Below are 72,089 nucleotides of genomic sequence, written 5' to 3'. Positions count from 1 at the left end.
CTTATCTGTTGCCTCACATGCCTTGAGGAGCAATCAGTAAAGCACGATTTCCATCACACAGGCTGAAAATACCTGAAACCTGGGCTTGCAATGCAAACCACACTTAACGCTGGGGTTTGTATGGGAGGGCTTTCCTATTGGAAAGGAGCAAGGGGAATTCCCTGCTTGCTAACATATAATCCCATGAGACACCTAAAATGCCCAAATTGTCAAAGAGGAGATTTAGGTTTGGGCGAGCAGTATGGTCACAGAATAATTTCATAATTAATGGAGAGGTTCCTTCATTTGACTCCAGCTGTGATGAGTTTTTGGTTCTCCTCAGTGTCAGGAGCAGCCAGCGCTTTCCAAGGGCAGGCAGCAGGAGGCAGCAAGCAGCAGGTCATATCTGTCAAAAAACTGCTGCTATGAGCAGACAGCGTGGGCAAGCTTAAGGACCTCTCTTCCTGCCATTGTTATCCCTGCAGCCTTGGAATTTCATCCAAGTGGATATGACCGCTTGCTAAACAGCCCATGCATAGTTCTCTGATTAGAGTATTCCTGTTTGAGGAAAGAAGGGAGTGGTGTGATGAAGGTAGAAGGAGACCTGCTTTCTCCAATCCTGCCCAAGCAACAGGAGCATCCTGCTATGTGCTGGGCTCCTGGATGGGCACGTGGCTCTACGGAAAAACGACTTGCCCATTGTCCAATGGGGAGCAGGTCTGTGCACACCTTGGGTGTGCCCCATAAGCAGTGAATGCTAAAGGGGAGAGAAAACAACACAAAGGATGCAGTTCTTCACCCACCTTGCATTTACTTGTGAAAGAAATTTGTTGGCCATTTGGGACCCAAGCTTTAGGAAAAGTGTGTAACTATTGTAAATTTTCGAGTCCGAAATGCATTGTACTTTCCTACAGTGCAGCCATCAGTCTGCCCTAATGCCTCGCCGTCCTTGCGAATAGCTTTTATTTCTGTACATATTGTATACTGATTCTGCACAGCATTCCCCTGTGCAAGCACTGGCCTTAGTTTCTCCCTTTACAGGAGAGTGGATTATATTTTTTCAATATTTTCTATCAATAGGATTATTTTTGTAACAGTTCACTGCCACTAAACCTTTGAGATCTCAGATGATGCTCCAGTTCTGTGCCTCAATAATACATCTGAGTGGTCTTTGCTTTGCAATTTGATGTGTAGAGGCACCCTAAGGATGACTACTGTTTTTATCTTTTTCTGAGCATCATACTCTTAAAAACTTTGTCTTGTTCTCAAACCTCTCCATCTGTTTTTCCCCTCGTTTTTGTACCAGCCTATACACTGCTAAATTCCCTTTCCCTTACTAGACCTCAAAATTTCATATAACACGGAGTAATCACCAATTAAGTGTTACAATCTGCTTTCAGCTGTCCCACTTAGTTGTTCTACATTCTATTTCCCCAACCTTCCTACAAATGAAATTTCACAATTTCTTCCATGGCAAGGTTGCTGATGTCCAAGGCCAGGCCACTCACTGTTCCTACTTCAATTCTTATCACTCAACCTATGCCTCTGCCCATAAATGAAAGCATTTGTATTTCCCTTGAACAGAAGAGCACATAAACCAAAAACTACTTTTAAAACACCTGAAACTAAAAGGTCTGGACAGAACACTCCAGACTTATCAGAAGAGGATCTGGGTCTTCTGGCTCCTGGCACAAGAGCTTCATTTCATTCCCTTTGTTTTTACTGGGCTTTGGATGAATGCATGCAAAAAATGTTTCCACTGGGCTTTAACTCTGGCCATCCACTCAGCTATGCATTCCCGTACAGTCATGTGCTCTTATTACGGTTCTAATTATAAAGGTCACACAGCTCTATCTATTGTTTCAGTAAAGCTTTTGGCCACAAAGCTCACATGATCACGCTGAGCCGAAAACTGAGGTAATCAAGTAATCAAGCTAAGCACATTTGTTGCAATTACAGCCCCTTATTCGTTTTATTCGCGCACACTGACCTTCTTCTCCTGCCTTCCCTTCTCCCAAGCCCTATTGCCAGCATGCTGGCTTGGAGCAGCGGTGCTGCTTTGCTGTAAGCAGTGACCCTGCATCATGTAGAGAGCTGAATTAAGTCCTATCGCTGCACCGATCTAAACTGACATTTCAACAGGAGTGACATGGGTGCGCCTTGGCAACGCCATGGCAGTAAATGATTTTGTAGCAAAGATAACACCATTTGAACGGACAAAGCACATTGAGTTAAACCTCAAGCCAGGCTGCTCGCAGCCAGTGGATCCAAATGCTGTAACTGACTGAGAGTTCTTCCTGTGCCAAAACAATAATGAGAGATAAAAAGGGATTTGGACATTGTTCCCCTTTCACTCTCATCCAGAATCTGAAGAAACAAACATCACACATGCACGCAATCAGGTATTTTGAAACAAAAGTGCACACAAAAGATTGAAATTGCGGAACAAATTCTGTTCTTAGTATCACTGGCAGTAGTCGTGTAAACTACATCAAAATTTTGGCCCCTGCAATTTAATCTTCTACTGATCAAAAAGTTTATGTCTGATAATTTACAAGAAGTAATTATTATCTGATACATTTCTCTATATGGCTGTTTTCTTATTTACATTTCACTCATCTTGGACTGTGTGATTGAGACCGTTTTACATTCAGCCTGTCATTTTTTTTTTCATTTTAGGAGTTAGCATGAAGTAGTTATGCTTGGATCACACTGATGAATGCTGATATTCAAAATTTGCAATTCATTAGCTTAAAATGGCTTATTAATCAAATTAATTCAATACCTGGGAACTATTATATGGATAGTATTTCCTGTTTAAGCCTTGCTTGGTTTATGACTCGTAGAGATTCAGGTTACTGATAAGACTGCTTTGCCACTGCACTCTGCTTTTCACTATCTTTAAATGCCATGTTGAAAAACTGTGACACTACTTCAACTGGGGTTGTTTCTGTTTGTATTCTGCCCAGCGACCCATTAAGTCCTAAGCTTTGTTCAGAAGCAAAACAAAGTCCAGAACCTCTTTTTCTGCCTTTTGTGCTCTATTTATGAAAAAACAGATTTTGTGTCAATGAAGTGACACAAGAACAGTAGAATCTAAACAAAGATGCCACCCCAATTCACAGACAGAAAACTAGTTTGGTACACAGCCTGCTGTCAGCTCTTATGCTTGCATTGTCAAGGATGAGTAAGCCCACATTTGACCTCAGTTTAGTGGCAGCCTAAGACTGCACACATGATGAGGAACTCAGGTGACACAGGCCAGTTTTAAAGTCCTCGAGCATCTCTGAAAGGGAATCAAACCAGGTGACCCAAAGGTGCTACGCAGAGAGACCTGGTGTCTTCCTAGAACAACAGCCTCTCTAGAGATACCAGCCTTTGTTCTTGAACTTCCCCCCCACCTTGTTAATTCCTCAACAGCTTCGCCAAATAGAGGAGCCTTAACTCTCCTTGAGCTCTCTTTAGCTTGAGCTAAAAGGTTGCCAGCTATCTTCAAATCTAGCTCTGATGCCTCCATCAAAACCCATTTAAAACACAGTTTATTTGTGGGCCCCACAGGTCTATTGTTAGTCAAATGCTCTGTGCCTGTAGTGGAGTGGTTACCTTCTTTTTCACAAATGCAACCACAGAAAAATCACATTCAGTGTAATTAAATGGCAAGATTTATCCTTTTCTCAAGAATTAAAGGTGTTTCAAATATTGTGGCAAAAACAGACCTTTCTAGATCTCAGAATAAATGAGGCCAAGTTCTTGGAGACAACTACTCTTGCAATCCCCAAAAAAAGAAAATTAAGGAAAAAGATGCAGACAATTTTTTGATTAGAGGTCAGATCTGATAGAGCAAAGGAACAATTTTGTACTTTCTCCAAAAAATAAGGGCGACAATCTGGTCAGGATTCCTCAAAAAATTCGTGCAAGAACTAACTCACTTTGGAAAAAGAATGGTAATTAGTACCCCTCTTCTCAAGCATCTGTTTTGCTTTCCCATTTTTAAGCACAGTATTGATTAGCTTTGATTTAATGCAAGTTCTCTTGTGACTACCCATAACGATGAAAATATTTCCTCCCTAAATGCAAATAAGAAGCAGTAACATTTTAGAGCAGTAGGTATCAAACCATATGGTGACTTGTACCTGGAATTTAACAGTTTTGAAATTAAAAGAAAAAAATATTGTTCATTCTTAATAAAACCAAGTCTAAATACTTCCTTTATTATTTATTTAGTTATTTATTACTTTTCTAATTCTCTCCCTGACTTTCACACAATAAAGGTGGTAGTTATAATAAAGTCTGGGAAACTAATGGAGACAACAATTACCTTCAGAAGCAAGTTACAGTAGTAAATATCAATGATATTTCATTTGACTCTGAGTAAGAGAAACACCTAGTTCGCCTTTCCCAAGCAACTTTTTGTGGGTCTTCAGGAATACAGAACAGTTTGCACTGTATTAAAACTAGTGCCACTAATGGAAAGAAACAAGAGCTACTCACCAGGCATGATTTCAAATACAATTAATCTGTCCCTGCATCAAATTCATATCACAATGAAAACTGAGTGGCGTAGAACAGGTTTGCACTGGAAGCCTTTTTGCTAGCTATTTCATTCATCTCTGAATATGCTTGCAATTAAATCTGGGAGGCGCAAAAAATTACTTAACATTAGACTCGCACAACATAGAGCTCCTGAGAAAGGCCAGAACAACAGATGCTCCCATTTCAGGCTTCTTTTCTTCCTCAAGGAACAGTGTCAAGAACACGTCATTGCACAACAACAACTTGTTTAATGAATCCATACTCTGGGTATATATTTTAAGTTGATGGATCATGAAGCTTTTCCATCATGCAGACAACAAGGCAGGGAAAGAAAAACCTGTCTTGGTAAATAAATACATCAGCACATACAAGCAAGGATATGTAGGAACAATGGTAATGTGGACGTCTGACTTGTACCAGTTAATTCTGGGGGAAACAGGTTAAAACCACTATTGCCTTCGACATAGCTATGGCTTTGCCATATGGAATTACAGTGGTGTAAGCCCAGACAAAGTTAGCTCATAAGCAAGCTTTTTGATTGAGTCAAAAGAGGTGTTGGGGAGAGGCAGCGTTAACAAGTAATTATAGATAGTATAACTGAGACGGTATTGTGAACAAGAAGTAGCAGAAGAACTCAGAGAAAAACACTGTTTCCCTTCCACAAAGCTCCCTCAAACCAAAATTTTTACTTTCAGGTCTGACTTCATTTGATGTTGTTGTTCATGTAGCAAACTTGACTCTAAGCCCAGGACAGCCTAAGAGGTCTCAGGAAACAAAGTGGCCCAACAACAGAGTAATAAAAAGCTAAGGAAGTCTGCATCATGTGCTGAGCTCTGAACCAAATGTCTACTCAAGGAGTGAGCTAATGCACAATGTGATGACCTAGGAAGCTGCTAATGACAGACAAGCTCCAAACTGGATTGTTTCTGGGGATTCCCAGGTGCCTATCAGATGAAAAAATAATTGCAGCAAGGAAACACAAGAAAACAAAACAAAAACAAAACACAAACCCAAAAACTATGCTTCTGGTCTAGTGGATGTGTAACAGTCTCCACAGAGTAGAACATTTGCCTCATCTTGAGTCACTTTTCCAAAGCTTTGTCAAATCAATTGTAAATACACCTCCTTAAGAAACAAAATTGCACTGCAGGGAGAAAGATGTGGTGATCCAAAGGGTCTTTTCTATCTCTAATTACCATGACCTCAGCTGGACATGCCCAAGAACTTCTAGAGAGGAATGTGAGTTAACACTCCATGAGGACATGGGCCCCTGGGGAGACAGAATGCATAATTGCTCCAGCACAGAAACATAATCTAACTAGTCAGGAATGAAAAGTTATTGTACACTGAGCCAGTAGTAGCCCAGTTGGGCAATTTCTTGCTTATCTTTTTTTCTTTATTGTCATCATCAGTCTCCCAATATAATCTATTTCAACTAGGTTATCTATCCCAGTTAGCAGTGAATCTCCCAGATTTCAAATATTTTTAAAATCCAGATGAACAGTTAAATTCATCAGCATTTTATAGTAAATTAAAAAAAATCATATCAGATAAGTAAACTTTTGTTTTGGGAAGAAATTGCAGCATGTTTCAGGTATTCTCGTCACTGAGTATGCCTGCACTCCAAAAACCAATGACTGTAGAAATAATTAGGGATGATTGAACTCCTATTGTTAACACTTCTTAAATCAAAAAGAAAATTTTAAGAAGTTTTATAGATATTTCTATGGTGTCTGCTGGAAAGTTTTTAGCTGAACCCCCCACCCCCCCAGCTTTTGGAAACAGTATTTCTGGTAGTTTTTCTTGTGTAGTTTTCAAATAACAAAGACTTTCTTATAAATATAAAATTGTTCCAACATTTTTCAGCAACATCACATGCAAGTTTTTAATGTACCTATTCAACATGTATAATAAAATGTCATAAGAGATTTTTAAAAAACCCAACAAACTTCAGTCACATCCATCTATTTCCTGACAGGGAAAAGGAGTTTCTGACTTTTTTTTTTTTTTTTTTTTTAATAAGAATGAAGCACAACTGGTTTGTTTCTATAGCAAGTTCTGAGAACTTGTTAGGACAAATATTTCTAAGCACTGAAGTGGTGATAGTTGACTGCAATTAGATTCAGCATTGCCAGAAGAAGAGCTTAGAGCTTATTGCATAAACAATGTAAACCTACATGGTTAAATCAAATCAAAGGATTAACATAACAATCAGCACAGCAGCATTTAACCATATCAGACCTAGGCATGCTTCATCATTGGCTTTTAGTGTCTGAGGCAAAGACCTGGGAATAATATTGAAAGTGGAGCTATTGAGACAAGTTGAGGAGGCCTCCCAGGCCTCAGCTTGACATGGTGTCCTCTAAGTCTGAAATCAGGGAAAGATGTTGTAGTTTTAAGGTCTTTCCAACCCCAAACCCCTGCCCACCACAATCAAGGTAGCATTAGCACTAAAATTTGGTTAGACTGAGAGGACTGGAAGAGCATGTACATGGGAACATAAGTCTCTGGTTCTTGGTATCAGCTTTGTCAGTGCTGAAGACAAATATTTGAAGAGAAAAATTTACATTTTTTGGATTTTTTTTTTTCTGGTGTTAAAACAGTAAGGGAAAAAGATCCTTCTTGGTGCTCCAGTGGCATGACCTTTGTTTGGTCACTAACAGCATTCAAGTTGCCTTAAAGGCTATGATGGGGAAAGGTTACATTTAAAAGAAATCAGGGTATGAACTTCTACCTAATCTCTGAGGGAGGTGGTGTTTTTTTTTATTATCATCATCATCACTTTGTTATTGTCTTGAGATTAGCCTAAACAACAAGAGCTATTTTTGAAACCAAAACATTGGTGAAAAACGCTTGGGTAGTGAGCCAAGGCTTTTCAGGGCACTGTTCCTTAGCTATGTTTTTAAACATTGTAGAAAACACTTCAAAAATTAATTGGTTATTTGTTTGGTTTTTTTGTTTGTTTGGTTTTTTTTAAAGTAACACACACTGTTAGTTCCAGTACAACACCCCTTGATAAGGCTGAACCACATGTGGAAGGAGAGGCACATTTGCAGCTGAAGGCAGGCAGGGCATCCCCAGCTGCAGCACTGGGGCCGCACACCTTTGGCACCCTCAGAGGAGACACAGCCATGCCAGAGGCACCAAGTCTCTCTGCCTCAGGACACCCTTTGTCCTCCACGTGGGCTAAAGGGCTGTGGTCAGAGACCTAGCCAACCATGCTCTTTCTGGAGTCACTTACTACCTAGTAGGGCCTCTAACTCCATATATAGAGCCAAACTAGGACTGCAACTGATGGAATAAATTGCTCCTTTCCTCCCTACAGACTGGCTTAGCTCTTCTAAACTGCAGCTAGGCTCTTTTTCTCAAAAATTTCAAACTGGGTGGACCGCACAAGATAAATGAGTATCAGCAAGGAACTTAAGTGTGTACCCCACCTTTAACTCATTGAAAACAGCATGCCTGCAGCTGAATATGCGTTTACCCTATCTTGCTAAAGTGGAGACGTTTACAAGGAACTGCTACAAAATAAATCAAGAACTTATCACTGCATTACAAACGCATTGTTAAAGTTTGGAGTGACAGTTTAATGAATGTTATGAAAATTCTCATTGACTAAAAAAAAAATTACAATTGGCATTTTTTCTGAGGTTATTAAGGAAAGTAGAGTTTTTCCTATCAGCAAAATGAGTGTAATTCCTTAGTGTAGAGGAGATAGTGGGTACCTGTTTCCAAAAATGTAACAGTTTTACTTGAGTCCTCAACTAAGATAATTGATTAAGTGCATATTAGATTAAAAATGTTGTTCTGGGGGATACTGCCAAGCCTACAAATGTTTTAATGTCTAAAGTACAACAATTTGAGAGCTGCAAGATCGATTAGCAATGAATTCTTAAAAAGGGATTATTTATTTTTTATCTCTCAAAACTGAATTCCTTAAAAAATACAATAAAAAGGCAGAAAAAAAGAGAACCTGGCATCTGCCCAACTGTATGTTGGAAATAAATTATGAATTTGCACTTTGCAAAGTGCAAGGTGTTTTGGAAGTTGGGGTTTTCTGTGTTGCCCTTGTTTGTCGCTGGGTTCCTCTGCACCTGTTTCATACTGTACATATTTGGAATTTTTCTGTATTCTTTATCATTTCAAAGACAGGAACATAAACAGCTCAGCTTTTCCTGAAATGACTGTCTCTGTGTGTGTATGCATCACTGAAACTTCCTAGACAAAAATTCTGTTTTCTCTTGCCAGACACCCCTGTGTGTCTTCCTGAACAGCAGGCACTTTTTCAATAGCAACTTGGAGATACTGAGGGAGAATAGAAGGTCATTTTCTAAGACAGGATGCCAAGAGGACAGGAATTGAATGGTGCTGGCTGGCCACTAGACGCCAAGCAAATCAAGAATGCAGTGTGGTCCCCAGGGAAATAATTCATGAGCCTGGAGTATATGATAAACCTGCAACCAAAGCCTTCTTAGGCAAGTGCGATAACAATGTGTCACATTCCAGAGGAGTTAAAAACAAAGGTTGCAAAAGCCCTTGCAAAGCAGCACTCCCTCAGACAACTGTGCTTTCAAGGAAAAGGAAAGAATTGGCAAGTGTTGTCACTTCTGGGTATTTTTTGAAGACGACACTGAGCAGTTTAGTGTTAGTCCATCTTGAAATCTCCATGTAAGTGACAGTGGAAAATAGTTGTAAGAATCTTTAACCTTTAAGAGGTTAAAAAATTAAGTATGTGTGTGCACCTACAATGCACTGAAAATAAAGCAAATGCCACAATAAGGAGGTGGTAAACAGATATATACACAGCACATTACAAATATCTACCTGTTTGTATGTAGTGTTAGCCACCAGCTAGATTAAACCTATCCTTTCAATTGCTTTCTTAAGTTTTTCACTTGTGCCTTGTACTACTTTCATAAATAAGAGTCACTTCATTGATGCTCATAAACCGAACATAAACAGTTCAAGATAGGTACTCCTTCTACTTGCTGTTGTTCAGTGACTAGTCTGTGCAAACAGATCATGAAATAACTGCAGTCACTATATATTATTCACAGTTAATTACTGATGTTGGCTGACTGGCCAAGTCTCTTAGTCCACAAGAAAGGGGTACAAGCAATGGGAGGCCAAACAAAGCACCCTTGCTAACATAGCAGAAAAAATTCTGCATGTGCGTATGAAGCATGTGATGCAGCACAAGATTCCACATGTGAAGCTTAACTCATGACATCCTGAGAATCAAGGAAGGTAAGATCAAGCATGCTTCAGAATTCAAAAGGTAAGTAAACTGTACTTTTGTGAATCAGATCAAGCTTACTACCTCACTCTGCTTTCAACTTTGAGGTTTGCTGCTCCTGTTTCAGATCTGAAGCACCCAAGAGCTCATCTGCTTCTTTGTTCCAGATATTCCTGCCAACAGCAGTACAAACAACACAGATCTTTGTGGTGTTGCTTTGTAAAAATTCTTTGATATCATCAAAGATCCCTTCTCCCTATCAGAGTATCACAGGGCACCTCACAACACACCACTTCAACAGCAGGATAAAGGCCTTTGTGCCAAGATCTAGAGCAAGTGATGATTAGCTGAATTGCAACAAACAACTAAGGAGAAAAAAAAAAAAGAAGGAGGAAATCTGGAAAAAAACCCACAAAAAAATCAAAATTGAAGAGCCGGAAAGACTGCCAAGACTACAGCTGAGCTGTATCAAGTCTGTATCGAGGCCATGTCTTTCATAGGGCCCCCTGAGAGCTGCTGAGTCAGGCTAAGGTAGGCACTGACCCCTTATTTCTCAGAGGCAACCAGAATTTATGCATAGGTTAGTACAAAACACATAACCATATCAGAAAACAGCTATAAAGAGAGCCTCTAGAATAGGATCTGCTGTGCAAGGGTGTAACACCATACAACCATATTAGGGCATATTTTTACCTGTATTACTGTTTACATAGTGCTCTGTTTCAAACTACAATTACATGACAACTTCTCACAGCCCTCAGAAGGCCACCTGTTTGGACCACCATATTTAAAAATATTAATTAAAGGTTAACAAGTTGCTAGTCATTCTCATCTTGCAAGTACCAATAATCACAGGCACTCCAATATTCCCAACAGGGAAACCTAGAGCCATTGAAATAAAGAAAAGTTGTAATGTCACTCATTCACTTCCATAGACCTTCCCTTCCTCCCAAATAATGTCTGTTGGCAGCAGTGTGCCCACTCTGGATAGATAGAGAAAGCTGTCCATTAGCTGGGCAGTTAAGAGCATTTCATGGTTTGTGAAGTCAGGACATTTTGTTGTTTCCATAACTAGAGAAAATTCAGCCCTTGTGAGTACTTGAGCTGTGTAAGAATCACAGGTCTCCTTTCCTCCATCCTGTGCCTACTTCACAACTCCTGAACAGTCATCTGGTTTTCTAGCAAAGCTCAAATCTCCAGAGGACTGTATCTCCCAGAGTCTCACATGAATACTGGCTTAAATATGCAGCCTGAATTTTCCCCATCCTTCTGAATTGCTCACATTTAATCTTTCAGTTTAGACTCACCTGCAGGGATTAATACATTTGGGGAAAAAGAAGAACAGCAAATTAGAACAGTGATACAAAGTCTGCAAACAAAAAATAGATCAATTTTCTATGCAAATATCACTTATAGCCTAACGTATATACTCATCACAAATTTATGTAGTCCTGGCTCTTATTTTTCACTTCCCCATACTTAAAAACCTTGTACACAATTATTTCCTATATAATTCTTTCCTTCCTACCCACCCCAGCCACTGCCCTTCCTGGTAGTGTGCCAGTTTTGTTATTGTTCAAAGGTGAAAAACAAGATCTATCCCAGGAACTCACTCTGGCAAAGCTTAACCTAAAATGATTAATTTAGGAAGAGTGAAATGGCCCAGTACAGGGACTCCAAGCAGGGCTGGTAGCTCTGATACAGCACAGAAAGCCACGTGCATTGCTCCTCTTTCCACTTGATTCACAGTGACAGAGCTGACAGTCCTGCAAGGACAGAAAGCCGATCACAGTCAAGGAGGTTAAAAGTTACACTTCAGATTAACTTCCAGGCAAGTAATAATGAGGCTGCCATGAGGATGCTTCAGGGTTGGAGAACAAAATGGGGGGAGAGACGTTCAATCCCGAACAGAAGAAATGCTTCCCTCTCACATAGCGTCAACACACAGCTAACAATTTTATCCATTTTTATAATTTGTGAAACAATTTGACTCGGCATCTGGGCTACCCAAGGGTAGGCTTTACAGGTTCTGTAAAGCCACCTACAAAATGAAGCTGAATAATTAAGTTCTGATTATTTGTACCAACTGGAGGCTGCTCCCCCAAGCATTATTGTCACTCTGTAAAAGTTTCACTGTTGAAATTGCCCCTTCCAGTTTACAATATCAATGCCCCAGTGCTTTGTTTTATTTCTAAGAAAGTAAGTGGATACTATATGAAAGTGAATTAGCCTTCACTCAAAACATGTTTTGCACTTGATTTTGTTCAGTGCCAACCAGAAAACAGTGATCTTATTTATGAGGGCTGGATCTATTGTTCAGGTTTAATTAGCTGATTATTACATTTCCCATTTCTGTTATTGCAGCTCCTTAATTCTTTTTGTAACATGATGTTCTTTAAAAGTGTTTTCCAGAGAAAGCAGAAGACATTTCTATTTGCTCTAATTGTTCAGGAAATTAAAACATGCCGATATTTTTTCAGCTAATTAACTTGAAATACCTTGTTTATTACTCCCAGAACTGACCTGTAACATCTTTCTTGCGCTCCCTCTAAATCAGTAACTGCTCATTTGCTCCATTTCACTGTCCTACATCACTCAGCAACTTTTTCCACAGGACATTTCCACTCACCAGTTGTTCGCTTGCCCATAAGAAAACATATCCTAATGGACACATTGAGGTTTTTTCCATCCAGTTATCGACATAGCATACTGCTGTTGACAGCAGAAGTCACGTCTGCAGGAATCAGAAGATGCTGCTTCATGTAGGAGAAGGTGAGTAGGGGTGCGGAACATGCCACCACTCCGCAAGCAAAGGTAGGTAGGATGCTGAACAAACTACTGCTTCATTTTCACTGTATTCTTTAAATATTGTGATTGTGGGGGAAAAAGAAAAAAAAGTGAAAATTTTAGGACTTAGTCATTGCTGCATAAAACAGCAATTAATGTAATCTCTTTTTGTAAGTCATATGGGTCTTAAGATACCTCTGTCAGCACCCAACTAGTTAAACCTTTCACATTCAGACCTTTGACACATCAATTTTAGAGGTCCATTTTAACACTTGTTTATACTTAATCTAGTTTAACCATTCCCATCTAACTGTGTATGTGGACCCTCTTTACTTCAGAATTAATTACTTTTTCATCTTAACTTGATATTATGGAAACCACCCACTGCAAGTCAGGCCCTATACATCTTACCTTGCAAGCCTCTATGATTTTTGAAGTGTTTGAGATTGTGCCTGTCCCCATGCATGTTTCTGTAGCACCTGGCATGTCCTATCCTTCTTCAGATCCTGAACTGTTATCACAAGCATTTAAAACTAAATTGACCCCTTCTTTTGACATTGGATCAATGCCCCCATGAAATGTGCAGCAACAAAAATTATGAGTGAAATGCATTTACTAATGTATGGTTTGCTTTTACTGCTGCTTCAGCGAAACATAGAGTGCTTACTTACAAAGCTCAGCAGCATGAAACACCTATCCAAAGTTTTTCTACGAAAATAAAACAGAGCGTGCTTAAAATAGCAGTAGTTCTCCCAGAGGGCTTACAAATGCTATTTAGTACTGACAGGGAACACTCTTATACATGTAGACCAAGATGCCACAGTAAATAGCAATAGGCCTTCTTTATATTCTCCTTACCTACCCCTTCAGCCCTTTTCTCATGACACCACTGCCACAGGAAAATGATGAACACTTACAGGAAGAAGACTGTTCTGCTGCCAAGCCTGTTCGATACACATCATCTTTCATACCATACTAACAGCTTGTTCTGGTGGTATTTGCAATATGATCAGTCAAAGGATGAAATCATCAAGATACTTCAAGATATATCCTGGATCACTGAAAAGATTTCAAATGGCTTGAAAAGTTTTGAAATGGCATGAGTGTTCAGGCTTTGGGGTTTGTTTGTTTTTGTTTGCTTTGGTTTATCTTTCTTCTTTTTAAGTGTCTTTAGGCTTAGGAAAAGCGTACCAGAGATTTTAGGATATGCAACTTATCAAAAGTAAATTTTAAACCCTGTATATTTGATAACTAAATTTGTGGTAGTGCTCATCTAGCTAAGGAATGTCGTTAATTTAAGCTATTATCCTAGAACTGCTGTTTTCTAAAATAACCCCAGGTCTCAGAATAAAAGATGAGACTACACCAATACACCTTTCCCCCTTTCTCCACTCTAGTTGCAACACAAAGTCCGCATGGCAGAAAAGCAAATTAATTAACAATATCATGTCGACTCCTTTGCAAAAACCTCGCACATCTTCCGCTTGAATTTCCCTACTGTTCCCTAACAGATTGCCTTTGTTAGAGTAACAAGGAACGAGAAGATTTTAGTACCCATATTCACTCCTTCACTCCTAAAATCCAAGAATCACATTTTTCTGCCCTGGTGTCCTTTTGTCTAGCATAAGTCAGTTATTGCTTTTCTCTTAGATAGCTAAAAGGAGTCATAAATACATAGAGTCAAACAGGTACTGCATGTCCTCAAAGCACCTGGAAAGGAATTCCCATGGATAGGGAGCAAACACTAATTTTGTTTGCTCCTGGTACAATAGAGTTTTTTTCTTTTAATTCATAATTTTCACAGATTTTAAAAAGTTATTTATAGGTTGCATAATTTCTGTCTCTAGCTACATGAAGGAAAAATTCTCTTTTCCATGGTCCATTTAAGGAATCCAGCCAAAAGCAAATCTTGTATAAGAGGAATATTTGACAGTACTTATGCATAACATCGTATTTGTAATATCAACTGTCCCAGGCAGTTCAAGACAAATAATTTTGCATGTCTTGAGGCAACCTCTATTGGAACTGGGGAAGAAGGAAAGAATTATGCAAAAGAGGCTGTAATTTCATATCAGAACATAAATTAAAACACTAAATAGAATCATCTTAAATAACAAATGTTAAGTCAGAAAGAAATCTCCAGAAGGAATTAAAAGCTATTTGAAAGAAAATTCTACTCACTGAAAAAGAGGCATATAGTCAGCATAGGTGCCAGCAAACATACAGCAGGAATTTGACCTGGCAGACTACTGAAACATAGAAACCCTTAAGTGCTTTGTGAAGAGCAAATGAATAGCACTGTGTGTGTTGCAGGATGAATCAACACTGGGAATTACTCCTTCATTCCAGCTTGTGTTATTCTAAGAAATATATGTATGTATAAGACAGGGCACACCTAGAGGATTTTTGCTCTGTATCAAAATATTTCAGCTGACTATGACAATGAAAAGAATACATCTCATGTTTTTATTTAATCTCACACTCATTGGAAGGAGTGAGTTACAGGAGGCCAAGGGAAAAGAAGGCAGAGGGAACCAGTGCAGATAAGTGACACCTTTTAGAAGAGTCCTGCTTCAAAAACTGTGTCAAGAACCTGTGAATGAGAAGGCAATAGAGTAGCACCTATTAGTGAATTTGAAGTATTGAGAAGGAATCTGGCCTTAAAGATATTCACACCTGAAGCTTAGGTCAGTCTTTTAGGACACACTTATCACTATCTGTGCTGTTTATACAAGAGTGGAGACTGTGCAGGCGCTGGGAAGATTTCACAGAATAGTCACTGCCACAGAAAGGAGCAGCCAAAGTTAACACCATGTTCAGTTTCTGTAGGGCTCTTTTCCACTGCTGACAAGCAATAAATGTTATGACCCTCCACCTCACTCCCCCAAACTGTCCATGCTCTTGTATTCTTGAGCTCTCAGCCTTTATTTTCATATAACCATATGAGCCAAGCAATTCAACCATGCCCCTATTAAATTACATGTTTGTGAAAATGAACCTGGGAAGGGAAATTTCCTGGCAATTATAGTAGAGAAGCTGGAGAGATCAACTGATATAACCTGGTCATGACCCATTCAGAGGAAGTAATTGGGCAGATAGTGTTACGATCACTAATACTTTCACACAGGTGCAGCACCATCTGCTTCTGCTCTTTTTGGCATGAGGCTATTAGATGTTCAATTCTAAGTCCATGATTTAGGTATAAGGTGAAATTAGTAGGTTGAACCTTCATGAACCAAGGGAGACCAGTGTCAAACACTTGGAGGAAGATAGCAGGAGAGGAGACTGAAGAAGCCCAAGACTAGGCTGTACCTTGTAGAACTTTGGTTTAAGGTCTGTAATAGCCATTTTATCAAACAGCAAACCGAGTTTTTAAAGCCTCAAACACACGTTTTCAGAATTGTATAGGGTTCATTATTTAGTCAACATTAACTGCTCTCATGTGGACAGCCAAAGTCAGGGGCAACAAGCTCTTAATCAGCCATATCTGCATCTGTTCATCCTGACTGCAGTGCTGGTGGGTACTGGGTGTTCAGGGGGTTATGCTGGACTGCTTGGTCTCAGAAGATGGCTGTCAGTTATCATTCCTCCTGGGCATCCAGATCTCAGTCTGACCTTTAGGTATGGGCTTGTTTTGCAATAGGTCAGACTATTTAGGCTTTTGTTGTTTTTTTTTTTGTTTTTAAATGAAGACATTATGTCTTCAAAACTCGCAGCTTTGCAAGTTTCAAGTACAAAACTGGAACTCTTTGAACTTATTCCATGAATGTTGTACCACTTCTAAGTCAGTGTTTTGACATGGAACAATGGTCCATCATGCAATCTATGGCATTTAATACTTGCTTTACTCTTTCTGTTTAATTACTGGAGCAATAAATCTCTCCCTCACAGTTTATTTAAAGTACCTTTCAAGCACATGATCCACACACTGCATTGTTTGTGCTTAGAGGCCCCTCAGCAAAAGCAAGAACTCTCAACTATTACATTGAAAACTTACTAGAAAACTCACCCTTCAGACCTATGGGAAAAGGCAGAATATTGCTGTAATTGGCATTGTTGAAAGTTTACAACAGGGACTCACCATTTATTTTTTCAACTGGAAGTTTCCACAGGATATCTAAAAGATGTTTATAGCATAAATTTAACAGATTTCACCCTGTTGAAAGATTAGTTGGATGACTTCAGTTAGCAGAAGCACTCCAAAGACTGTTTAACCTAGTTCAAAAAAAAAAAAAAAAGGAAAAAAACCCCAAACTCAAACCCCCATAACTTTTAAATTCAGAAATTTAAAGTCTTATTTAAGTTATTAACCTACTTGAAATTTGTACTCAGAAGCTGACAAAGCTAAACATAAAGTGATGAGTATCTTACTAATCCAAAAAGGGGTTAATTTTAAATCAAAAGGATCACCAAGGGATGAAGTCCTTCCTTTCCCCTGATTGATTCCAGGATAATACACTATTCTAAACTTTAAAAAAATTAGCATGAACAAACTTGTCTGCTGTGTTTGTTAATTCTATATCATAGCATACTTCTCAATTAACTATCAGATACAGAAGGCAATGTAAGTGCTGTTATATCTATTGTGATAACAACAAAAAGTTTCAATAAATTTTGGGATTCCACATTAAAATTGTTTGAAGAAAAGCCCCTTCTGCATTCAGTCATCTAGCATTCATCTTTCTGCTCCAAAATAGGTTTGAGATCTGGTTTTGGTTTTGTTTGTTTGGGTTTCCTATGTATTATATACAAAGAAAATATATTCTGCAATCTACAAAAGAAAGTGCATCCTCAAATCACTATGTTTGTCTGAAAGCAATTGGCCAAATGGATCACTCAGTCTGGAAAATACTGATCCAAATACTTGGATCATGAATTCCCAGTCACACTAACTGAATGATTCCAGTATCTATTTTTAAGAAGTCTTCTGGGAGGTGGGGTCAGGCTTGAAGTCATAAATCTTCAGTATGAAAATGAGTGGCTCAGCTCTGGGCATATGGAATCACTGTGATTATGTGACTGTTTAGGCAGATAAGTGAAAGTATGTGGGTTTTAATGTTTATATGAGGAATTTCAGGCACTTTCCCTCTCCACTGTAACAGCTAGTGGAGTTGAAGCTCACTACAGAACTGTTTGGAATCTTTCCCATGGGACACGAAGTCCTTCAAAATAGCTTTACTTCCAGTGGGAACTGGTAAGTTTCTCTTGCAGTTGACTGAGATTTTAATGTAACTTTGACTGATATGGCTGCTTTCAGGCTGATCTTCCTCAGACATGCCAGTCAAGGCATTAGTTGACCAAATCCTTCCTGTCTGCAAAGAAATTAGTCTGACTGCCAAACACATGGGCAGTGCTTTGAACAGATCTACGTGTAAGACCCTGTCTTGGCACTGAAGTACTTCTTCCTCAAGTATCTCATATTTGAAACAAGAATCTCAACATTCTGGAGGTGGTAGGATATACAAGTGTATAACTCACATCCTTTCCCCATCCCTTCTGCCTACCCCTCCTCCCCCCAACTACACAACACCATCCCCACATCCCCACACTGTGCTTTTTAGCTTTTTGGGGGTTTTTTTGGGGTGTGGTAGTGGTGGGGTTTTTTCCCCTCAACCAAATGGGTAACCTGTTGAACACAACACAAACTAGTCACTTTTGCTACCCACAGAATGGCAGAAAAGTAGGGTAACGTAAAAAAGTCTTTTCTTTACTATGACAGGATGCAATAACAATATGAAGGGTGATTAGGTCTATTACTTTTCCCCATCCTAGAGTCACAGAGAAGAAAACTGCAAGAAAACCTTTGTACATCAATTATTCTGGTAGAAACGTCTAGCCAAAGATGCCAACACTGTAAAGTCAGGTACCTAAGACTCTAGAAGGGAACCAATTAAAACAAAAAAAGTTCAAAGAACAGTTGGAGAAAAAGGTCAACAGAGCTTGAAAATGTCCTTTTAGTTTCTAGAGGTTTTTTTTCTTTGTTTTTTTTCCCACGTTTTCTTGTGCAGCAAAATGGTCAACGGTATCCACAGAAAACCGAAGAACAAGAATCTGGGTTTTGTTCACATTTTAATACCTCTGAGATCTTGGCTTTGAAGACATGTTTTATATATAAAAGTGGAGGAGTCTGAGCAATTAGAAAGCCAAAGGGGACTTCACTTTCCAAAATACACAATGGAATGAGAGCATTTAATGCAGTGGCTGTGCACTGACAGAGGTGAGCCAATGGGAGTCTGAGTCCTCACTTGCACTAACAAACACAGATGACAAAACCATCCCATTCAATTCCTTAAAAACTCCCAGTTTTACAGGCCCACTTTGTTGGACTGTAAAAGGTGTGGAGTTAGAGCTGCATTGCGTGGAAAGAAAGGAGGTGCACCAAAGAAAGCACCTGCTGTAACAAGTCAAGTAGAAGTACAGACTCAAGGAGAGATTCCCCTCTGTCCCAGTTTGTTTCCCAATCCCACTTTTACTGTTTCCTTACTACCTGTCACCAGGCAAAAGCTTGTGCCCCGAGTTCCCAAACTAACACAATACTGCTCTGTTCCTTTATTTGGGGAAAAAAAAAAAAATAACCATTTGTTTTTCTAGTCAGGTAAAGACTAATTTAACATTTAAGTGTTCCAGCTCTGGATTTTCTCATCCTCTCCTCTAGTTTTTAGTTTGAATTTTTTCATGTTATATAGCACAATGTTAAGCATGCTACCAGACATAAATAATAAATAATGCCTTGAGTACAGGACATTGTAAGAGAAAAATAAAGAGGAGAGGGAGAAGATGAGAACGAATAGTTTCAGTCTGTTCTAAGCCTTTGAATGCTGAGATTGTTTACCTTTGTAGACATAATATTCTGAAGCAGCATGAAAACAGGCTTGTAGCTTTGATCATTATCTGGAATTGGAGAGTGAGAGGAAAGGAGAGAGGATGAAGGAAGATGAGAAAGAAAGCTTGGACAGGCCAAGATCACCACCTAGTGACAGAACTTTTGTGTTGCAGATGATTTACTTAAAAATTAGACAAACAACTGTGCCAGAGAAACAAACTATCGAATACTTTTACAATAACAATCCTCTAAAGTAAGAATTCTATATTGCTTCACGATTATGAAAAAATTCAGAGCATGCAATCTGGTGCAGTGAAGCACTTAGTACTTGGTTGGTTCTTTTGTTTGCTTGTTTTAAAAACAATAAAGAAAATTTTTTTCTTGTATTTGTGGAAGGTTAATTTGGCAAAGCATCTGTTCTAATAATCCCCAAACTAACAATTCAGATAACAATAAGTTAAATAATATTTGAACCTGAACAGTTTTAAAATTAATTATTTTGCATTAGTCAATAGAGGCAGTTTTCCAAACTGGTGGGACTCCAAGAAACACAGAATAAGAAGTACATGAAAGACGAAGTATTCCTTCTATATGAAGGCAACAGCCCTGAATGAGTGCTTTTGTGCAGCACCTGACTCTGAGGTAGCACTGGGTGAAGTAGGAAGCTTGTCTAGAATCTGTCTTTAATTCTTACCCAGCAGAATACATTATTTTTTTTCTTTCATATCTCACTGTTTTATTTCCCTCCCTGTACGGCACTGCCATAATTAAAAATGGTAAACTTGAGGCATGATCTCTCATGTGGATATCTACATTTTTATATTCAGAATAATAAATCTCTCCCAGCCCTCTAGATGAAGCTCATGCTGTTTACCTTCTTGTTATTGCAGCATCTTTTCCCCCAGTTTTGAGAAATACACATTTCCTTGCTCTCTTTCACACACACAAAATCCTACCATAACCCACTGCATCTTAGCCTCGGTTACTCCATCTCTTGCTCTGCTTCTCCATCCTATCTATGTTCTATGCTTTTGTTTCAAGGTATTCTGTAGTTTGTGCCAGTCAAGCCACATCTTACCCACTATCAGAGCATTTTCATCCACATTCAAGGGGTTTGTCATGTCCCTATCCAGCAGTGATTGACTTCTCAACCACTGTTACGCTTTATCCCAAATCACTTGAGTTATTTAGCTTTATGATAACAGGCTTAATTATGACTTTTAAAAAAATAATTACCTAAACACTATCATTTTAGCACGTTGAACAATGCTATTGCCTCATACTTCCCATCCTGTCTTTAGATGACTCTTTTCTACGGTCTTACACTCAGCCATAGCCTATTTAGGGTAGGTCCTGTGCATGCATGCTAGCACAAGAGGGGAACAGTTAGGGACTAAGGCTCTAGGCTATCCACTCCTAGAAGCAGGGCTGCACACCTCTCCCAGGACAGTCAGCTGAACAACAGATAACATCTAAATAAATCCTGCACTGAGGGAGGGTACTTGCACATCCAGCAAGCTTTTGAAATAGAAAGGCATGCATTAGCTGTAACTGCTACAACACTAAACAAGGAACAAATGGTGCAGGCATTAGAAACATTCCTTTTAAGGTACCCTCATTTAATTATTTTATTATGTTAAATAGGAAGCTATATGCTCAGACAACTGATTACTCTGGCTCCTCTTCTACTGATAAAATTTCAAGTGGCTACTCTACAATAATATTTTCAGTCAGCTTTTAACAATTTTAAAAACCCCTGATAGTGCCAGTATCTATCATTCCTGGAATGCCAGTAATCAGTGTTGTTCTATTATCCATCAACACAGTTGAGCTGACACATGCCATAATTTATTTGGACAAAAGGAACATACTTGAAAGAAAAATTGGGTCTCCATGCTCTCTGAATAATTAAAACATATATCCTATTATACAGTCGAATAAGCTCCACCTACACTAGTATTCTGTGCCGAAGCTTACTAGGAATACTTAAAAAATAACATATATTACTTCTAAAAGAAAGGGTAGACCCCACAACAAGTGTAACCAGTATGAGAATCTCAAGTAAATATGGATGTACATAAAAATTCTGTGTTATACATCTCTATATTTACATATATGTTTGTAGATATGTTATATATTTTATAATATGTAGAACTAATAATGTAGAGTTTTATTCTGGTAGCATCCACCTCACCAGGCTAATTACTTTTGGTATTTTAAAGATGACACTATTTCTCTTGTGCTTCAGGAAGAGTGAAACTGATTTAAAAGCCTTTCTGTGAAGCAACACAAGATGAAATGGCTTAAAACCATTCCATGAAACTAAGCTTTTCAGAAAGCAAGAAAGTCTGTTCTTCAGGACAAAATATGTACTAAAAATAAGCACATCTTATTTTTCAAGAAGGAAAACAAAATTACTAAATCAGTTCTGGAAATGGCGTTTGGACATCGTTCTTACCAGAGAGAGGGCTCCAGTTTGGTTACACAGATAACTTACCTTGGAGCAGCTCCAGAGCCTTCAGGTGCTGCTGTCCCACCTGGTTCCTGCTGCAGACATAGCTCCGTTTTCACAGTTGTTCCTGCAGCGGTTCAGGGCAGGCAGCCAGGGAGCTGGTGAGGCATCCCTGCTGTGGTCAGAGCCAGATCCCAAAGGTATTCAGCTGTTCTGCGGAGGCAGGTACCCCACACAGGGTACAAAATTAAAATAGCTGCTTGCTTCTGGCAGTTACTCTGAAAGCTTATGCTTTTGCACAGTATTGCATTGTTCCTTACACAAGTTCCTCCACAGTTTATAACAGGAAGATTCAGGTATTATATATCATGTATACTCAGGTATATACATATTCAGGTATGTGCCTCACACTAAAAGCTCATTGTGAAAGCAATTTTAATTTACAAATTAACAAACAAACAAACAAAATCCCGAAACCCCCAAATGCACTCAACAAAACACAAAACAAAACAAAAAACAACCAACCAAATGAAAAACTAACCCACCACTACTTTGAGATGTGGCAACCTGGTTTTATACTCTCTAAAGTGCCTTAAGCTCTTTGTAAGTCTGCTCCTGTGATGCCATCTCTAAAAGCAGTCTGCCTGGAAGAGACACAGATTTACTAGTGAATGCTCTCACAGACTGCTTTAAGAAAATATAAGGCAAATAAAACTTCAGCTTTTATTTAAAATAAGCAATAAAAAGCTTACATCATAGACTGTCAAAATGGCATCTCCAAGAGGGAATGACTAATACACTTATGGTGAATTAGACTTGCTTAAAAATTAAGTACATGTGACAAAAGCAGGAGTAAATGGCATCTACATATCTCAGCAGGTCAGCAACCACAAAAAACCTAAGAACACTTACATTATGGTGACTAAGCATATTTTTCCCCAAACAGCATTCCCCTGTGAGCTGGCTTAACCTCATGAACTATATCAATCTGGTTTTCATTTCTGCAACTAATTTGTTTTCTAAACTACACATACCAGTTGCATAAACAAATCCTTAATATAACCTCAAAAAAACAGCTGCTTCAGTTTCTGTTGTAACTAGCCATTTATAGATTTTTCATTTGCTCAGACATTTTTTTTCCCACATGCTAAAGTTTAACAATCAAAAACAGAGGCCATAGGTTATAAAACAATATATATATATATATATATAAATAAAACAATATCTGAAAAATAATGGAGAAATCAAAGTCTGGCCCATAACACACTTCGGTCTGGTGCTAACACAGGTCCCACTGATGGTTTTTTTCTGTCTATAAATCAGAATTAGGATGATTGCAGGAGCACACCGCTATAGTCTAGAAGAAAGTACATCACTTAATTACCAATTTTAGCTTTATTTTATGTGCACATTTGTACATTTTAATCAGGTTCACAAAATGTAAAACTTGTGTTATCAGAGTATTTCATACAGAGGCTGACACATAGCTTCATGATTACTTGAAGAACATGCAATAAACTATGGAAAATTGATGAAAATATTTTAATAGAAATTTTTAATTTAAATAAATTAGCATGAGAAATTGTGTTTGACTTCTAAATTCTGTCCATAAGCTACTACAAAACATTTCCTACCATGAAAAAGAAGGAAAAAAAAAAGATAAAAGAGGTGTTTTAAATCCTAAAATTGGACAAGTATTCCACTGTAACTCCATTCTAAACCAGGAAGAGGAAATTGTGCAGGAAAATGTTTTACTTTAAGTAATTGCCCAACTGTTATTGCTGTTTTTCAAGGAACCTGAAAGCATACAATGAAAACTTCAAACTAAATAGACAGCCAAATGGTCATATTTAGATCATTAACGGAATAAAAATGCAAAAGTTAACTACAAAAGTTTCTCAAAATGTTGTGTTTTCTTATATGTACATAGAGAACTGTACACACAGGGAAATAAAAAAGTTGCTTAAAAAAAGAAAGATAATAGTATACAGTATTTACAGCTTAAATGTCACACTTCTTTTAATTGGAGCTTAACTATTACATGAGCATGCAGTACATCCACAACTCAAAACGAATATCTTTTGTACAGTGTAATATAATCCTGTACAAAACACAGATCAACTACATGTTAAATCACTCTTCTTCATCACTGTTCTTGCTATCTTTGAACTCCATAACAACGCATAGGTCACAACCCTTTAGCTTAGGTAACTTCATAAAATGAAGACACGAACACTCACTTCCAGCACAAATATGAAGAATGCATTCTATCCACAAGACAGTTTATGGGGAGATACCATGCTGCATTGTGTATGATCTATTGTTTAAGTCACGCTTGATGAAAAACCCTACTGCAGGAGCACAATTTTGTCAGTGGACTAATGGATATTTTTACTTTTTTCATGTTTAGAGATCTTCAAATTCCTGTTTTCCTCTCCTCCTTATTTGCTCAGCCAAATGCAAAAGGTTAGAATGCTGATTGGATTTGCAAAGCTTATAGTACAACTGTTAAAATTATCAATACAGATGTTAAATACTGTAGTCTTTTTCTAACTGTAAAATAGGTACCTATTCTTAGTGGTTTCTGTAAGCATTTTTGAAGAATTATGTGCTATTCTATATATTGTCACAGTCAAAAGTTTAGTTACACAGATACCTGATTATCCTTTAAAACCCCAAAAATATTAAGGACCTTCAGAACTTTATTATCTGTATAAAAATTAGGCACATTTCAAACAAATAAAACCTCCAGCCAAGTAATTTTAAAAGCTTGTAGATTTTTAGCTCCCATGGCTTCACCAATATACCTTATATTGATGGATAATCCAGAAACAGATTTTGCAATGGTGATAATAAATACTAAATATCTCAAGTAAACTTAGAAAATTAGACCTCAAATCAAAATCAATGCCATTTGTATCAACCAAATATTGTTTATTTTATTGAAAATATCTCTTCAGTATTTAATTTGCCTTATATTTGTTTTTTTTCAGTTCACAGAAGAAGCACAAAAGGACATGCTATCCTTTCCTTTTAACAACTGACAAATCCTGTCAAATTCAGGTAGTAACTTCCTACAGACTTCAGCAACTACAAGATGAACAACAAGCAGTGCAAAAATTGTGTGTTCCTGACAGAAAATACTTATTTAAACCATTGCTTTACAGTATAATTGTTTTTACACCTGCTACAATGGGAGAATACTCTAAGCAGTAATACATCTTTAGGGGTTTTGAGATATCTTTGTGATTACATTTTAAATTAATGCACAAACTGATTTTGAATGTAACTTCAGGGACAACTGTGGCAAGCATTGTGCTGTCAGGACATAAGCTTTCACACTCACAAGATATCAAACATATGTACTCAAGTTGAATTCTGCCTTCCATGATAACTTCATTTTCCCCAAAGGATGTGCAGTTAAATACACAAACTAAGGCAGCCCAGCTAAAGACTTCACTGCTGGAACAGAGTACAGAATGCTTTTCCCACTGACCTTTTCCAGCTCTGTTAAATTCACCTGTACACAAAGAACACATATTCTTTCTGAAAAATAGCTGAGGATTTAAACAGTCTTTTTACCTTACCCTGCTCTCAATCTAGAGGCTAAAAAAACCCAAAAACCAATGTAATAATTGAAAAGGTATCCCATCAATATACTGATGCAGCTTTATGTTAAATTCTGGTAACTCTGAAATAAAGGTATGCTCTAACATTTATATGTATGTAGTAATCCACCATAATTTATGAACAAAATTCAGAATTTCATTTTAACTAAAATTGCTTGGAATTAGATTAGGTTGCAGTTGCCATCTAACAACCAATCTCCACATTCTTCCCCTTAACAGAAATACACATATGGTGAAAAAGCCTCCTTCTAGAAACAATAAAGCAACTGAAAAAAACTGTCACGTTTACAATTGCATTTCTAAGCCTTATGAGCGTCACATAATTTTTGGGAAGGGGGCCCTAACTAATTCATCCACACTTTGTTACACCTAGGAGTACTATTGTGTCTGCTTGTCTGGAATTACACAGGTATGATGTTGAATGGCTGTGTACAAAACCATGCAGTTTAATGTGCTCATGATAAAATATTTAGATTTAATGCAGGAAAGGCATTATTAGAAAATGCCTAGTGCATGAAATACATAAATTAAAACAGAAAAAAAAATTACACCAATTCTTATAGCCCCCCACAACAGCATTCAAATACAAACTGTAAGCAAAATAAATATCAATATGCACTATGTTGAGAGGGGAATACTATTTCCCTTAGCATCATAAAAACAGTGTACTTCAAAAATAGCTATGTTAGACAAAATCAGGACTACTCTCTTTGGTCCATCTCGAATGCCCAAAACTAGTTAAATTACTGGGTTTTTTTTCAAAAAAAGGTCAATAGCAAACATCAAATCATCACTAGTCAAGTACAGAGATCAGTTTCATAACATCAAAATGACCACAAGATGAACGACAGTAATTATATTACTCAGAAGATTTTTTCCTATAATAAAGCTGCAGTTTTTGAGTAAAAACAAAACTTTTTGATCTGGGCAATAATTCAGGACAACCAGAGCAGTGACAAATATTCCTTAGCTGATTCCCAAGATGAGAATCAGAAGATCAGCCACCTCAAGTGTATGTATACCAATATGCATGGCAATTGTGGAAGCTTTATGGAATGCCTCTGAGTCAAGATCAGAGAGGGGATTCTTACAGAAGGCATCTGCTACTGACCTCGAAACCAAGACAATAAGGCCAACGAAGCAATATTTGGGTCACTTAGGCAAGCTTTGGGTCACCAGAATCTGGTTCTTATGTTTGATACCCAGAGACTTGTTGGAAGAACAATACAACAGATCACATGTTACCCATCAAGTGCCTGGAATACACAGAGGACATATTTGGAATACAAATGTTATATGTGCCAACCAAGAATGAGGCACTGCTGGACTTCCTACTTACAAGACAAGAAAACCTGCTTTGTAGTATTCCAATTAGTAATAGCCTTGGCTGCCACAATCAAACTATTGTGGGGTTCGGGATCCTGCTGAGCACAATGAAGACCCACATTTTAGATTCTGAAGACCAAACTTCAGCATCCTCAGAGCTCAGTTGGGAGGGATGCTAGAGGCAGCACGGAGGATAAAGTGGCTAGTGACTGCTGGGAGCTTTTCAACAACAGTCTCTAGGAAACACAAAACTAGCTTATCCACTTTAAGGTCAGGAAAGCAGGCAGAGCAAGAGACCACCTTGGGTTAACTGTGAACCTGTGAATCTGCTCACAGCCAGAAGAGAAGCGTACCAGAGATGGAAAAGCAGACCAATACTCACTGTGAGCTATGAGGACATTGACATGTCCTCATAGGTGTGAAGAGACACAGTTAGAAAAGCAAAAGTTCATCTTGAATTGAAATTGGCCAGAGATGTCAAAAACTCCAAGAAAGTGTTCTTCAGGAGTGTAAATAAAAGCAGAAAGAAAATATCGGCACCCTGTTAAAACAGGAGAGGTGAACAATAACCAACAACACTGAAAAGACAGAGATCTTCTCAACATTTCCTTCACCTCAGTCTTTATCAGCACTGCCAGGCCCCCAGCCCTGGGACACAGAAATCCAGGCTGATGCAAACACAGACCACACTGCCAGTCAGTGAAGGAAGAGCTGGCATGTGACCTGTCACAGGAGCTTGAGCCCCATCTACAAGAAGGGCTTAAAGGAGGATCCAGGAAATTATAGGTCCATCAGTCTTACTAGAGTCCCTAAGAAAGTTATGGAATGAATCCTCTGAAGGACTACAGCAGTTCAGATGAATCACGATTGGGAAGAGCCAGCAGGGATTCACCAGGGGCAAATCGTACTCTGACTGCCTTCTACGACAAAGTAACCTGCTCGGTGGACGTAGTGCCAGCAATGGATATTGTCCACCTGGATTTCTCCAAGGCTTTTGATGTGGTTTCCTACAGCCCCCTCCTAGAGAAACTGATGCATGATGGTCCAGATGAAAGGCCAGTGCAGTGGATGAGGAACTGTCCAACAGGCTGCACCCAGAGGTTGGTGACAAATAGCTCCTTTTCAAACTGGCAACCTGCCACAGGTGGGCCCCTCCAGGGACCAATACTGGGCCCAAGGCTTCAACACCTTCATAAGTGATCTGGACCATGGGATCAAGTGTATCCTGACGAAGTTTGCTGGTGATACCAAACTAAGTGGGGAAGTGGACATTTTAAAAGCAAGAGCCACCCTGCAGAAAGACATAGGTAAGCTGTAAGAGTGCACAAACAAGAACCTTATGAAGTTCAACAAGGACAAGTGTAAGGTCTTACACCTGGGAAAACATAATCCAGGAGTGCAGCACAGGCTGGAATCAATCTGGCTGAGTAGCAGCTCTATAGAAAGGCACCTGGGCATCCTGGTGGACAAGCAGCTCAATATGAGTGAGCAGTGTGCTGTTGAGCAAAGAAAGCCAGTGGGATGATGGACTGTATCAACAAGGGCATCACCTAGAGAGACAAAAATCATCATTATCCCACTCTATTCAGGCCGCTTGTCAGGCCACACCTGGAATATTGTGTTAAGTTTTGGTCTCCACTATGCAAAAAACCCTACATGGACAGCCTGGAGAAGGTCCAGAGAAGGGCCACAGGGATAATCAAAGGCCTGGAAAGCCTGAGATATGAGAAAAGACAGAGAACTGGGTTGGTTCAGTCTTGAGAAAAGAAGGCTTAGGGAGAACCTTACCACCATATTCCAATTTTTAAAGGATGGTTACATTTTTACAAGGAGTCACACGGAAAAGATGAGGATTCACAGGTACAAGTTACTCTGTGAGATTCCAGTTGGACACTGGAATAATTATATTGGAATAATCTCCCCAGGGAAGTGTTGGATTCCCCAACATTGACTGCCCATTTCTAAGATTTGGCTGGACTATCTTGTCTAGACCATGCTCTTGACAAGAAAGGTTGGACCAGATCATCTTTGAGTGCCCTTTCAACCTGATATTCTATGATTCTATGACCATCCTGATAAATTGGAAGTGTGTGGAATGTTTTAATCTTTAACAGTAGCCTCTAACAAAGCAGTAGAAGCTTTCTCACATTAAATATTATACTCAGTACTCCTGCCTCTTCCAAAAACTAAATTGTGTTGATGCACTATTTGTTCTACACAATGCAGAATGTGCCTAGTGATACAAGGCAGAGACAGGCAGGGCTATTTCAAGATAGTGCTAAAACATCCCATATGGACATCTGCACAACACTGTATTGTCCAAAGGGAACAAGAGTACCATCAGTGCCATTCACACACAAGATATCTTTGTAGAATAATGAAGAGGGGCAGGGTGTGGGGGAAGGTTAGCTAAGGTAATTTTATGTTTCTTGGAAAAGTTATTTCAGTTGTTACTATGTGTCAGGTATAAAACACAATGCAAAGCCACCATTCATATATATATATACACACATTCACACATATATGCATAAACTGCACTGACTAAAGCACCTTAGGTTTAACAATGCTCTTTCTAGGGATGTGGAATGAAACTTAGAAGTTTTGCAGACATAAGGCCACTTACACTTCCTTTCACTGTTGGAGTTACTATGCAGTACGTTTATGCTATGATCAAAGAATACTTCAATAGACAAACTATTTGTCCTCATAAATTCCTCACAAGAAACAGCTGAAAACAAACTTCTGTTAAATAAAGCTTTGTCTCTGTTAAGCCACTTAAGCATTATATTATCTGCCTGTCTCTTGTTGCCAGGCAATAATGCCATATAACGCAGAGACAACTAAGCAAACAATGTTTTAAAAGTGATTACAACAATCTATGAAATAAAAATTACTTGGAGAAAGGTAACTTAAAACCTGCAAAGATACCTCCTGCAAAAAAAAAAGGAAAATTGCAATGGCAACAATTTCACTGGCACCGTAATTAAAAGGAAGAATGAAAATCATCAATAGAAGTATTGGTATCTCATCAGTTAGTAGTAGCCTGCTGCAGTTTAACTTAGTGAAAGACAGCAAGCCATTGATCACTGGCAGCATAGCAGCCTCTAGAAAAAGAAGAGTTGAGATGTTCCAGGAAATTTGGAACCTGGGAAGAATTTTCAGTGTGACTTAAAGTCGAGACAATTTATACTACAGAACACAGTGCTTCATTATATGATTGGTTTGGATTAAGACAAGCATTTCCAGGTTGTCAAACAAAATGTGTGATGTCTGTTGGATAAGACATTGTATCAAGTAACCAAATGAAATCGAAATAACCAAAATAGAACAAGAATAAAGATGTAACAGGTTTCTTTTTAATCCTCTCCCCTAAATATGTATGTAACAAGGCACATTAGGAGAAATATCTTCAATTACTTTATTATTCAATTTGACTTAAATACCTGAAACCAGTTTTCTCACAATTTAAGACAATGGGGAGAAGTTTCAATTGCTTTTTACAGTTGTGATAATTTCATTGTCTATTAAAGTGCAATGATTGTGTGCCAAAAAGTACAAGCAGAATGTAAAAGCCACAAGACAAAAAAAGAAAACACAAAAGTAAGTTTTTGAAGACATTCAAAACATGAGAGTATATGTATTCAGCCACATTTTTAGAGCAATTCAAAGTCAAAAATATAACACTGAAAATGTTTATAAACCTATATTTTAACTTGTCCCCTGCAAAGCCCATGACTGTACATTTTCCAAACAAGACTTAAATACTTTTAAAGAAAACAAATAATATTAGCTTTCTTAGTACTTTAAAAAAAAAAAAACAAACAAAAAACCACGTACATGGAGTAAGATAAAGGCAGACAGGTTAATTCATTATTTTTGAAGCACTAAGCAATGACTGGACTGTAAGCTATATTTTAACCATATTGTTTTAGCTGTGCAGTAGGTGCCCACTGTTTCCAACAGTGCTGAAAGTCTTTTTGACATCATAACAGCAAAACCTTTGAGCAACTTACTCTTCCTTTCAGTATTCAGAGCCAACTGCTGAAAAGCATTCAGATGAGGAAAGATGTAAAAGATTCCTTATTCCTCACAGAACTTTATGCCTTTTAAATGTTGTATTTCATAAATAGTCATTAGACCTAAAGTTTCTATTTAATCCAAAAACACTCACAAGTAAGACATTCCACATGCACAACACTACTGTCCCTTTTAAACTAGAACAGCACAAACTACTGGAAGCTAAGTCTTTGAAATTTCCAGGTATCTTAATCTTTCCGAAGTTATAAGTGTTCAGAAACAAGGTAGTAAATGACATTAGTGCTGCCCCACTTCCAAATTTTTGGAGTATAGCAACTATTTTATTAAACTTAATATTTTTGTTCAGCAGAAAAACAGTATATCATGTTTGTACCCTCTCCATTTTCCTCATAGGTGTATAGTCTGAGAGTCTGTTATATTTGTGTGTTCTTTACAGAATATATGCAGGGTTAAGGGTCCCATCAGTGCTTAAATAAATACAGGGAGCTTATTTGCAACACATATCCTTTTTGAGGTTTGCAGAATGCCTGATAACCATCTGTATGTTTAAGACAAAATAATTTCAAGGAAAACTTCAATTTAAGATTTGCTTGTGCATACACAACAGATTGTACTTAGTAATCTTCATACAGTCTCCTTAAACTCCTGATTTCTGACAGGCTAAAATCACGAAGAAATGTGCTAAGCTTCAGAAAACTGCCATGAGCCATTCTTCACATAGTGCTAATTATATCAGGGTTGTTAAAGCTGTGGTTCTTAAACTCCATCAAAATTCATCTACATTTTGAAGCAGATCTAACAGTTGTTTTGGATGCCAAACAATAACATTCAGCATTGAAAGAGATTCTGCTAATACAAAAGTCAGTTATCTTGCTATTTCCCTAGAGCTCAAGGAGAATCATGTATGTTCACAGCACTCTGCCGTATTTCAAAACTTACCCAGCCACCTGCTCAGAATTAAACTCCAAGTTTGGCACACACAGCAATTTTCAGGACCGCCCCTTAATACTTTATTACACGTTAAGAACAATGATCCCATCATCAAGCATTAACCTGACTGGCAGCCGTTCAAGGTGCTTCATCTCCACTCCGCACACCAGGATTGCACCTTGCCTGTGACCGAGGCACGTGAGGTGCAGTGCAGAAGTACAACAGTTCCAACGCTAGAGGACAGTCTGTTCATTTGACTGAGCCTCTAGATCTGTAGTGCACTTTCCACATAGCTTCCTTTCTCTTACACGAGAATTCAAGTCCATACGCTGATGAATCCACTTCAGGGAAGCTTCTCCTCATATTAAAGATTTCCTTAGGACTAGTTGATTTTTTTCCCCTTCTACATAAGTCTCAAAGCGTTGCAAGAATTCTTGAAAATGATATAATTAATGTCAGTACTGTCTGTCCAACACCAAAGACAAGAGCTTCTAGGGGAGCCATATTCTTCCCTGCTACTCTGTAAATTCCAGCTACTGCAGCACCTAAGAATCACAAGAAAAACAATTATCAAATCACAAAAAAAAGCCAAAGTTGAAATACGACAAATTATTTACTGTCTCTATGCATCAGCTATTTTTAAAACATTACCAAATACTTTACTACTTCATGGTATTACACAACTATTAGCCTTGCTTGTATTTTTTTAGCTATGTATGTCTTTCAGGAATGATTCTTCCAACTGAACCAGAATAACTTTTGTTCATCAGTCTGATTTAAGAAAATAGAGTTAGTTGTTTCCCTGTAAACATCTTCAAATATTTCTTTTTACATTTTTGCCTTGTGCTAGTTTGAAAAGTAGCAAAAGAATCCTCTAAAAATTGATCAAGTCCAAAAGTGTGGTTTAATACTGCTTGTATAGGCAGGGAGAAGACAACAACAGTAAAGTTGTTAGCATTTACAAAATCATTGTATACACAGCTTCATTTAATATTTCAGTTGAATAACCTGGTCATATTATGTCAGTTTAGTTTTGACTTAAAAGACTCAATTGTTAACAATTGTTTAGTAAATCAAGCAAAACATGAAAAAGATCAAAGTACTGCAGTGTTATCCATGAAGTGTATGAGAGGAAATTTCTAACCAATACAATCAGAGTCTGAGCTATAACACACTAAAAATCAAAAGACCATTTTTCTTGTACAGTTGTGTGCAAATTCACATTTAAAGTACACTACCAAATGGCCAGGATCAATCAAAAACAAGGTCAGATGCTATTAACACTGTAAACAAAGACAGATGTTATTAACTTCCCTCTACTGTCTTTTATATACTGAAATTATCGTGTGCGTTTGAAGAACAAGTCACAGAGCAAACGGATGTCATGGAGCCTGAGGAAGATGAGTCCTTATAACGATCAATAAAACCAACAAAAAATGCTAATGATGAGTGATAATTTATGCTCAAATTTCTGAGTCTTTTAAGGATGGTAAAATGTTAACACAAAAAAAGAAATACTCGCTTGTATACAGCTGTGTCCACAGGTAAAATAATGCACTCAATTTGAACCTCAGAAGTTCACCTAGAATTAAGCTTTTATTTAATACTTTCTGAACTAATATTGTCTATACAGTGCTTGATTTCCTTCCCTGAAGGTCAAACATCTTACTATCTTTTATTTCAGAATTAATAACTTTTTTCTGAAATGAAACACAAAACTTAGTTGTAGGCCTTCAGTATGCATGGTCTCAGGTGCTATCTAGTCATAACTACATGCTTTCAGAGATCACAGAGGCTTTTTAAGGCTCAAAGAAAACTGAAAAGCCAACACAATTTTTTAACATAATAGACAAGAGTTAAAAAACATTGGTGTTGGGTTTTTTTGTTTTGCTTTGCACAATCACTAACAGGAATAGTCTGCTTAAGTGATCAAAAACCCAGTAGTAACACAGAAATACATTGAGTTCCAACAGATTTTCTGAAAGTACAGTCTGTATCTGCATCATCTGACATCTTCGAAAAGTAACACCTCATTTTTTATCACAAAATTTTCAGGAAGAGTAGAATTCACTAAAAATTTTGGCCATAACACCACTTACAAACACTATTAATGAGACTGCTAGGTAAGTTTGGGGTTCATATATTTTTTATTGTTGTTTTTAAAAAACCCCAAACATATTCTGTAAAGTATATTTTGTCAGAAACATCTCACCAGAAGGCCTGCCTTATGGTAATTCACTCAGCTACCTTGCATAAGCTTTTCCATTTGTTCCTTGCCTAGCTGCTGTCAAAAACCGAAACAGATCCTTTAGACTGAGCCCACTACTGACATGAAAATTATTTTTGTGGTTGAACTCTCAAAGTGAATTCAAATTGGCCAAATGTGCACACTAGAATTTGGCGCTATTAGTTAATCAATAACAGAAACGTTGGGCTTCTTGAGAAAACACTGAGATATTCTGGAAAATATCCATAATAAAACAATAAAAAATTGCTAGTTTGCTAATTACATATTATTACTCAAATAACAGCGTGTAATACAACCTGTAATGCATAACCCAGCACAGTTGGTATAGTGCCAAAGTACATTACAATAGGCTGCCAACAAGGGAAATGAGAATATGTCACCAAAAAGGACTGTGCTGGGGGAAAGGAAGAACAAACACTTCTGGATGGCATACAGCTAAAATCCTTGCCTTAAGCTGCTTCATATTTTTCTGTTCTTGTTTGGTTTGGGTGGGGTTTTTGGTTGTTGTGGTTTTGTTTGTTGGTTTTGGTTGAGTTTTATGGGGGTTTTCCTTGTTTGGAGGTTATTCCTGCTATTTAGTAAATTTTTAATACCTTTTTTATAACCATCAAATTTTGTGATTTTTTAATGCTTTTCTGTATGCTGGTAAAGAGACCCCCAAAACACCCCAGAAAGTTGGAAAAATCTACCTGAGCAAAATTAAACTTATATTATTTAATAATCTATATTGCCTTCACTGACCTATACAAACAACACAGAAGACTGGAAATACAAAGTAGAAGTTGATGTCAGTTTGCTATTTCAATTTCTTAAGCACTAGACCAGGTATATCCAAACAACAAATACTTCCAACTTGAATTTCCGAGTTTGCAACACAATAGCTATGAAAAATCCTCTTTAGTATTTGATCATCATAATTTGTCTCCACAGAATTTCTTGCAGAATGAAACAACCCTGTTTTGGCCAGAAACAAGAAATACCTGAAAATAAAGGTATTTGACTAATAATAATAATAATGGCCAGTCTTCGCAAGCGAAGATCCGGGGAAGGTCTTTCCACCTTCCAGCCTGCGCATTGGATTTTTTAGGTGAGACACAGTGTGCGCGGAACTGAGCCCACCCTTAATCCTAAGGTTCATCTGCCGGGGCCAAGCGAGCTTGGACGGTGGCAGCGAGGTCCTTAGGACGTAGATGGGTTGCCTTTAAGGGCTAACGAGCCCCACCTGCCCGGGAGTGGCCCTGACCGGGAATCGAACCCGGGTCTCCGCGGTGATAGCGCGGCGCCTTTACCACTAGACCACCAGGGGCTCCACAGGTATTTGACTAATCAAGTTGCAATGCTCCATGCGAAACCTTTGGGAACAGTACAACAAGTCTATAGTCTAAGCTTAGAGAAATGATTTTGCATGTAAACAGGACTGCTTACTTGCTAAATGTTTTGACCTGAAAAACTGGATGCCAAAAATACAACTGTGTTGCTCCTCTTTCTATGCATAGATAAAGACACAAAGTGCTTCCATTTGAGAAACACTGATCCTGAACCTTACCCACCACAGAAAGCTGTGAAAGTCTCTGCTTGGATATTCCAACATCACATTTCCTAATTTCAGTACTTCAGAAATGCCCATGCATGGTTGACCTTGTAACAGGCCACTGTAACAGGCCATTTTAATCATAAGACAAAAATCAGGATATTGTATAATGCAAGGCACTCAACTAGTTCCACCTCACCTTAGCAAAAAAAAAAAAAAATTAAAAAATGTAGAGTTATGCTGAACTATACTATGTTGAAGGGTAGAAATGTTAGGCTGAGAAAGATATAGTAAATAAAACAACCTTTTGAGGAATGTCTTAATGAAGCTTCTCATGAAATTTGCATTTTTACTTAACCTTGAAAACCAACAGGCAAGTAGGACTTTCAGTAGCAGTAAGAAATAATCTGTCACAAATCATCCATGGATCTGTCCAAAGCTGAAGTCATAGCACTATTCAGATGATCTGGACAATACACAGGAAAATGGGAATGAAAGGCAGGAAGGCTTGCCTACAGACTAAATGATGTTTGCTAGGTTTACAGTTCCTTACCCCTGAAGGCCTTTCAAGTTAGGCTATCTTGTCAACAACACTGAAGACCTTTGGGCAGAAACTACTGCTCAGTAAACATAGGCACCATTCAATACATTGAATTGAATGTTGAAACCTTACCAGCATTGTTTCAGACAATGAAGCACATGCTTCTTTCCTGCAAATAATAATATTCACTATTTCCCCTGCAACAGAAAACTCACCAAGCTCCTAGTTGCTTGGAAAAGCTACTGTAGTCTATTTATAAGTTAGATAAACATAGCTGGATATGATAAAGCCGAAGACTGAATAAAGTGCCCTAAGGGTTTCATGGCATATATTTCAGAACTGACGCAGATAACATAATTTCTTAGGAAATATGGAAAAGCAGTATCAGATACCAGTAGCTCTAGATTAAAACAGCTAAACAGCATTTCCTCAAAACATTCTTGGCAACATCAGTCTCGTGTCACATTTGGTCAGGTGAAACGCTTTTGCGCTTTACTACATAATATATTCCCACTGTCTGAAGTATTCTAATCATGAATATAGATTTTAACAGCTTTAACAGAAAAAGGGTTGCATCTTATCTGTGGATACAATACCAAGAAAGAAAAAAAATGTATCTTGAGTAGCAGGCATTAGGCTAGCATCATAAGAAACTCTGTAACAGATGCTCTGCTGAACACTTTACCTAGAACATCGGCACAGACTAATTTTTTTTTTTTTTTTGAGGGGTGATGGTGGGGAAGAAATCCTTAATAAACAATCAACAATTCACTTAAAAAATATTTTTATCTTTATAGAAGTTATATGTAAAATAAGAAACAAAAAGAACCCAACAAAAAAGCCCAAACAAAGCAAAAGGCAAACTTACTGGTTATCATTGCTCCAGTTACAGAACCCAGAAATCCAATGCTGACCACAATGACAGAGATCAGCCTCCCCTGCCTATGCCTCTGCAGCATCACAAACATTAATACTCCCACAGCACCATGGACAAAGAGAGAGGAGAAGAGAGCCCAGAGGAAAACCCAGTACCACATCTCTGAAAGAAAGCAGTCAATAAAGGGTTAATATTTTTTAAACAAGAACTTTATAAGCAAGAAACTTTAAAACATCACATATAATCAACAGTAAGAAAAAAGCAATACTGGTTTGTGTAGCATTTCCATCTTAAAAGTAATATATGTGACACCATCAGCGTATGCTCAAGACACTTGCCTACTTTTAGCAGTCATACCATAAAGGAATAACTACTGTGATAAAAATTATAAAAAGTATTCTGGCAAAAATCTTAATTCAGGTGTATTTTTACAAGAAGTTTCTTTAAACAGTGTTAATTGCAATTTCTTAACAGATATTGTAACTACTGCTGCAGAATGAAATATTCTCTGACACAAAGACCAAATGAGGAAAAAGCCAAGAATTGTTTGGGGGGGGGGTTCGTTTTGATGGTGAGTTTTTATTTTGGGGCAGGCGTGGGTTTTTTTGTTGTTGTCCCCTCTCCCCCCACCTCCACCAAGAAGAGACAGCATCAGGTAACATCAAATGGGAAAACTGAGATTAAATACTTCAGTTTATCTACCCAGAAGCTGTTCCATCAAATTACCTTCAAAGGCGCAAATAAAAACACTACAGTTTTAACAGGAAATTCTAACATATCTAACTCCTTGTTTTCAATTGCTTAGCAGAGGACTTCAGAGAGAGGTAGGCACTATTATTTAAATTACTAAACAAGGACAAGAGATCCTGAGAATGTGTGGAGTACAAACATTTCTTTGAAGAATGGTAGACATGATGATTACCTTCAAAGAAAAGAGCTGGAACCATCAGTGAAGCTACATAAGAATTAAAGAACCTTTCTCACTTAGTGGCAATTTTCTAAAAACTTTCACTATAAATCAAAAGGGTGGGTAAATAAAAGAAAAAAATCCCTTTTAAGTCAACTACAGTAGGCATAGATCATCACAGAATTCAGCAAACTGGGGTACATATTCCTGATGGACATACTACCATGCCACTGTCATTAGATCAGTTTTTGCTGCAGTTCTCCCTCAAAAAAAGAACAAAGACCAGCTTCCTTACAACAGCAGAATACTTACTGTTCATGAGATGAGCCTGTATTAAAGCAGCTTGATGCACTTCAGCTATTCAAGTAAAAATACAAACCAACTAGCTAACTTAAAATCCTAAGCACCAGAAAACATACCATGAAAAGATGCTGAGAAAGAATGGTTGCTACACAACAACTACAGTCCTATGAGTCCAATGTCAGTACTATATGTATATCCATAGCACAGAGTTTAAGCTTTTTCATTCAGCATTTCTTTGAGAGTAGACTCAACCCTTCTCCTTTCACACGTGCACAAAAGGCAAAGCTATGCCAAAAGATATACAACTCCTCTAAACCATGGTAACCAAAAGGCTCTTAGAGCAGCAAGGAAAGTGGGTGGTAAATCTACATTCAATTAGTACTTCAGCTGTAGTTCCAGGTGTAACTTCTCTTTCTGAGTGCCTGGATACATGCACATATACATGATCTCAAAGCAGCTCTCCTCAGATCCTCCATCCCTTCACCCCTGGCCCCAAGTTGGGTCTCAAAAATCTTTGCAAAAGGGTAAAGACCATGGCACTGTTCTACAAAATGTCCCATTACTCTCAGAAGCTACTGTGACAAGTGGCAAGAATGTCAAGTAGTCATTCCACAGATGACAAACCCCCTCACTAACATTAAGAAAGATCGACTGCTGATCTAATCTGCTTTGGTCATGGATAGTTTGGGAAGCAAATTTCCCCTGCAGTCTTAACAGGCCTTGTCCATTACTACCACAGCTTGGGTGTTCCCACTATTTTATTCCAGTTGAAGCACCTAAGCAAGAAGCTTAGCCAAAGAATCTACCAATACAGAACTCAGCAGCCCTGCTAGGGGGGAAATAAACCTTGGAAATTGGGGGCGGGGGGGGGCCGGGGGAGAAATAAACCTTAGAAAGGGGGAAATAAACCTTAGAGCCAAACTAAACCAGACCAAAGAAGTCTGTTTGAATCTGACTCTACTACAAACACTGTAATTTCCACAGGGTTTGCTAGGCACTTGCATCACCTTTTAGGAAATCAGTGTTTGTGGTCATTGTCAAGCCTCACCAGGTGGAAAAAACAAATGATTTCCAGTCTTAGGAAGACTTACTGGGATGATGGTATTTTTAGAAGAAAATGAAAGCTTATGGGAAGGCTAACTACTCTCCTGTAGCTAAGAAACCAAAAATATTTACAAACCCTTACACAACAAAATAGCTCCATAATGAGCAACTATCTTTGGTCTTATTTACATTCCAAATAAGGCTCTAGGAAAATTAGCATCAGCCCTCATTTTATATTTAGGGCAGGAGGCATGAGAATAGAACCAGCACCAAATGTCCTGTTGGCTAAAGGAATATAAAATTGAGTTCTTTGGTACACACTTTCTTCTCCTACTACTTAAAAGCAACACACGTATTGAATGCATTGAAAAGGAAATTAGAGAACATCCAGAAATATTCCCTGTTTGACAAAAAAATGCAGCTGCAGCTTTGTTAAATATGACCTCCCTTCATTAAAACATCACCTATGTCTTAGGAGCTGAAACAGGACAAATAGCTTTTGAGTACCTTTCCTAGGAAAGGGAGGAAGAGTTATCCTTTCTTATTCTCTTTTATTTACTCCTTTTATGCCTTCTACTTCCACACACTCACTTATTTACTTCAGCTCATTAACTGGGCAAGTGGTGAAGCCAACAGAGTAAGCTGTTTAACATGGATGAACAAGTTAAGGGGGAGAGCCCATTTTTTAAGCAAACTAGAGGAGACTTCAAGATCTATAAATCTAGAGGACAATGTAGACATTCTTATCCCGACATGCTGAGGGCAGAGAATTATATATTTCATGTTCTATAATCATGTAACCCCTGAATCAGGATGAGAGATAACTCTCAAAAGAAGTGTGTTAGAGTAACGCTGAAAGACACAAAGAATGGGTTGGGATAAGAGATGCCATTGTAAGACAGAGAAAGAGAATGTGGACCTCTGAACACAAATGCTCAAGACTTCACTTGTTCAAAAATAACTGAGTAGTTTAACTGTTGATTTGACTTGCAATACCTACAAGTGAGAGCAAATGAGACTGAAGTGTCTTAAGAACATGCTGGTACAACTATTTATGTCCTATATATAGTGACTGATACTTTAAGCAGCATAAACTTACGTAGATAATCATCTTTGTATTGGTAAAAAGAAAACACAGTCGAATTTCAGTCCTTGTGCAGCTATACTAATTAGCTTGCTCTTTTGACAACATGAGCTGCACATACAGAGTACTTTGCTGTTGTGGTGGTAATGATTTAGCTGTATCTGGTAGAGAGCTTCAAATACTAACCTACCCTCAGTTTATACAGTTGTCCCCTCACAGATCTTCCCTAAAGAGACATGAAAAGTATAAAATTTAAAAAAAAACTTCAAAACTTCCTTTGCTTAAACCTAAAAAAGTTTCAGAGCTTACTTTCAGTGTATCCAAATTACTTTAAGTCACCAAAACTTGTCATATGTGCATCAAAACTCCACAGTTCCTAAAGAAATACAGGAAAGTAGGGAGGGCCCAGTATTTACAAGCTCACAGGCACAGTGATGTTCAATCTACTGCACAGTTGTCACGGTTTTTCTAATAGGCCAACTGAGATCCATTTTTCAGGTTTACTTAAAATTCTTAGCACTTAAACACTACCTTAAATCTTGTTTTCAGTTTATATTCCTTTCTGCTGGTTTGCCTTTGGTAGGGATTTTTTTTCTACCAGGAAAGCTTCAAGGTTCAAATAACTTGCAATTGATGTCCAATCCCAGCAGTTTTAGAGTACTTCTTTGTTAATTTTGACATTTATACATATCAGATGCCTATCATACATACATTATGCTTACGCTCTATAGACATCCATTATATATATATATTAGTGTAGGCATACACAACCTTAAACTTTAGAAAAAGAGTTTTTAAAGTATGTTACTGTTTATATAACATTCATATCACTCTCAATTTATCAACACTTGAAGTTACATTCTATCAACAGCTTCAGTTTACACAAATAAAAATGTAGAGTCAACTCAAAATAGATAAATGCTAGCATTTTCAAATATTATCTATATGAACATGCTGTCCTACTGCCACTCAGCTTCAGTAAACACAGAGTACCTCCTCAGTCCTTCATCTTCAGCACTTTTCCTCTAGTCCTTAGCTTGTTTTGCCAGATGAATAATGATTACATATAACATTTCATAAATCAAAAGTGATTACTCCAAAACAAAGTATCTCTCAGTTCTAAGCCACGTACCCAGCCTATTACTATTAGCTACAGAGTTAAGTCAAGCAGTAAGTATCTGTGCTATGAAGAAAAAAATACAAATTTAAGTCAACAAGGTAGTGTGCGTTAAATTTTGAATTAAAAAAAACAATAATGTTATATTCCTGTAGACTTATTAATTCACAGGACTCAGGTGAAGTGGTAGTACATTATGCCTGCAACAGTTACTCAGCTCTTTCTGTGCTACATTTTTTTCTTCAGCACCAGGTTCTTTACTTAATTAGTGCATTAACTGGTAATTTTTCAAAGTTAACAGAACTATACAGTCAATTGTTGTTTGGAGATGCTAATGCTTTTACTGCTTTAAGTGGAAGAGAAGTACTTTGCTGAAGAGCATTTAAATCTTAAATTACAGACTAGTTCTCTCAAGTAACAGGATATGGGACAAAGACAATCCAGAGAATCAGGGACAAATGAGTACAGGATGGAGCTTAGCAGCTTCTATTAGAAATAGTGCCAAGTTCTTGGTTATGGAAGTAGCAGTTAAAAATTTATTTTACTGGATACTCAAAGGAGGTTTTTTTTTTTTTTTTTTTTTCCCAGTTCAAATTCAGCTACTATCTGACTTGATCTAGTAAATCCTGATCTACCCCTAACTCCAGAACACAACCAGTTCATATAAAGGAGGTTTTCTTGAGATTTACTGGAGGAGGTAACACAGAACGAGGTAAAAGCCACCTCTCCCATGGTTACTCCTCCCAAGAGAGGGAAGAAAGACAGGAAGCAAGTCCATCATGGTGGTGGGCCCAGGCTCGCAGCCTTAGTTGTCACAGGGTGTGATGTGTAACGTGCATGTGGCAGGAATGAAATTGCCTGTGGTCTCCTGGGTATCTGAGGCCTTATATGAAAGATAGGATTTCTTTTTTTCTATGTTGAACCTAAATTAGACATATGGTATAAAAATAACCCTTCAGCTTCTAACTAAGGGGAAAAAGAACCTACCAAAATTAAACTGCTAGGGTTTGAAGCATTCCTGGTTTAGGCTGGACTTCATATCAGGTCCCTGTTGAAATTTTCAGAAAATATTTTTAAGAAGGATGCTGATAAAATCTTGCAACTTGTTTGCGCAAACACAATCAACGTGTTTTATCTACAGAAGATAAGTTTTTACTTGTGCAACTTAAAAGCCCAGTCCAGACCACAACTTTAAGACCAAAAGTAAACACAAGGCAGTCTTGAATATTCATGAAACACTGTATATTAATTAATTTCTTTTCCCAGTACTCTGGAGAAGTTTCTTCTCATACTTTACAGAGGTGCAAAAGGGAATCAATTAAGTAGTCAAATAAGACAAACTCATTCATACATCTATTTTCTTAGCAGGGAAAACAACAGAATTTCTGATTTTAAAGAAAGTTTACTTGGATAAGTAGTTAGGAAGGGTTTATGTAAGTTATTTAGTTTTTGATACTATAAATTATTAAATCAATATATATTCTAGGTTATATAGAAGATTTTAAGTCTAGTGAAATTCATGGACTGTTGACAGTGCATAAGAACATTCAGGCCAACAGGTTATGGCTAGAAGAAGAACCTGCATTTAAGCACCAATTCTGAACCTGTAGTGCAATTTCAGCTGGCAGTGACATATTCTCCAACAACATTATGATGGATAAAAAATTATTTTTCATATTCTTTAAATTAAACAGAAAAACCATCCCACATTAAAAATATCTTATGCAACCCCTCATTATATTGCAAAAGCATTGAGAAACAAGCCGTCTTGTTTTTTTTAACTCTCAGCACTGAATTTTGTAGAAACGCCCATGTTGCATAATGGTCTAATAGGAAAAACTTTATCAAGGATGTCTGGCACATTGTGAAATTTTTCCTTTAAGAGTACAATATATATTTTTAGAGCAGGTATGCAAAAATAACTACTCATAAAGTGAGTTGTATTAGTGTTTGCCACACTAATCCCTGGACACTTTAATCATCAGACACACATTAAAAAGTTGACAGATCAAATAAATAAAAACAGCATCCTGAAAGTTAAAAGAACAAGAAAGATAATAAAGCCTAAAATGCTAATTTTCTGTTTGCTACAGCTTCAACTTCAGCTTCACCTCTATTTTCATCATAGTTCTTCCACCTTTAATAGATAAAGAAAAAAGAATAGATCTATCCATCATTACTACAGAGTGCAAAAAAGATAACAACATTCTTTCATAAATATGAGAACATTTTCATAAATACTTAAAACACAGACTCTTTACTCAAAATTTTCCACTAATCTGTGGAATCTCCACTTCATATACTCCTATACCAAGGAGAAAGAATTTACTCAGTTACATCTCTGCTATTGATACCAAATCCCTGCTTATTCAGAGCTGGAAGCTTCTGCTTTTCTTTACACCTAGACAGAATAAAAAATCAGAAGATACTACTCTCCACTGTATGTCTTGGCTCCCACAGTAGTGCACACACATTCTGCAGCATGAGATTGAGCAGAAAAAAAGCCAGTTCTTGCCAAAGCCAGCTAAATCTCCCCTCTCCTAACAGAGGATGAGGGCCTGACTCTATTTTGGTTCACAGATTTTTTTTTGAAACAGGTAAGTCTTTAAGAACCCTTGATGTTTAAGATTATGTTTATTTGTCAGAAAATATCTGCCACCTCATTCACTCCCACAGCTCTCATTGTCCACAGGTATATTCAGGGGGTGTGTGTGGGGGAAGTCTGATTTCTTCACATTCATTCTTATGAGTTTTTTTGTTGCTTTTTATAGCTTTCTGTCAAATGCCAATGAGCATACATCCACAAGAAAAAAAAAAAAAAACACAAACCAATCACCCCCACAAACATACTCTAGACTTCCATACATATTTATAGACCCACACGCTTTCTACAAGCCTTCACTCACGCACAGGTACCCATCAATTCACTCGCATACACACACCCTACACCATTAGCCCTCTTTTATTACATACACGCTCAGCTCCTTTACACATGCAGGCATGCCAGACACCGGGCACACTCACCGCTCTCCCCGACACCTGACACACGCAGGTCCCTCCCGCTTCCCTGGACGCACACCGACCCCTCGCCCCAGCAGACACGCACACAACACGCCGTATACCTGCTCACAGAACACGCACGAAGGCACACACGCAGGGACTCGGGAGCACAAACACCAGCCCTCCCCTCTCGCAGCACACAGGGAGACCACCGCCACCGCCACCCCCACGCCCTCCATTGTGCACCAGCCCCGGAGCGGCCACCACGCCGGCGGCGCCGCTCGCCCACCCACCCGCCCGCCCAGCGCACCCCTGCACCCGCACTGCCCCGGTACCCGTGAGGTTGCGGAGGACGGTGCCGTGAGCCCACAGGCTCAGCACTTGCTGCACCGACAGGTTGATCATGGAGTTGTCCCCCGCTTCCACCTTCATGGTGCTGCCGCCGGGCGGGGTCCGGCGGCCGCCGGACCGCGGGGCGGGAGGGATGCGGCGGCGAGGAGCGAGAGGGCGGGGAGGCGGCGAAGGGGTCTCCGCGCCGCGGAGGAGACATCGAGAACGGAGAGGGGGAGACGGCGGCCGGGGGGGAGCCGAGCGATCCTGGGGATGGGGGTAGCCGGCCGCTGGCGCTTCCCCGCCGCTCAGGGGCAGGGCCGGGCGGCTGAGCCCATCGCCCCCTCCTCCATCAGCAGCGGCCGCCGTCGCTTCGCCGGCGGCATCGTCACCCCGGTCCCCGGCATCACCTGGAGAGAGGGCGGGGCGGGGCGGGGCAGCCCGGGCCGGCCCTCAGGCGGGCGGCTCCATGCAGCAGCAGCAGCGAGCGGAGCAGGAGCGAGGAGGATGCCAGCGCCAGACGCTAGCGGCGGCCGGAGGGAATGGGGAAGGAGCGGAGGGAGTGGGAGCGGGAGTTGAGGATCGGGCGCGGAGGCAGCGGGAGGGCAGCCCCGCGCAGGCGCGGCGGGAGGGGCCGAGGGGGCGCGCGCTCCTCCCACCAAACGGAGACCCGGGATTCGGAGCCGTAATTTGACTCAAGGAGAGCGGGAAAGTCTGGGGATGTTGTCGACGCTCAGTTGAAACTTGCTTTGGCAAGAAGTGTGTTAAATAAAATCTAGATGCATACAAATACATATACATAAATATATATATAGAGAGAGAGAGATTGAAAGGGAAAAATAAAGTAAGAACACTACACGGTATTAAAGTTGGTATTAAAGTTTATGCCGTTGCATGTGTTTAAGCATCTGAGAAGAGTACAACGAAGAACATGAATTCTGAAAACAGAAGTGTTCTCACAGTGCAGCACACAGCATTAGCACACGGAGCTCCAGATAGCGCGGACGAGCGTACCCCGCGGCTGGCTCTGCGGGATCTGAGGATACAGCCCCCCTGGGACAAAACGGGACAGGACGAAGAAAGCGGTGCACACAGGGTGAATGTTGCCCGGGAAGGCCGGAGCTGCCGGAGCTTAGGCAACAGCACGGGTTGCAGCGGAAAAGCTGTCATCCCGATGCAACAGCCAGGCAACGCTGCGTAACCTTCCTGCCTGTCCCTTAGAACCTCGGAGCTCCACAGTCAGCATCGTTGCAGATTAAAGCCACCAAAAGTTAGAAAACGTCAGAAATCATGAGGGAATCTTGATTCTGTAACCATGCTTTACCCCGTTCCTTTGCTTTATATAATATGAGAACACATTCTTTCAGCTGGACGCGGCTTCTCTCGAAGCACGGGATGCACGGTGCTTACAAATGCAAAAGCCAGCAACCTTCCCTCCCATCCCTTCCTAAATATGCCTCCCTAGGCCGTATTTAGAGTGCATACTTCTTCACTGGCCTTTCTTCAACAGTGCTTGCTATAGTACTTCATAAACATCATTTTATGTCAGCATCCTTGATGGAAGGGGTTGGAGAGGTAAAGTAACTCATAATTATAGGTGCAATTTATACCTACATAAAAAGATATTTTATATAGTTTATATTTAAAATACAATATAATATGTATCTATTTTATATATTTTTATATATAAATATATATATATTTGCAATTTATATATATCTTGTATAGATGAATTATAGATGAAGAGCCACAACAGATAAATCAACTAATATCCTGCTTGATGCCCATTACTGGATTTTTTTTTTTTTTTTCCAGATAGACTATTGGCAGGGTATCTGGTTTAGCAGTGCTCCCAAAGCCCTTTGTTTGCAGCTGACAATGCTTGGCATTTCTGCAAGTAGCTATCATGCCAGGCAATGAGAAATGCACAGGGAACAGCTCCCTAGAGGGCTCTGGGTTTGACTGATTAAGCATGGAATCACTGTGATGGAGAAAGAGCTCAGCTGTCGGGCCAGGTGCCTGTTCAATGATTGAGAGAAGGTCCCCTCTTTCCCTCTTCTTGTAATCCCACCACTTTACAGTTGTATAATTCGGGCCTTACAGAAAATAGTTCCCTTTGTTATGCAGCAGTGATTAATTTTTACACTGCTATTATTCCATACCTTAAGTAGGGCTCAGTGAGAAAATAGCATATAATTTAGGTTTGAAGGTGAAACATACAACTAAATATTTAGAAACAGTTATTCTGTTTTATTCTTTTTAACTTTGGCATGCTGAACTTCGAGGAAACAAACATTTTTAAATGTCCTTAAAAAAATCCCCAACCTTAAGTTTGTTTGTATTGTAGACTAATGCCCCAAGAAAAAGTATATTCCACAGGACACTGTGGTGTAGTCAAGCTTACAGATAAAAGGAAAACTAATATCTGGTGACCATTTTAGTTTGTAAATCCTGTGGTAACCTAATGAGAGATGTCAGCAAAACAATCTGATAGGCCAGAGGCACATATGGAAATACGCATATATCTGTATATAATGTTGCATTGGTGCCCAGTGAGTTTTCAACCTGCATATTGAGGATTTTTTGTATTCCATACAAGGAAGAATGCATTGGAAATACTGGCTTTGAATCACTTGTGTCCATAACTTGCTAAAACACCTTCCACAATGTTTAACAATCAAGGTACAGAAAACTCATTCACGTAGATGTCGAGTGAGTATTGCTGTAGCCTTCAGACTCTTGCAATATTTGCTGGGGAGCATCCTTCAAGGTTGTGCAGATGCTTTCTCTCTAGAGACAGAGACTTTGGAAACCTCTTGAGCCTCCCCCCAGGGAGGGCTGATCATTCTGCAGCAGCTCAGAGTCTGCAGGAACACAGAGCTTCCCAAGTTCTAGGATAACAAACTGGTTTCCTTCCCAATAGAGATACATGAAAACTGCAGGGCAGCTTCCACTGAAGCTAAGAGGCTAAAAAGGGTTGTCAAACCTCAGTCATACAACATCTAAATTAACCGAACATTTTCTGATCAAACATCACTAACACACTTGGACAAGCTCTGTTGACAGTGTAGAAGTGATAAACGGGCAGAGACTCATCTTACAGAGGGCCATAATTCATCTCATTTATTCGACTTAGTCCTCATTCCATCATCTAGTGGGTGAGCTGAATGCAAATTTGAATACACATTTGTCATGTGAAAACAAGTGTAACTGGACTGTTGAGGAAAATATTGTTAAAGCATTGACCTAAAAAAAAAAAAAAAAAAGAAAAAGAGGGTGGTACATGACAGTGACATTTCCCAGTAGCTTGACACTGGGAGGAGATCATGCTGGAGGAACAGAGTGCTTTGAATGAAGCAGCAGAAAGAAGCAAAATTGACTCCTCAAGCTGTAGCTTCGTATGAGCAGGGAATTGAAGCCAATTCTTTGTCCTCAGCAAAGACATCTCACTTGGGAGGCGTTGCCACAGAAGTCCTGAGCTTATTAGCTCTCTGCAGGGATTATTATGAGCTCTGTAGGCAGCAGTGTACAGAGCAACAGTGATGATGTCAAGGGATCCCCAGCAAGACTCAGGTTGCTGCTGAAACTGCAAACAACAGGGGGAATAAACTAAGGACGCTCGAGCAAGGCAAGCAAAGGCAGTGAGGGCTGGAAAGATCTCAGGGAGGAGAAATCACAGGAGGCAGCACTGCCCTGGTGATTAAAGCAGGGGAAAAATAAAATAAATAAAAAAAAAAGAGGGAAAAAAAGAATTTGATCCTAGTATTTCAGCAGATAAGGTAGTTCCTTAAATACTGAAGGTTAAAAAAAGAGAAGTAGTTCTTTTGTAAGGACCTAGTGAGACCACTTCATACCCCTATGATACCTTAAAGTGGGGGAGGATGGGCTCAGCAGAGAATGTGGGGAGACATTAGGGAAGGTGGTGGTGTCAGAGAGGGCTTGGAGAGCTTACTGGTAGGGTGGCAGAGGGAGGGCTGGCAGGCCGGGGGTATGACCAGCTCTGATAATGCTCTGCTCCACTCCTCAGAATAGGGATTAAGAGAGGACTTGTAGCTGCAGGGAAAACAGGGGAGAGGGGAAACAACCCCACAAATAAACCTATACCACTTGTGCACAGACAAACCCCATGTTTCCACTCCTGTGTGGTATTTCAGGGGCAGCCCATACAATTCACATGGTCTGCCTGACAGCCAGCCTTGAGCCATCACTAACAGCTTAGAGATTCCAGGTAGCCTTTATGTGTATGAACCTGCTGGTGAAGGGGTCCATGAGGAACATCTGAAAACTTACACACAGACTGATCTTTATCCCAGATGAGCTTGCTTTCCTTCCAGTGTAACTCCTCCTCCCCATTTCCCTCACAGCAGCTGCAAAGTACTGCAAGGAGCCAGCTGTAAACCTTGACTTCAGTCAAAGGAAATTAGTTTTACAGGTGGAAAAGTAGGGTCAGTTTAGTTTCTCTAAAAAGATCAGAATATGTCTACATAAGCTGCTATTAACTTCTAGTATTACTTTCAGAAACTGAAGAAATAATGATAAATGTCATTGGAGAGCCCTTGGCTGAATTATTTTCCACTTGGAAATGTAATACTGTTCAAAATGAAATGATTTCTTAAGTCTTTTTAGAGAAACAGAGTATTGCTCCATTGTCATGTTCTGAAACAAATATAAATTTTTGCATAATGAATACAGCTTTTTGTCATAGTAAAATGTCCCAAACCAAAACAATCTTTTGGTCCCCTTGAAGAAAAGAATTCCCACTCAAGTTTTTCTGACCAATGCTGGCCATGTGGATTGACTGGCACTGCAAGTAAAGATCTGTTTTAACTGAATGGATAACCCCAGCACTGCTCATATATACAGACATTTTTTCCCCCACTTCAAAGGGTTTTTCTTGGTCTTTGATTCAAGTCACTGGCAAGACATTACACATGCAGATAGTAAATTAATACCTTAACATTAGCAATAGATTTCTGTGTACTTGGCCCTCTTCTAGACCATGAATTTACACACACTAGTTACTACTCAATCAGAAGAATTGGCAGTCACAGCTAGTTGTGGTTTGAGAATTGGGTCATTCAGAGATCCTTGGCCTTGTAATCTCAGCTCTTAAAAGGCTGAAATATGATCTCAGCCCCTAACCTCAATGAAGGATGAAGATGCCATGACAGCAATGTAGGAGAGGAAGGAAGGAAGTAAGGTGATACTATGGGATAAATATCCCAACGCTTCCCAGGGTGAAAGAAGCCTCACAGGTTGATCTAAGCCACCAAAACTCATCTGGAGAGAGCTTCCAGGGCGGCAGAGGGAGGCAGAGGTGCACGACAGACTTTTCCCAAGCACCAGTAGATGGAGCGCTATGGTACCAAAGACATCCTCTGCTCAGCCTGCTGCGCCGTGCCAACAGGACTTCTGCCCCACAGATACTACCTCCAGAGTGCTGCCAGGGCTTTACTAGCAATATTATTTCAACAAAATACCTGTGGATACTTGGAACCCGCATTTAGAATATCTCCTTTTTTTTTTTTAATTAAAACTGTGAGGGAAAAAAAGGAGTCTGCTTACTCTGCTGAGAGAATATCTCTCTGCAAAAGACATTGACTTTTAGCCAACAGTTTGCATGTATTAAACTGCCTGAAAGATTGGACTAATCAAGAAATAGAAAAGTCCCACTGGCTACACACATGTGCATTCAGACACATGCAGCAGTTTTAAGTAAGGACTGCTGTTAATATCAGTTATGCTACTACTTATAAAAGGATTTTTCTTCCTCTTTGTGAACTCATTTAAAGTAATCTTTTCTCATGAATAAGAATGTTATTAGGGTTCACAGGAAGTCTAAATTATCCTTTGTGTTTTGCAGTATAAGTTGATTGAAAGCAGGCAATTACCTGTTAAAATTATCATTAGGAAACACTGGGAATAGTCTAGCAGGATCGACCATTTTCAAGGCACAGATTAAACTACTTTCACTGTTCCCTCAGAAGTTAAAGTGGGGAACAACCTTTGCTCCTTGTTGCCTTCAAAAGAGGTTGTTTGACTAAAATGCAGAAAATTTGCTTCCTGCAAGACTTATTTCTTTCAGCCTAGTCCTCTCTCCCCCAGTTATTTTTTAAATAACATACCAGACTCTCACAATCCATATCAACAACTTGATGCATGATAGCCACATCAGGTTTCTTGTATGCTTAGGTCATTAGCTCACAAGGACATTGTCAAGCTATTAGTTTTGAAGTGTCCTATTTTTAGATTGTTTTGGAACTGCTGGAAGTTTGCTAGAGAAATCTGTTCCTTCATTAAACTATTTTTTATTTTTAAACCTCACATATGCATGTAACAGTCCAGGCAGTATATAGGCATTTATATATAGTTTCTACACACAACCATAAGCAATGGGCTACCCAATTTGCAACACATTTGCATTTCTTTTCTGATTTAGAATTCAAGAAAACTCAGCTTTAAAATATCTGAGTTTTGTTGAAATATCTGTAACTCCAGCCTTCTCAGTCAAAGCAGTATCTGCACATGTATCTATGATCTGTGGCACCTTTACACTGAGCTCCACCTCTCCTTTCCCTCTCAATCAATGCATTCTTGAGCAGACAGGAGGTGACACATCAGCATCACAAAACAGAACAGTTCCTCAAAAATTCTAGATTTCCCCCCCACCCACGGCAGCTGTGCTACAAAATGTGCTCTGCAATACCACAAGCCTGCAAACCCACAAACACCTCGGTGCCTAAGCAGGTCCTCCCACTGCTGACCCAGCAGCCGTTAAAGTCACCTGGAAATACCTGATTGATTTCAGTGGACTTCACGTTCAGTTGTGAATGGTGGAATTATCTGACCTTAAAGCATCTTCTTTTAATCTGACAACTATAATTATGTTTAGTAGAACTGTTACAGGTGTTTCTAGAGATTCAATTGCCTTAGGGAAGGAACAGTTCCATTCCCCAGTAAGGGCCACTAGTATGTATTCTTGTTCCTCTAAAATATAGGCCCATTTTATCTAGTCTTACCCATTTTTTGGTTATCCTAACATGTTTGCAGCACTGATTTATGTAACTTAATTGTCCATTTCATCCATACAGACTACTTCAGATAATATCTTTGAGGACATCTCCTTTTTCTTTTGTAAAACAGTACACCTGTGTTGTCATCATTAGTTTATGTTCACTGGTTCCTTGACCCCTACCATTTCACAGATAATTCCATGAAATTTAAAATCTGACTCTCAATTTTAATTTACTGGTTAATTTGAAATTTTTGGCAACACCACAATAAGATTGCTTGTCACAAGACCATTGTGAGATTCCCATTTGAATTCCTGGAATTTCCAAACTCTTTTACTAAGTCTTTGAATTCCTGTCATCCCCTTTACATTTTTTTCCTCTCCTAGTTCCTAGTTCAAGTAAGTTGATCATACAAATATGTCACAGAACTATGCTTTACAAAAGTATCTACCTCTGCAGTGTGGAGCAAAAGGACTCAAGGTAGACAAAAAGAGAAAAAAAAATTCAGTTCATCCCTACAACAAGGGGATGCCCCTGTGTGAGGAAAAGAAAATTAAAGTCATATGGAACTGCAGGTAGTTTTAACAGTTTGGGATCAGGCCTTGATACTTCATAAAACTCTGTATGTATGATGCAATATGACACCAAAGTTTTTCTTCTGAGTGCTTCTTCGTATTGCCTTTGATACTGTCTGACTCTTCAGTAACACTACTTCTAAAGAAAGGAAAGAGTCAGCAGCACCACCAAGGTGCACAACCAAAAATCAGGAGACATGGTATTTCTTTCTAGACTAACCTCATGTTGACAGGTGAATCACACGGCCAGATTTACACCAGGCAGTATCATGCTCTGTGAATAGCCCTCTTGTTTCCAGTGGGTCTCAGGGTTTGGGTAGTGCTCAAAACACAAAGAAGTCTCCTAATTCTATCTGCAACACCTTTGGTTTTTGGTTTCTCCAGCTGGAAAAGCAAGATAACCTTACTTGCAATGTTTAGTTCATGGACAGTTTAAAATGCACTGAAAGATTCAGACAGACAGAAATCAGAAGTATAAAGTATTGCCAGAGATAAATACTTTCAAGGTGGCTTTCTTGTTGTTCTGGCTACTTGCCCACAGTGCTTTGCATGCAATTGAGTAGGCAGGGGGGAGAAAAAGAAAAGGAATGGTGAAGTACTTGACTAAGCCAGTATTTAACACCCTGTCCAGAAGCACTCTTCCAGTCCCTTTTGATTGGACTGTCATCATACTCAATGGTCTTAAGAACAGGGAAAAAGAGTCAGGTGAGGATGGGAAGTGTGCTTTCTCACTCAAAGGATGAACCTAGTCATTTTGTATGGGCTCCACTGCCCTCTTTCATCTGCTATAAGAAATCTCCTTCTTTCAGGAGGGAAAATCTTGCCTTGTGGTTGTACGGAGCACGTAGCTGATAAGGACTTGAATTGAGAGGGTCACACAGTAAAACACCCTCTTGCCACCCTGGGTCTGGAAGCAGCATTGCATGGGGCTGTGCCCAACAGGAGGAGCTCTGCCTTCTACTTTTCGTTTTCCTGCACTGACAGTTCAAGGATTAGTTCAGGCTGGACTGCATGAAAGTAATGTGCACCTGTTAGCATGGAAATGCCTTAGGTCAGGCAGGTTTTGCAAACAAATGTACTCAATACAGGCCAGGCTCCCTGTCCAAAGGCCTAATTAGAGGTGTAGATCACAGTTGGTGCAAGGATGCCTAAGGCTGCACTGACCCTGAAAATGATCATCCTCCCACTCCTCCCTCAGTTCCTCCCCCAAGACAGCACTGACAAAGCTATGCAGAGATTATTCCGAGATGAGAATAACAAACTGAGTGGTATGAAAACAAACAGATCTGTAGGAAAGTGAGCAAATGAGTAGTTAAGGTGGCACTCTTAAAATATTTGTAGATGGAACTGTACAAAAGTTTATCCTAAGTTCTTGCTTTGTGTGGAAATAGTGGAAGAAAAAGAAGATAAACTTACTACTGCTAGGAAACATAGGATCTGACCCAAAGTGGCAATGAATGTAATGTTAATATTCCTGATACACAATGTTGCCTTTTGACTGCACCAGATGCTATGACCCCGCTCTAAAATTAAAGTCCTAATAAAATTGTAAAGGTCTTCTCACAAACGTTTCCCTCACCTTGTGCTTGCTTGGTAAGGATCAGAATCAGTACAGTAGAATTTGTGCAGGTATGCATGCAGGTAGCAGTCATCACAGAAATGACAACACAAGATGAATGCATAAGGTGAACAAACTTCCTGAAGGCATCAGAATTTAAACAGGTTTTCTTGTAATGTGCACTGAGTAATGAACCCACTTTTAAACAATCAGTGACTCAAGGAAAACAACCCACAAAATCAGAAAGAGTCTTACAAAAGGGAAAGGGTCATTGCTAATTTAGAAGTTGTTTTCTACAAATATTTTTCCTGTCCCTACTCTGACATCAGGAAAAAAATTGAGTGGTTTCAGGTAGACATAAGCAGTCCCGTCCTTAGATAATCTTTGAAAGCTGAGAGAGCAGAAAATAATGTATACAAATATAGTACACTTGAAAAATATTAACTAAAGCTGGGAATAAACTGTTCTCTAATGGAGGTTTCAGACCTGATTAACAAAGAGAAAAACTGAAGCAGATACTTTCCAAGGGAAATGTATACAACAGAACTATTCCAGGCTTTTATAACTTGATCTTTAAGGCTGGCCAAGAAAAGATTTAATTTTGTTTACTTAAATAGCTTACAAAAGAAAAATGTCTCACTGCTCTACCCCTTCGTCAGACAGATTCCAGAGCAGAGGATTAGCTAACAGTTAGGTTTTACAGTGTGTACACACATACTGCCTCACATCTGAAAGAGGAACTTGGTCAGTTAGCAAAATGAGGAGAATGTATGTTGGTCCAAGTTCCCTGTTTCTGTCAGCTTCTCTGGGTAAAGCAGCACAGTGGGTGAGGATGTGAGGGAAAAGGTTTTAAGCATTGGTTTCCTCTTACTACAACAGAAAAAAAAAATTACCCTTTCTGTTTCAGCTCATTCATGTAGGAGCAAACACATACAGCTTCTGTAAAAACCATGACAGTACTGTAAGTACTAATACCATCAGTATTACAAATGTGTTAGTAACTAAATCCTCCTAACTAGGGGTTGAACCCCTGAGACAGCATGAACCCTGGCACATAGCCTTCCAGACAGACTCTCTGTCTGGGGAGGAAGTTGGAATAAGTGGCCACAAACTTCTTGCATCCAGAACTACCAAAGGAGAACAGTGCTTCTCAGAATTCGGATGGTGTAAGCTGAGGAGAGCTGTGCCACCAGGGTGTAATGAGTCAACACTGCCCACCAGCAGCTACTTCTGCTAGAGCTCTTCTGGAGGGCTGCCCAAGACTGATAGCTGCCCTCCCTTCACCCACTCTTCTTTCTAGTCTGCATGGCACTGTACTGGAAACTTGACCACTGCAAGGCTTGCTCAGGGTAAGGTGCACACTTAAGGTTGCTGCTTGCCTTCGTTTTGGATGGAATCCTCCCTGCAATTCCTCTCTCACCTTCAGCTCTTCTGCTTCACGTGGTCAGAGGCATCCCACTCTGTCCAGCTTCATCTAAAATATGCAGAGGATCTAGGCTAGAGCCTAGAGTAAAAGCATTTTTTCAGTTGAAAATTCCTAGTCTTTTCCTAAAGCTTTATAGTGGAAGGTGCTTTGATCGTTGTGTCTTTTAGAATCTATTATTCTTATTTTGACCAATGCAAGTACAATTTGTTTTTTATGCCAGGGGCTTGCTGACTATATTAAACTTTGACTTTGCAGTTTTGAAAGGATTTCTAAGAAAAAAATCATTGCTATATGAAGAAATCACTGAGGTCTCTTGGTCCGTTTAGCCCGAAGGAGACTGAGGGGAGACCTCATCACAGTCTGCAACTTCCTCTTGAGGGAAGGAAGAGGGACAGGCACTAATCTCTTCTCTGTGGTGACCAATGACAGGACCTGAGGAATGGCCTGAAGTTGTGTTAGGGAAGGTTTAGACTGAGTATTAGAAAAAGGTTCTTCACCCAGAGGGTGAAGCACCAAGCCTGACACTGTTCAAGAAGAGTTAGAATCATACTCTCAGGCACACGGTGTGACTCTTGGGGATGGTCCTGTGCAGGCCTAGGAGCTGGACTCAATGATCCTTGTGGCTCCTCTCCAACTCAGCATACTCTGTGATTCTGTGAAAATAAGAACATGACTCAGATTTCCAGACTGACCCGAGTTCTCTTTGGTGAATGGTGAATAAGCAAGACCAGATGCCTCAAAGTGGTGAATTGCATCTAATGCCCTCTTGTAACATGCCACAATGGGGCAAAAGCTAGTCGTATTCAGACTCGGTAAGAACAAAATGTTGGAGAGATCATAAAAGACCCAGAAAAGAGAGGCAGGCAAAGGTTTACAGGCAAACCCTCAGCTGGTGTGCATTATGCTGTGTTTCATCTTTCACTACAGACCTTATAGTTGCTACAAGATGTTTGGAGATGTTTTGTAGTCTCTGATGCATGAGATGAACTTGGTTTGGCCAGACTGTTGCAGGGATGTGATTTAGCAGAGCAAATAATCCTTTTGGTCCTACTCCTCCACGAGGGTCTTTTTGCTAAGCATGAAGTTACACTGATGTTGGATCCAGTGATTTGCAATGTCACTGTTACCTCTGGTTACTCTGATCTTCACAGGCTGAACCATAAATACAAATAAGAATGCAAAAGAAATGTTAAATATGTGTAGCGGAAGGTCAGACTCTGACACCCAAATTACTTTACTCTTTTATAGTCTCTAGTGTTGACAGTGATGTAATTTGTGAAATACAAAATTGTCCAACAGAGATTCCCCTGCCAAGGCATTAAATGGGAGATACTGAATGTCAGTGCTTAAATGTGTTTCAATACTAACTTTTCATTCTAGGATGCTGATTGGAAAAGCCCAACAACAAGAAAACCTAACAAAATGTCATGTGCTGTTGTACGACCACCTGAGCAAATAAGTTACAGTAGCTGTGCTTGTTTTCTGCAGAACACAGCTAGTTTTGAACTTTTCTTTCGGGTAGATGGTACTAAATTTTACATAAAAGTGTCAGCAGCTTTAAATGTAGCCAGGTAAGAAATACAAAGAGGTCAGCTTCAGGGAAGCGTATTTGGAGAGTGTAGTCACATTCAGACTCAGTTTTTACCAGGTTCTGCAATGAAGCGTGATAATATAAACATAAAGGATGAAATTCCACACCAGAGTGAATAGTCCAAAACCACAGTGCTCTGATAGTGTTCCAAATAAGTCAAAGCTTAGATGTCCGTAAGTATTGCCTAGGCTTTAGTCAGGTTATCCACATAAGGCTGAAACGTCACTCTTCATGCAAACAGAAACAACAATCAAAAAGTACATTTCTGAAATTACTCCATTTACCATATTGCTTCCTGTTGCAGAGCCTACTGGGTTTTACATCAACCAGGTTTTGTTTTAATAAGCTCAGCATCATGGAGACTTCTCTGGCAAGTTAAAAACTTACCTTTGAGATAACACCAGATGTGCATCAAGTGCAAACAGTGAGCTCTTTGAACAATTAACATCACAATTATTATCACTAATACATTGTCTGTAGTCCACAATGTGTCTTCATGTTACTCACATAATAATATTAGAAGTCTAGCAAAAGCCTGTTAGAGACTATAACTTCCTACTTTCAATGTTTTGATGCCAATCTCCTGAATTTACTCTAATTTCCCTTCTGTTTCTTATAGTTAATCACTAGGCACAACCATTTGCTCCCTTTACTCCTGACTTCCATATCATTCAGCTGCAACTCATTTTGACTCCTCTGCTGACTCAACTAAAGGCTGAACTGGAAGCAAAGGTCAAATTTCAAGGCATGCTATATATAGAGAGAGATAAATAGATAGATAGATATGTATCTGTCTTTGAGCTGGAGGAGTAGAGCAGGTCCAGAAACACACATGCATTCTTTATTATCACTAGTCAGAAAGAAGAGATCCTCCATATGCCATTGTAGACTTTGGCTGAAAGACAATTTTATTTTGCTTTTTGATTTAGTTAGTAAAGACAACAAGGGTATTGAGCTCATGAGAATCTCTTCGGGTAAAGTAACCAAACACTGATAGAAATGTGAGTAATTCAGCATTGGCTTTGTGGCCAGAATAGCAAATGCCATTGGAGAATTAAGTTTTCATTGCCCAAGAGCCCACCTATAAATGCAGCTGGAATTAACAACTCCATGCTGGGATGGCTAGCAGTAGTGATGAAGGAGATGTAATACGCATTTAGTGCTGTTTGGCTTTCAAAGCCGTATTTTAGCTGGGAATGTTACTCACGTTATAAGTTCCTTGGGAGCCAGCAGTTGAATCTGATTTCACAGACAAGCAACATGAGAGCCTAGAAACATTTGATCTACCGGATATTGCTGGCACTGCTTACGGCTGCCTTCTAAGAACACAGACTTCAGTCACGTACTTTCCTTAGGGCACAAATCGCTTTCTGCCTTGCTCAGGAGGAGATGGTTACTGTAATGAAAATGCAAGTATACCTTATATTATCCAAGGGATCATCAAAGACTTCATATATCCTTTGACAGTCACGTAAGATATGATCTGCAATCCTCCCCCACTCCCAATTTATACTTCAGAACAATTAGAATATTTATTAGCAAACAGGTGTTGGCTAATCAACACAGTAACTGTGACAAGGGCATTGAAGCTGCAAAAGACTAGTCTGTGCATAGAAAATAGGAATTGAGGACAGTCAGGCAGGTTTTCTTCCTGCAGGGCAATCACATTTTGCTGAATATTTACATGTCTAAATTTCCTTTCACATCTGCAGCTTCTGTCTCTTGAAAAAGGGAAAGAGAACTGACAAACATGATTCATAGAGATCTTATTGGGAAGGCAGGAAGCCGAGATGTTAAATATCCCAATCTCCTATTTTTCACTTCTGAAAATGTGGTAAGAAGGATCAGAATAGTGTTCTTGGAAGTAAAGTGATCTTTCAAAAACTAATAACCCTTCTGTAAGCAGAAATCAGAGGTCCATGCCCTTCCAATGGCTGTAGTCTACTCCAGGTTCACTTTCTTTGAATGGTCTATCACTACAATATCAGCTACTGGTTTTGTGTGCCTATGTCCAGAAAAACCAGTCAAGTTCTTCAATGTATCATCTGCTGCCACACACGGGGGTGGTCAGTGGCCTTCCACATGCTCTTGCAGGGGAATATATTCAGCATGCAGCACCACAGATGGCTGCACTGATGGCTGGCATGTGGCAGCAGAGTCACAGGAGCTAGAGGTCAGTAGTCTCCTTAGATGAGACTTGCTAATACAGTGAATCTTTGTTTAGGTTCAAGGAAAGACTCCATGCTCAGATGTCTAGACTCTTTTCTTTAGGCCTCCTCTTCCTTCTCCCCTGTTCCTGTAAAGTGCTCTCCACCTCATGGGTGATTAGGAACCTCTCATATGCTCCCTAGTAGAAAAATAAGAAAAAAGTTTTAGAATGACTTCATTAATTGTTTTGTTAACCAGCATTTCAGTTATGCTCTGTGCTGTACCTGTAAAAATGCTGGGTGTTGAGGATGTTATTGGGCATTTCATCATGTTTCTTCTACACTATAATTGTTGCAGATCATCATACTCCTGGCAAACAATTTGAATTATTTGTTCACTGCTTTAATCCTGAAATTCAAAGCTGAATTCAAAGGAGGTTGAAAGAGCAAAGAGGACTCCATTACATGTTCATGAGAAGAAGAAGTTTACTGGCTTGTATTCACACACACCCTCCCACACCCCATTTTGACTAAGTCACTATTAAAATATGAATAAGATGCATGTTGACACACTTACACCAGACACAGGAGACCTTGTTTCCATCATATATATCTTTGTTCCAAGCACTGCCTTTCTATGTGCTCATTGTCAACGAATGCCTGAACTGCACTGGAGCTACTTCAAAAACAGGATCTAAGGTGAGTGGTGCAATTTATGGTGCCTTGTCCAGAGGAGGAATCTAAGGAAGCACATCTGAAATATTCAGCCAAAAAATAAGCTTATTTGAGGATTAAGTAAAAGAGCATCAAATGACTGTTTTTAGTTTTCCTAGTCTTTGCTTCTGATAGATGGATATTTATAGCTGCAGTTTTCAACTATGTTTTAGGTGACGCAAGACCTAACCTAAGGAATAGCTAAAAGACATAAATCATATTTAAAACTACATCACACTTCCTTAGTGTAGGCCATCAGCACCTGCCACTTTTTATAATAAAGGAGGCACAAGAACCTAACTAAGACAACCATAAACCATGGGTGGAGGTGAAAGGGAGGGTCTGTTAAACAGAGGTGAGGCAGGGAGTGTTAAACCAGCCTACATCTGTGATTTCCATGATAGGCAACTCAACACATACAGGGAAAAAAAAAGAAGGAATGTAACCAGGCCACCACAAAATCTGAAGAACTTCAGAATGCAGCAGGCTAGCCAAGAAAAGTCTTCTCCCCTGTCCTTACTCCCTGTTTTTACTCCTGCCATCAAAGTATAAATGTGCATCCAAAAGCATTCACATAGAGATTAGTGAAAGAGATGGGGCTAGCAGGAAGCAACGCAAACAAATACAAAGCACATTTGATGGGGGAGGTGGCACATCACACATACTCTTCTCGGGATGGGGAAGAATGAAGATCCTAACCCTCCCTCAGGCATTTACTTTCAAACTGTACTTTGCACTCACTTATTTTCTTACAAATCCTGTGCAGATTGTTTGGCTGACAAATGCTAACCTGGAAAAGCATTAGCTCTCACCTTTCTTATAGCAGCCTAAAGTCCTTTCCGCTGCCTTATCTTTAGCTCCTTAAAAAAACACCAGGATAATCAGTCATCATTCTTACCATCCCCAGACTGTTAGTGATGTCAAGTAATCCCTAGTTCATGGCTATAACTTTGCTATTCTATCTTTTTTTTTTTTTTTGCTAATTTGTTGTATAGACTCCATTGCAACATTTGTTCTTTCAAATTAGCCCTGCTGGAGAATTCTAATCAGATAAGTAAGCATATTCTCTATTATATTTCCAGACTGCAAAGGGCAAGTAAGAGAATGATGCATGGCAAAAGGCACTCTCTTCAAGGGTTAGAGAAAGATGCCAAATGAAGACTACAGAAAAGTGAAAGACTAGTTTTGGTTTGCAGATGTCAGTGCATTACCCAAGATCTTCTCTTGCATTCTTAAGCAATAAGGTTTGTGGGGGTTTATGCTGGCTTTGAGAAAATGGAAAAGAAATTTTTTTTTTCTTTTTAAATTACCTGCTGATTGCAAGGGGTTTCAATCCAGTCAGAAGGCTTTGTTCAAGAATTAGCTGTTGCATGTGAGGCTGTGCATGTAGGCGGAACAATTTGCACCAACAGAACCCAACTCTACTGGGAGTGTGAGCTCAGAAGATTACAGCTTTGAAGTGCAAAGCCTCAACCAAGGCCACTTCTGCAAATGTAACCCTTGATTTAAGAAATGGGAGTAAATGTTCTTCCCCCCTTTTATAGGTAGCAACTTTTATTATACATTGTACCATTGAACATCTTCTTGATCAAACTGTCTCTGAGTTTTGTAACTCTACTGCCTCAGAATTACATAATACGTGCTGATATTGGGTAACACTGTAATCCACCTTCCCCCAATTTTGTAAGTAATCAGAAATATATAAGAAAGCTTACAGATGTTTTTCAGATATGTGCCAACATAGCAAAGAAATGATCCAGCTTTTCAGGAAGTCTGCTTTGTACAGCAGTGTTTCAACTCCTTTTGACACTCTTAGTTACCTACTATATTCCTACTACTGCTACTTTTCTGTCTCCTCCACCCCCAGTTCCAATTGCTAAAATCAAAGCATTATGTCAGAACCACAGTAGGCATCCCCCTTCCCTAACTCCCCTCAAGGCAGAGTTTAAAGACCTTGAACACCAAAACTTGCTGGAACCAGTCAGATTTAACAAGTGAAACTTTTTCCTGGAGGCACAACATTGTCATGGTGAAGGATCTCCATTTTAACTTAGTGGGACTATAGTGAAGAAACTTGCCATGGCAGGATTTTCCTGAGGCTTCCTTTCCTCAAGGGAGGAATGAGCCAATTCAGTTTTAAAAAAAAATTAAAAAAAAAAATATAAAATCCAAATATTTTACCAGAGCAGTTCATAGAGCATGAATATCCAAAGCTCTGTGATTTCATGATTCAGGTTTATTCCATGCTGGACCAGAGATACAGTCTCCATGAAGTGCACAGGAATTTCTACTGCAGGTTTAGGTGTCTTCTGCAGCATCTAATGCTGGATACACAGGAGCACTACCAGAAGAACAACTATTAAGAAATCAGTGTCTCAGGAAACACAGTGACAAGAATGATTTCCCAGCTGATATTATTGAATTTGTACAATATAAGCATTCCCTAACCACCGGGAGGCACTCAAAATTGCTTTGCAAAAGAAAGTTTCATCAGCCTTTACACACTTTCCCCCCATACTTACAAAAGCTCTGTCAGTTGCAGTAGCTTGTGAATTTATTTGGAAGTAAAACCAGAGGCTGTCCCTTTTAAGGCACTCTACCAGTAGCCTTCGGGCATCATCAAACATTGTATCTCCAGGAGGAAAGAGTCCAGTGTTGGATAGCTCTAACTGAGCACCAATAGCACAAAAAGGGTCTATGGGGAAAAGGCACAGAGCATGGTCCTGTTTCCCATTTAAGGCAATTGTTTGCCACCCTAAAGAACACTGTCTCACTCCCTATAACATGTCATAGTCTGACTCAAGACCACATGTCCCCTCCTCACAGAAAGGAGCACCACAGTGCCAGATTTTTTTGTAACTGGCTCCCCCTACAAAGTCATCTTCTGTTTTGCTGAGAGGGACTGATGCAAGTGATTTGATCTGGAAAGTGTCCTACTTACTTTGAAAGCAAGGGAGAGGATTTCTGTAAATCATGATTGTTTTTTACTTCAGGGCAGTCTTGACTTACAAGCCATTAAAAATTACCTTGATTTGAAGCAGGAATTTTTCCAGTGTTTTTTATTTCCTCCCTCAAAAGCCTGCTCTGTTCCTTCAGGCTTACACATAGCCTCAGAGGGCCTTCTGTTTCCAGTAGGGTTCATATTGGCTGAGCACATGAAAAGCAGCCTTGATGGTGGGTGGCTTTCTGCTATGAAGTGTGACACCGACCTCCGCCTTCCCCTGGCACTCACACCTGCTCCATATAATTCACATCATGCTCCTAAAAACCAGTTCAGAAAGCCCTTTGATACAAGTTCATCGAGGTCTTACTCAGCCAGAGGGATACATATGATTTACTCACAATGAACCTGCCAAGAGGCCAGTCTGCTTAGTACAATAGGCTGCAGTTTTGCACCAGTGGGTTTCAGCTGAGAAGCAAACAGGTGTAACAAATTGGGCACAATGTGCCCACCACATCAAACACAGACAACTCCTGAATAATAAACAGGTCATGGGAACCTTATAAAGCTCTCTTTTTGTGTCTTAATGAATGCAACAGATATATATTCACAGCATGTTGTTGGGTTTTGGCCAAAAAGAAACACAAAACAAAATAAAAAGCCTAAACAAACAAACAAAACAAAACCCCTCACAACAAAACAACAACAAACACAAAAAGAAGAGAGACAGGCTCTGAACTTATCCTTCTTCCAATAAACTCAGTAGGAGTTTTTCTGCGTGCATCAAAACATTTTGGTCCCTATTTTCACAGACAAGTTTCCTTTCGCCCACATCGCCGGCTCAAAATACCAGTAAGAGACAGAAGGTCAGTTTAAGTAGAAAGGGGAAAGAAGATATGCCAAAATGAAAAGAGAGAAAGAAGGTATTAAATCTTCCCAGGAGTCATTTCACCAACCTAATATCAATTTACAACTAACACTGAAGCAGGAAGACAGGAGTCCGATTCATATGCTCTGTGAACACAAAATAGGCCAGGTACATAGATATTTAAAGATTCCCAAAGAGCCAGTTGAAAGTGATGTCAGTAATAATTTGAAAAAGGATAATTTTTTTTCTGAATAATACCTGGTGTAAGACAGTAGATTTCTGTTGTTTTTCCACTGAAGATGATTCAATGCCCTGTGAACAATAGATTAGGAATCATAATCATGATTCACCAGTTAGATTTGCAATACACATTGCCTTTAGACTTGTAGTTTGTTTCCCTTCCTAAAAGCTGCTTTCTTTGTTCAGTTAGTGTATGTGGCTCACTGCATGATCACACCTAGTGTGCAATTAAGAACTATTTCTATCTGTTTATATCTAAAAAGGCTCAACTTAAAACAAGCAAAATTTAAACTTTGGAGCTCTGTGCTTTCAAGCTTCCACTGTTTCTTTAATGAATGAACTATGATTTCTTAGGAGGTGGGGAGAGGGAAGAGGGACCTGTTTGTTAAATGCTTGTTGAATCTTTTTGCCATTTTTGTCCTTTCTTTTCATGTTCTTTATCTCTGACCAATGCCTTTGCTCACTGAATCTAAGCACCTTTCCACCAATTCTGAGTCCCACTTCTGATCTTTTGCAGCAGCTTCCAGTCTCAGACTTCAGGGGGATCACCAAATTTTTTCCTCCTGAGAACAAAATTCTCTTTTGCCTCCTCTTTCTCCTCTGTACTAGCAGTGCCTCAGCCATCCAGCCTGGACTTTTTCTAAATAAATGAACATATTTCTAAAACCAAGCCCAAGGCATACCCTGAGCAGGGCATGTGGCGTTCCCTGTCACAGAGAACACTTGGCCAAAAAGTGGATCTGGTGAGAGTTATCATCATTTCTCAACAGGCTTGGCCAAAGACAGAATGCAGAACAAGGGTTTGGAGTAGCCTTCACAATAAGTGGTGCCATTTATTAACCCTGCCTGTTATTACACAAGTCAATAAGAAACAAGCTAGTTGTGCCCAGGCAGCTTTCCACTGACGTAAGGGAACACGCACAGCTGGCTGAAATGAGCCCGTTCTCTTTGACGAACATTCAGTAATGGATTTGCTGCACCTAAAGCAAAGTTTATTTCAACACTTACTTTTAAAAAGCAGCAACCGGTTGTCCACACCCCAGTGATCTGTGTAATTGAGTTAATGACATAATATCACAATGTTTACTAAGAAAGTGGCAGATGGTAGTTATTGGCTCTTTTTTTTTTTTTTTTTTTTTAAAGGACACATATGTATATCATGGTTATACCCAGGGTATTCCTGTTGAAAACAATTTTTATTTAGTAGAGGATTTTCAAGCTTGTTTAAGTAACATGTACTCCATGAAAAGAGTGGCAGATGGAGTTAACAAGCTCACCTGTTGTTTTACTTAAAAACACTGTCTAATAAGAGGTTGTGTGTTTTAAAAGTCATGTTCCTGACATAATTTGTAATCCTTTCCTGGGGAGAGGACATAAACATCTGACAAAGGTGGCACGGCTCTGAGGAGAGGGCACTTCTCCAAGGCAGAAGGGCTGGACTTGTAAAAAGGAAAGGTTGGTTCTTTATAAAAACAGCTGCTGAATCTCAAAGGGAGAGAGAAATAAGGGCAACCACATCATGCAGCTTTATGCTCGGCTCCATCAAAATAGCAGATACAGAGGAGGCAGATCACAGTTGGAAGGTGCCCATGAAGGACAGAGATTTTCATTGGATATTCAAAACGACAAACTCCCAAAAGAGAAGGAACTGTCTTACTAAATCCACAATGAAATTGCACTGGGCTGAAATTGCACAATTTACCCTATGCTTGTCCTGGCTCTGCAGGTTAGTTACACCAACCTATCTGATGGAGTGTATTTTCTTAGCAGATGGAACTAGAAATGCCATAGCCACCTTTTCAGGAGCCAAGATGTGGTCAAAATCAAAGAGCAACAACTTTCAGACTGCTTTTTCCGAATAATGTTTTGCTAGGTACATGTGACAGATTGTGTAAATCACAGATCTGCAGACCCTCTTGTTCCCTGATGATGCAGATGGGTCTTTGCCAGTCACTGACTCATCTCTTTCTTCCCTCAGTGGACAGAACTGTTTAAACCCTTTCAGGTTGTTTCCACTTCTCCCAGACCAGACTCCACCTTCCCTGTCCCACAGCATCTGGAGAATGGAGGCAGTCTCCACAGTGTTGTTTGAAGCAAGTAGAGCACACTCGTCTTGGTGGCCACCAAGGCTTTCAGTGGCTGTTTTCAGTGACTACTTTTCTACAGATATGCAAGAATGGTGGAGGTTTGGGGAAATTATTTGTACTCCAGAGGCAGATGGTTTAATAATAGAGGTCAGACAAAATTGTATCAAAAAAAAAAAAAAAAAGAAACAAAGAAGACCAGTGGAAAAGCATATATTAATGAATAACAATTTGAGTAAGATTTGAAGAATAAACTGCTAAAAGTTGATTAGCGTGGCCCTTTAGGTAGCAAAACATTAATGGAACATTTTCTACCTTGAGTATTTAAATTGAAATTACTATTCCAGTCTGGGCCACATATTGCAACACAGGATCAGCATTTCCTGCCATGAAATCAGTGAAAGTAATTCAGAAAGCTGGAAGCAGAGAAGATGGCAACGAGAAGATTATCCCTAGATTTTCCCTTAAATGACGCAGATGTAACAAAGTATGACACTATGTTTATGAAAACATTCTGTCTGATGCAACACCTGCTTATGGGCAGGCAACAAGAGTATTTCCTTCCTATTATGCAGGCTGGTGCTTACTGCCAGCACTGGCTTTGCAGCGGAACAAGGCTGTCTCAAAACGTTTTGCTCAGCTAAATCTCATGGACCTTGGCCTTTAGAGTCTGTGTGTTTGTGTATGCAGAAAGGACCCAAATGTTGCATCTGCTTTGTTCCTTTCTAAACTGAACAGTTCATTGAATACCAGACTTAGGAAAATTAACCTCACAACCCTTGGAGTAAGAGCTGTGGCCTGCAATGAGTATTTAACCACTACACATAGGCAGAGTCAGCCTTTACTGTTGTAATCACACACGTAATTACCTTGAGCCTGGACGAGTAGTAACAATAAGAGTATCTCTTCAGGATATGCTCTAGTTAGCTGCTCAGGATGTTCTCTAGGAAAGTGAGATTCACAAATTCAACTGTGCTTGAGAGATAAAGAATTATGAATGCTTTTATATCGCCTCAAAAAACTTAGTGGCTAAAAAGCAGCCGTGACCATTTCGTGCAGAGCTCTGATATAACTGCTAGAGGCCTAGCGTTATGTTTTCAGGTTCCCTAGGACAGCATGAAGATTTTGGGGATCTGTTTTTAGACAGAAGCATCTCAAACTATATTAAATATCTGAATCCTTTTGGAAAAGAGCCCTTTGCCTACCACCTTAGTCACAACTGTTTTCCCCAGGCAAGGCAGATGCTGCTAAAGTAGGGCCTGAATAAAATCCAAAACATTTTCAATTCCTTGATTTGACTTTTAAAACACAAAAACAGAGAGAACCTGTACTGCATCTATTACAGTTCAGAGTTTCTTTTAAACAGCTCTGCATTCAGCAGCATTCCATGCTCCATTTAGCAAACTTCTATTTTTCAGTTTTGCAGACCAGCAATTGCTGAATTGCCAAAAAATCGCATTTTACTCTAATGGGCAAATCTAAGAAGCTGTGCTGTGCCCACCTGGGTTGCTAGTGAGCAGCAAGAGGGTGCCAAGTGCATGACAGAAGCTATGATTTGCTGGCAGAAATGTAAACACAGCAGGAGAGACTGGGCTACTCTTAATATACAAAAAAAAAAAAAGGTACAAGAGCTTTTGATACTATACTTAAGGAAAAAAGTAATAGTGGGAGCTGACAGGGAACAGACTGTCTGCCCAAACACTTTAGCAGCACTGAAGAAGAAGAAAACCAGAAACTGGAAAAGTATCCAGCCTATATTTGACACGGCTAATGACAATTATTCATCTGGTTTCTCACTCTCTTCGCCACCATCTCAGGAACTTCTCTGTGAAACTTCGGTGGCATATCACAGCTGCTAGGACAGCATGAGGATATGGAGCTCACAGGACCACAGCATCTTCCTCCAGGGACTGTGAATGAATGTGCCAGCTCCACTGTAGCAATTACTGCTCAGGCCTGGGGCCGTAAGAGCGCAAAAAATATCTGCTGTTATTTTCAGACCAAAGGCCACCGTCTTAAGAGCTCTGTCTGTCCTTAGCAGGGGTTACGCTGGTGCTTGCTGTTGATGGAGACTTGGGGAAGGAAGACATAGGTGGAAGTGGGGCTTAAGAACTTCAAAATAATTTGAAAAAAACCCAAACAAACAAGTTGCTCCATCTAAGTTCATCTATTTGTCAATCTACATAAATAGAAAGAAAAAATTGAAATAATTTACAAAGAAGTATAGTGCACTCATTCACTATTACAAAAATCAAGTATTTTAGACATCACTGTATAAAAATAGCCCATGACATCAGCTCTGGTTTTCTTCAGCTCCAGAAAAAGCTGTGGGCTAGAAGGGATGCATGTGGAGTTGGAGGCATTTCTAGGTTGTGCATCGAGGACTATTGGGAATAAAATCAGAACTAAGTCTATCTCATTCATTCAGGGAACAAAATTTACTACCAGCGGAGGAAGCAAACAGAAGCAGCTAATTTCTCTCGCAGCACCATGCTTTAGACACTTTCCCTGCATTGCCAAACAGGGAAGCTCTGCCTCTGTAAGAGCTAATTCATGTTTTCTCTCAGCTGACCTTTAAGAGAGACCAGAAAGACTAAACAAGGCTGGAAGAATTCAGACTCTGAGCCTAACAGTGAAAACTTTCCAAATAGCCCCAAGAACCACACAGTGCCAGCAGCCCCACTGACAGCAGTGTTAGCTGCAAATATCGTGTGCCAGCTTTTGTATCTCCTCCTCCTCCTCCTTACCTTCTCCTCTCCCACAGAACCAAACTGTGTGTGACCTTTTGGGGTCCTATTTTCTGTCACATTCCTGAGCCTTAAGAGATTCAGATTTTCAAGTCTTTATCTACATCTGCGGCAAATAGGGACTTGGACAACAAATTCTGGAGCCATGAAATAACCAGAATAAAAAACACGAATAAAACTTAAGGGTATGTTTTCTTTAAAAAAGTACCAACTTATTACACTACAAGATTTGTAATGTAAATGATAGCCCACAGCACAAGCCTGTTTCATTAGTGAAAAAACAACTACAGTAAAAAAAAGACATGCTGTTAAATCACTAATCTCCCATTAAAGAACAGCTGTGTGTTTTCACGGAAGATGTCACTCTGGGTACCAGTTGAGATCACAGTGTGTTCACATACAAGATTTGTAATCAATTTAAGACAAAACATGGGCAGGTTGTAACTGCATCTCTCTTCCCTGCAGGAGGTTTCAAAATAATGAGATATATTCTGAAAATTCAATTTTTTTTTCCAGAATATGGATTAGAAATATTATTCAAAGAGGAATTGCTGAAGGAAAGAGCTGTCACAGTTTGTGAATTGTTTTATCAAGGAAGTAACCACAAACAAAATGCTCTCAGCACCCTTGTATGTAGTTACCTTTTGCATGTAGTGCTTAGCTCATGAGTTTACATGCCAATACCCTGTCTGCACGGAGAGTACTTCTGCGTGCTCACCAGATAACACCTCCTCTTTGTCCTCGACTTTTATCAAGCCAGAAATCCCACCGCTGCCTGCTCAGCCAGCCCTGACTCACACACGGACAAAGTCCAGGCGTGGGAGGGTGGAGCTCTCGCCCCACCATTCCAAGCTGTAGGCTGTGCTCAAGGCTGGGCTTTTGCTTCCGTTTACCATATATTAACTTCCACACACCAGCGTAAGGTTTTGTGGTGCGTGACTCAGTCGTATGAACAGATAAGTGGTGTCAAGTGTAGCAAACAGCCTCAGAACAGCCTACTTAGTAAACTAGTCAGCAAATACCTACAAATAAGGGAAGAGTTTAAAGAAGTCTGGAATTCCTTGTGAATGAATCACAAACACTAAAACCTGCCCAAATTTAGCACGTAGCGTTTGCCAAGCTGAAGTAACGTACCAAAGTGAAATATTAAAAGTTTTCAAAGGCAACTCATCCCCAGCTCTTTTTCACAGAGAGATGTCAAAGCCCTTTGCCAAATAGGTCAGTATCATTACACTCCCTTTTTAAGCACGGTGGCATAGGCTGGCCTGAGGATCATCAGCCTGCAAGCAAGAAGTGCAGCCAAGGGCAGAACAAAAGTCTCTTTTGTCACCCACCAGTGACCTTCCACTCTAGAAATCCAGATATTCCCTTGTGTTGGGGTGGGGAAGGAAGATTGTTGTTTCAACTTCAGATTTGTGCTTTGAATTTAATATTCTTTAAACCTAATACATCTAATTATTCATTTTCCCCCTTATAAAATACACACCAAAAAAAAAACTTTCGGAAGACAATCTCTTTGTTTCAACCAAAACCAATCAGTACTGCTGTAATTAGTCCTTAGGTCCACCAGGCAGGGAGCCAGCACTTAACACGTAAATGGCCCCATCCTACCTGCTATCAGAATTCTGAATAAAATTCATATGATCCTGCTGCTAAACACTACAACAGAAATGTCATAGGACACAGGGGCCTTGTAGAGGCTGGAGGAGGCACTGGAAAAGACCATCTGTTTGCATTCCCCAGTGAAAGGCTGGTTTGTGAGCTTATGGGCCAATGGAAGCACAACATACGGCAGAGCTTTGGGGGAGAAGGCACAAACTGTGATAGAGCAAATTCTCACAACCTTGGCTTCAAAGAATACCCCATACTCTGCATCGTAGTTGACTCTTCTTCTCCTACCCAGACCTCTTCTCTGGGGCAGACTCTTCCAAGACCACTCTCACTAAGGAAAATGGCTATCAGGCAAAACATTTGAGAGGTGAAGAGGTGAAGGATGGGTCTACTGTATTTGTCCTCCTCAACTGCTGAAAGCAGGAACATAGAATAACTAAAGAAATTCCATGAGAACTGCCAGTAGAACTTTGAAATGTGACTGCTTTGTTTCACGGAGTCCTTATTACAGAAGCTCTTGGTGGTGACGGTGGAGGATTGCAGTACATAAGAAGGTGCTCCATTTCTCCATGTTCCTTTTAAATAAGTTTGTCCCAGGACCTTCACTGGTACTGCAACAGGTGTTACTTCACGTGATGCCCAAAGTTGCCTAATTTAGTTTACTGTTTCCATCCCTTCCAGTTCAGATTCTTACCACAAGTTTTTAATGGCAAATTGAAGTCCGTTTAGGGGAGACTCTGAAAAAACCATCAAAAAGATGCTTGCTCCTCTAAATCACATTCATGCGAACAGCACCACAGGTTGCTAACACTGTGAAAACATGTTTTTCTACAACATCAAGTCCATCTTCCTTGCAAACAACGGTGAGATGAAAGGCTCTTGTGTACTCTGTACGTTTTATGCACCCAGAATTAGCCAAGAACTGAAAAATAACTTGTAAAATCTTTCCTTCAACCAGCTTCATAGAGATTTAGCATATTTGTGCAGTATACAAATGAGAGGTCTTTTACACACAGTTTAATACACAAAGTAGGAGAAATACAGGTTTGATACAGTGACAGTCATATTTACACTCTTAGAAAGGCTGGCTACTCTGCCAGGGAAAGTTGTCAGCATCAGAGAAAAGGACAACATTTCCTCATGTAAAAGACAATGAATAACATTGATTTTTTTCACTTCTGGCCATTATCAGTTTTCTCAGCTGTACTTATCTAAACTCTGTTTACCATCAGAGGCTTATAATCCATAATAGCACACCAATATAAGTAGATGCAAGAGTCATACCTTAGACAATGCAGAGTTCAAGGACTTCACCTTCATCCCTTGCTTTTATTGATAGTTCTGATGAACTAGACAAGTCAGAAGCAGAAACTTTAACCTTCCATTAGTAATGCAAAATCACCAGCATGTTAATCCATATGCTAACAACTGTCAGCTTTTGGGATAAGACCATATCAAGAGCGGGCAAAACAACCCAGGGAAGACCCACTGCTGTTTTTCACTAATGCTTTCACTCTGCTCTCCAATGCTGTAAGAGGGAATCTCTGAGGTTACAAACTCACTTGCCCTGTTCCTGGCTCCCTTCCAGATGGGGAAGCACATGAATACAGCAGCTGGAGGCATGAGAAGACTGTGGACAAAGAAAAGAGGTTAAATAGAAAATGTTTAAACTTCTTTTTTACAGCTTGAAGACATCTCTTGCTAAGGGCCTGAAGCCAGGGACTGCAGAACTTCTAAGGGCCCCTTTTGTATCATTCTCAGCCCAGAATATTTATCCTGTCTTTGTCACAGAACACAGGAGAGAGAGGATTTTGCTGCTAGAACAAGGAACCTTACCACTCCAGTAATTTCCAAAGGTT

The 72,089-nt window shown here is 39.5% G+C and overlaps 1 protein-coding gene across 1 annotated transcript; it reads right to left on the bottom strand.

Annotated features, from left to right (window-relative positions):
• Positions 1 to 23,186: 23,186 nt before the first annotated feature.
• Positions 23,187 to 45,279, bottom strand: TMEM170B (transmembrane protein 170B). The gene is made up of 3 exons (XM_050316902.1): positions 44,721 to 45,279; positions 36,922 to 37,092; positions 23,187 to 32,278 (listed from the first exon to the last, which is right to left on the bottom strand). The coding sequence occupies exons 1-3, from the start codon at positions 44,815 to 44,817 to the stop codon at positions 32,148 to 32,150; spliced, it is 399 nt and encodes a 132-aa protein (XP_050172859.1). The 5' UTR covers positions 44,818 to 45,279; the 3' UTR covers positions 23,187 to 32,147.
• Between the last annotated feature and the right edge of the window lie 26,810 nt (positions 45,280 to 72,089).

This window comes from Myiozetetes cayanensis, unplaced genomic scaffold (assembly GCF_022539395.1).
Source record: "Myiozetetes cayanensis isolate MyiCay16 unplaced genomic scaffold, myiCay2020 scf1, whole genome shotgun sequence".
In the NCBI taxonomy this organism is placed as follows: domain Eukaryota; kingdom Metazoa; phylum Chordata; class Aves; order Passeriformes; family Tyrannidae; genus Myiozetetes; species Myiozetetes cayanensis.
Note: the sequence above shows the minus strand (reverse complement) of the source record. Positions and strands in the feature narration are given on the sequence as shown.

What these genes read in the sequence shown, in the direction of transcription:
- TMEM170B (XM_050316902.1), bottom strand. Translation starts at nt 44,817, where the DNA reads ATGAAGGTGGAAGCGGGGGACAACTCCATGATCAACCTGTCGGTGCAG. An exon ending in CGTCCTCCGCAACCTCACGG is followed by an intron (nt 37,093 to 44,720) that starts GTACCGGGGCAG and finishes GCTTTCTTTCAG; the next exon opens with AGATGTGGTACTGGGTTTTC. An exon ending in AACTGGAGCAATGATAACCA is followed by an intron (nt 32,279 to 36,921) that starts GTAAGTTTGCCT and finishes TGTGATTCTTAG; the next exon opens with GTGCTGCAGTAGCTGGAATT.